The 55290-nt window shown below is 41.0% G+C and overlaps 2 protein-coding genes across 3 annotated transcripts; one reads left to right on the top strand and one right to left on the bottom strand.

Annotated features, from left to right (window-relative positions):
- Nucleotides 1-1168: 1168 nt before the first annotated feature.
- Nucleotides 1169-40763, top strand: ckap5 (cytoskeleton associated protein 5). 2 transcript variants are annotated; one of them, XM_073471480.1, is made up of 44 exons: nucleotides 1169-1250; nucleotides 3859-3955; nucleotides 5839-6032; nucleotides 10365-10571; nucleotides 11594-11765; nucleotides 11866-11995; nucleotides 12126-12226; nucleotides 12489-12602; nucleotides 12765-12869; nucleotides 14077-14166; nucleotides 14913-15077; nucleotides 15192-15320; nucleotides 15450-15605; nucleotides 15778-15879; nucleotides 16147-16257; nucleotides 16886-16978; nucleotides 18265-18450; nucleotides 18602-18696; nucleotides 18866-19049; nucleotides 19233-19375; nucleotides 19806-19983; nucleotides 20916-21029; nucleotides 21366-21494; nucleotides 21618-21812; nucleotides 21928-22054; nucleotides 23455-23540; nucleotides 23931-24041; nucleotides 24743-24865; nucleotides 25330-25479; nucleotides 25566-25769; nucleotides 25850-25985; nucleotides 26126-26319; nucleotides 26407-26579; nucleotides 31540-31713; nucleotides 31853-31973; nucleotides 33410-33589; nucleotides 33809-33996; nucleotides 36421-36496; nucleotides 36624-36812; nucleotides 36954-37091; nucleotides 37246-37329; nucleotides 37501-37660; nucleotides 37748-37869; nucleotides 38388-40763. In XM_073471480.1, exons 2-44 carry the CDS (start codon nucleotides 3899-3901, stop codon nucleotides 38649-38651), a joined length of 6150 nt encoding a protein of 2049 aa, XP_073327581.1. In that variant the 5' UTR covers nucleotides 1169-1250; nucleotides 3859-3898; the 3' UTR covers nucleotides 38652-40763. The 2 variants fall into 2 exon arrangements, with proteins under 2 accessions (XP_073327581.1, XP_073327582.1); XM_073471481.1 differs by lacking the exon at nucleotides 23931-24041.
- A 1643-nt stretch (nucleotides 40764-42406) lies between these two features.
- LOC141001790 (homeobox protein DBX1-B-like) lies at nucleotides 42407-47010 on the bottom strand. The gene is made up of 4 exons (XM_073472962.1): nucleotides 46635-47010; nucleotides 46115-46198; nucleotides 42878-43080; nucleotides 42407-42727 (listed from the first exon to the last, which is right to left on the bottom strand). Exons 1-4 carry the CDS (start codon nucleotides 47008-47010, stop codon nucleotides 42407-42409), a joined length of 984 nt encoding a protein of 327 aa, XP_073329063.1.
- Between the last annotated feature and the right edge of the window lie 8280 nt (nucleotides 47011-55290).

Raw genomic sequence — 55290 nt, 5'->3', positions numbered from 1 at the left:
CATATTTATCAAGTACCACAGTACTTTGAAGTAAACATCAAACATCACTGTTTATTTCCTCTATCCGGCTTGTGAGAGCTGTCAAGTTATCTCTCTTTGGTACTATCCTACTTACTATTTTAGTTATTTTAATATGGTAACAGCAGATTCATGTCTAGCATGGCACACCTTTTCTCCACAGTATTCAGTGAATACTTTGCACAATCAGGCAATCGTGTTTTGCAAAGTGTTTTGAGTGTTAGTACACAATGTTGAACGTAAGTTTATCTACAGTGTCATTCTTTAAACTGAAGTGCTCTTTCTGTACTTGACTAGTGTCTATTGAATCTGTGTCTAAAATAAGACTAACATATGTGTGTCCTGCGCTGATATGTTGAAGCTGAGAATTTTACTGTACTATGGTCTTTCACTGTGTATTTAATCGAATCACATAGGTGTAAAGGCAATACATGAAATAGACCGATAATAGAAAGCTTTTTATTGTTAAACCTCAGGTCGAGGGAGGGTTGATTTCAGAGCAGCCAATCAAATATCATTCAAGGATAAAGATGCATGGGATGGTCCAATCAGTAGAGGAATTTCAGATTTTGGGGGCGGGCCATAATTCAAATGCAACCAATCAATGGCTTCGTCCAGTGACAAATAAGAAAGCTCATTAAACTATCGCCAATGAATAAAATGTGAATGCGTGAAGCTATTGTTTATGAGACACGATTGAATTGAACAGTCTGTGGAGTGTGCTGGTGTTCCTATGTTTGTATTAGAGTTTTCATTCTGTGAGACTGTATATAAAGTCTATGGCCATGAATCACACAAGGGTGATGTAGTCAGGGTGGTGCCCCTGTCTCCGCCCTCCTCTGTCTCTCCGCCCTTGGAGGCATTTCAAAAAACTGCAACAAGTTGGACATAGGCATGGCGATAGGACCGGAAATTGCTGTTCGGCTACGTCAAAAATAAGAGCTCAAAATGTCTCAATTGCACAAATAGATACATAAATAAATGAAACTATATTCCAAAATGTCGACTTACTTAAGGTGCTCACGAATACACGATAACGTTAACTAAATCGATACTTTGTGTTAACCGAGAAACATCGTAGCTGTCAGTTTTATTGCGAACCGGAAGTTGTATTTTGTCTTCGCAGTGACAACGCTTGTATAAAGATCGGCTGGGTTTCACCGTAGTGTTCCCACTATCACCCCATCTAACTGGACAGCCAGCATCGTCTTGTCACCTAGAAACGCAAACAGGTATCCCAGCGTTATAAAATAATTTTCTTATTTTTGTTAAAAGTCATATTTGACTCCGAGCTAGCATGCTGTGCTGTTGTGTTTCTGCAGCTGTTGTTGTGAACTGCGTTGTTCGGCCTGTCTGTTGGCGCGGATGGAAGGTTAACGTTAGCTCATAGCCTTGTTTCTGATCAGCTAACGGCGGCTACCGACCGCTAGCAAACAATAGGGTCTCGCTATGAACAATTGCTGGACCTAATGCTTTTTATAACCTATAATAACAAGCTACATATTGGTCTTCAACGCGAGCTGCATGTATTTTGCTGAAGCGGCTGTCAGCAGAATGACGTGCTAACGTAGCAACTGTGTCGTTGCTAAGTTAGCTAGGTAATGGCGCTCATCTGACTTGCTAGTAACTAACGACTGCTAGTAAAGATGATGACCACTCCCAGTCCAAGCAAACTGGAAAGAGCATCAGTGACAACAATGGAAATGGTTAGATGATAGCACAGCTTGCAAAGACTTGCTAACCTAATTGATTATGACGGGCTATATTCGAGGGTGCAGTCTAGTCTCAGTGCACCAAAGGTAGCTGTGTATGGAGAGTGCACAGCTGTCTGGGAATGTGGTTTAAGTATTCAGTTAACCTAATCTAAATTCAGTGAGACTTCAGGTCCTCGTGTGTTTATTATTGTACGCAGTTTAAGATTCAGTCTGAATGCTGACGGTTTACTGTAGCTTCCTTCATGCAAATGCTCGTGACTGTCATGCTTGTGAAAGACTGTATTTGGGACTACAACCGGGAGATATATTGACATATCAGGCTTGTGAAATGTGGTCAACTATCATCTGTGGTTTTGGTTATAATGTTGTTATTGTAACTTACCGGAAATGTGGTCTTTTTCCACAAACATTTAACTTACTGCTTCGTAATAAACATCTCCGAACTAGATAGGTGTGTCAGAGTGTTATGAACATTGATCTCTTCTGCCTGCTTGGACATTATATCCTACATTACATTACTTATGAGATTCCTTAGATCGTCTCGACACCCATAGCTCAGATCGTGTATCTGGTAGATAACAGTATCTAGTCCATTAAAGTCCCCTCCAGTCACAAATGTGCTTTTCTTCTTGTTCCTTCAGTCACTGTGCACAATGATGTTGTGAGTTTGACACTAGAAGGCTGTTGTCACATTCATTGCCACGTGCACATTTTCTCTGTGGTCAAATGAAAATGATTTGTAATCACAGTTTACTTTGGAAACACACCTGGTTTTCCTGCTGTAATATTCAGCATGCACGTATCTTATATGGAAATTCGAAGCTCTCCAGTGCACATGCACTAAGAATTGAGTTTACAGTGATGTAGTGTGTCCAATAGTTAAACTTGTGAAATGAAAAAAATATTGTAATATAATATGCACATTCATATATTCTGGAATTTTAATGACTGATGAAGTGTGCCTGCCATTTCAACGATTTTAATGTGGTGATTTCACATGTTCTTTCTGCAAATACCATGTTAAATACACATTAGAGAATCTGTATGTATGCCTTTAAACATATGTGGAGGGGTTAGGTTAGGTTGTTTCAAAAATACGGAAATATTTAATTTTGGACAGCACAGAGAGCGCTAGGGATGATGTGTTACAACCTGAGAAGGAAACTCAACTCAAAATCGTAGTGTTGCATTAATTGTCCATCAGCATGCACTCACAAGTTTGTACAAAGCAACGGCATAAGTAGGCCTACATTAAACAGGAGAGGTTGCATCACAGTAAGTGCTTTCAGAGAGCATCTTTAGCCCCATTAACACTGCCCCTTTAGTGCGGGAATCATCCACCGATACTCAACCCACAAAGCAATGTTACAGGATGCCTTCCACTATTGCATTGTTGTAGTTACTGTCTCTGGAAATTTGTATTGAAAAAAATCACCGCAACTGTCAGCCCTCCCAAACGAGACTTCAGTGAACTTTCCCCTGGAAAACAGCATCCCTCCCTGCGAGTGAGAGCCGGACAGGGTCCTGTTTACTGATGGTGATTATGTAATTTAGAGCAAAAAACGTGACTTTGTCATTTTCCAGGATGCATGGTGGGTCAGGATCTCAATCACAACACGTCATCAACTTCATCCATATGATTATAAGCAGTCTGCAGATACATGTTAATATTAACAGGTGGAAACGCTTAAAAAAACAAAACACATGGATGTCAACTTCATTATGTGTACCGTCATGCCTCTTTTGGTTAACTGCTTGGTTCACTGTGAGCAAACAGGCGGCGCAAAGACAAGCCTTCGTTGCGGTGATACTGTGGAGTCTCAGTGTGAAAAGGGCTTTTCTCTCTGCCTGCAGAGCATGTGACAGAAGAAAGGAAGGGAAGAAGGCGTCCAGCCCAAATAAAACATTTGTGTCCCTTTCATAGTTAATTAGTCTTATTTGCCCCTGTGCAGTCCTGGTGTTGTTGGCTGTCCCCAGCAGAGGTGTGAGTGGAGACGGCGGCAGCTACATTTTTCTGATGACATTTGGCCGTTTCTTTTAAAGTAGTGCTCTGCTGATAACATGATACTGTCGATCCACAAATGATATGCTCCAAATGTAATTTTGTGTCAATGTTGTTTTTCAGTTGAGTACCTTTGGGGAAGCCCACCCCCCGAGTGGCCACCATGGGGGACGATAGCGAGTGGATGAAGCTTTCCATCGACCAGAAATGTGAACACAAGGTGACTGATTCACTGTTTGTCCTCAATTACTTTATATTGTCCATAGCAAAAAAAATCATTTAAGTCAAACAAGGTCAGGAGATGTTTGTCATATCTTATTTTTACTGTAGCTCATTTTTACTCGAACAGCTCTTTTATTATACAATACATACATCAGTTTGAAAGAGAGACTGAAGTAAAATATATTTAAAAAGAAACAGTTGGTGGTGGTTTCCCTGTCACTAATAACTGAGCCTTGCTGTCAGCCTCTGATTACTACTGTGCACGTGCAACTATCAACAGAGATGAGAAAAGAAGCAAGATGGAAATTGAAACAGAAAGGCAAACCCATCCATTGGCCTTTTTTAGTGGTTTACCCGTATCCAGAAAACCCAAATATGCAGAGTTTCTGCCTGATAATCCAACCAACTGAGCATGACGTCAGTCTTCATACTAAATGCTGTAAGCATCTCCAACAAACGGTCCAATGCCATAGGATTTTGGTTTATTTAAAGAGTGTAGTTTTGCCTTTTTTCAAACTTTGTATTCAAAACACTGGTTTTGCATCAATTGGGCTCCTAACTTGCTGCTGTTAGGCAGCTTCATACAGCCTAGAAGCATTTTGAGATTCTGCCCGGGTAGTTAAAGGAGGAGGCTGGTGAAATTCTGTATTTTGCTTACTGTCTAAGTCCTGGATTATACTCCCCAACGGATTATACAACGACAGCTGCGGACACCATGGATGCTTTGTAGCTTGTTTATACTTTTCTGTAGTCCGTTTAGAGGAAACATTTCACACATGCACAAGCTACTGGAGCATTCTGTGAGGAAATTTACATTGCGGGGACCTTTGCATAAGCACAAAGATTAATTCCGTCTCAACAATCCCATGAAAAGACCAGCAGTGTATCTGTTCTACACACTATTATTGTGTGTGTCAATACATATCTTATTTCACTTCATTACCACACACACTGTAGTAGAACAGGGAAAGCCACGATTCCAGCGCTCCCGGTGACAGCTTATACTACCAAACAGGCCAAGTGATGAAAAACTTGAAGAAAAGAGACAAAGAGAGCTGCTTCAAAACAAAAGGGAGTCGTGCAGGTGTGGTGACGTAGAGAGGGAGGGAACTGCTAACTGCAAAACAGGAAGTTAGCTAAAACGATGACAACGCTTACAGCAGCTTTAAGCGGCTCCTTCCATTTAGTGAGCCTATATACATGAGCAAGTTTAAAAAAAAAATGCACAGTATATTAAGGTTAGAAGTATAATTAGGTTAGGTGCCACAGTTCTCTTCCACCACAAGGCCAAAAGTATAGAAATAATGATTTTGGCAGATAAAGAAAACAATTACTTCCAGGAGGTATTGTTTTTAAACTTCCTGAACATTTGACCCTGAGAGTTACTTTTAGACTCTACAGTCAAATGTGAATCCGTGTCAAATGGAACAACAGCAAGATGATAATCAGACTGACCACAGGTCTGCCTGAATGACCTGAATTGTCTTTTTATATTTTATAAGTCCCTTTTTCTTGGGCTGTACATCATCAAAACTACAACTTCAACTCAGTCTTATGGGTCAAGATAAACTCTTCCATTAAACCCAAAAAATAACCCAGGAAGAAAGTCATACAGCAAACATTTTGCCTGTCCTGGAAGGCAAATGGAGAAGAAGATGTGGTGATAATAATGGAGATGCTTGGCCATTATGAATGTAGGTCACATCCCCTGTCCTTTAGTACAGACCTCTATCTTCTCACTAGGAACTGAACTACATTTGTGTTTGTCTATGTACATCTAGTTTGTCCTTTTCTTTTTTTTATTGCACGACTGTTTTAAATATATACGCTCCTTTCTCTTTCTGTTCTTGACCCTTTTCTCTGACTCTTTCTCTTCTTCAGGTGTGGAAAGCCCGTTTGAATGGTTATGAAGAAGCTCTGAAGTTGTTCCAGAGGATAGAAGATGAGAAGAGTCCAGAGTGGGGGAAGTATCTCGGACTAATAAAGAAGTTTGTCACTGACTCGAATGCTGTGGCTCAGCTAAAAGGCCTGGAGGCGGCCCTGGCCTTCGTTGAGAATGCTCATGTAGCTGGCAAGTAAGTAATCCAATACCAAAACACTACATAACATTTACAAGTTGTGAGGTAAACCGTAAAAATGCCGTGTTCACACAACAAAGAAATCCACTAGGAATGTGCACTTGCATGTATTCGAGTGGCCAATGCAGGGCCTTGCCTGATTACATTGTTTCAGTGAAAGTTGAGCAAGGTTAGACTTCTTTGGCAGGAGATTCTGCGGTTTTTTTGTTTTGTTTTTTCTCCAAAGCCTTCGGACTAGCCCCTCATGCTGCAGGGCTGAAGTCAGTCTGACCACGACCCTGGTGTTTGAATGCGATGTTAAACACTCAGTTTAAAGGCACAATGGTGTATCAAAAATTGTTTCCACTAAAGCTTTATATAACTGTAGAGCTCTCCTTTCTGTAAACCATCAGAGTGACTTGATGCCTGGCTGAGCACTATGGTGTGGCCTGGCAGTGATCTTGATAATACTGCATGCATCAGCTCTCGTTGTTGTTTCCAGAACACCATTTGTTTTGGTGGCTTAGCTGACAGAGCACTGAGATATTCTCTGTTCACTGCATAAATTGTCAGAGAAATGGTATTACAATTAACCTGAAGGCTGTCTGTACAAAAGGCTAAAGGCTGTCTGTACAGTGTGGAAGTGAGGATCTAGTGTGTGTCTATGTAGTATGAAAGACATGATGGGGTGAACATCTCATAGACTGTAGTAAATAATGGAAAGGATAAAGAACGTTTTAAATAGCTAGTTTGTTTACAGACATAACTGTTAAAAAGAAACCGGATGTGGTGGACAGTGGATGTGAGACGAGAGAAAAATCAGAGCATGGACACTCACTGAAGGAAGTCGAGCTATAGTGCTTGGGGCATTAGGGCCAGGTGCTCCCAGCTGTACTGATGGCACAACCCCACTAGTGGTCTGCACGGGCCTGAAAATTAAGCCGTGCCCGTGAACTGTTAATGACGTAGAGACCAGACCCAACATTAAGCCCGACTGTAATGCAACATATGAAGCCCGCACCCAGAGTCTAAACCCGAATATCAGAAAGACCTGCGTGCTCCTGGGCGTGTTGGTCATAAAGTGAGGTGTAGTCTGGTGTACTGAAGGATTGCTGTCTTGAGGCAGCAGAAAGCGACAGTGCCATAGACCAACAAAAAGCTGGTCTAAAGTCAAAGGCACAATCTGTTTCCTGCTATTGAAAGAGCGCAATATTCAGACAGTAAGATGTACTCTCTGATTTTATGATTTGAGAGGCTGCTTTCAGTTATTTTAAACATTTCTCTGAACGCAGTCATGTACTGTAACAAATATTGTGGCACATTCAATCAGCAAAACTAAAAGCTTATAAACTCTCCAAAGGAAACGAGTCAGGAGTTTTAAGTAATCAATGAAGGTTATCATCTGTTCCTTGTGCGCACTAGGGATGTAACGGTATGAAAATTTCACACCACGGTAATAGTGACCAAAATTATCATGGTTATCGGTATACCGCGGTATTTTTAAAATGTCTTCAAAATGTTGAAAAAACACTGATACACTGATAAATTGAAATAATTTCACCAAGATTTATATTTAAATAGATTTATTATATATTAAAAGGCTTAGGGTATAAGCAGCCTGTTTATGAAAGCGTCCTGTAATGTCTGCGTTACAGAGGTAGAATGAGATGTACTGGCAGTAGCACTCGATTGGCCAGCAGACCCTCTCTGTGAAAAAAATGAATAGAAAATGTCATTATTAATTATTACTGTCATTGTTACTTAATACTAAGGGTGCAACCAACAGATCACAAAACTCACAATCTAGATCATATCACTTTTGTGAGAAACAGGTTGGATAATTTTTTAGATCAAAACAAAAAGGATTATTGTTAAATTAATTATGAACACTATTTTGGCTCTTATCTCTATCTAGACACTTGTTATATTCACCATTGTATATTATTCTTTATATATAGTCTATTCTACAAATAATCCACAAGTATTATATATTTCTGATATTACTTATATATATATATATATATATTGGCTGTCTGTCTCTGTCTGCTTGCTCGTCTGTTGTCAATGGACTCGGTCAATCTGATTGGTCAAATGGCTGCTGAGCCACAGGTGGACGCTGCTCAGGTGAACGGAGCTGAGATGAAAGTCAGTCATCTCAGTCAGTTTGCATTCACTAACTCAGTCCACCCAGTACGTGTTTGTCTCAAATCCTCCTCACTGCAGCTCTGCATCAATATTTGGGGAATTATTAGGTCGACTTTAAAAAGTGAAATCTACAATTAATAAGCGGTTCAGATAACGTGCCAAATCACGGATCAACTTCGTTCAGTTATACCACTATCTGGTCAGTTTGCATTAGTGACAACAGCAAATTAGACAGAGAAAACTCGACATACACACACGTCATTCACCTGAGCTTAAGGTTAATTTACCTTGCATTCACTTAACAGTTGAGGGCGATGGTCGCGCAAATGAGTAAGTAAATTGGATGTGTTGCCGCCCCTCGCAACAACTTTCTTCTTGCAGCTCCTGCAGATAGGGCTGCCATCCTCGACCAGCTGTCCCTGAGCATTCTTATAATAACCAAAATACGCCCAGACTTCAGATTTGGTCCTCTTTGAAGGCGGAAAAATGCCTTGAGGGCCGCTACTATCACGTCCTCCCTCCGCCATGTCTTCTTCACTACATAACAAGCGACGTTGCACGCTGCGCCTGCGTAGGGAGACTTGGATAAAGTATCTCGCGAGTTTTCCACACCGTGGTTATCGACCGCGGCGGTTACCATGGTAATTAAAACTTAAATGGTAACCTTCACCGTCGGGAATTTTACCGTGGTTTACCGTGACACCGGTAACCGTTACATCCCTAGTGCGCACATGTGCATGTTAATGTAGAGCTAGCCATATCGTTTCTGCTGCTGGAGGATCACTGCAGCATAAAAAAATTAAAAAATGAAATAGTGTGTGTGACCACGGCCCGAACCGAATTATATATTTAAAAACAAAGCCCAACCTGGCTCTAGCAGAAGGTCGGGCCTCAGGTTCAGGTCGTGTTGCAGAGCTCTAAACCCCACCCAGTGTTTATTTGCAAGACAAAACATCTGTGATCTCAATTATACAAGTGCTATGGAACTGATAAAACCTACAACAAATGTGGCTATTATTATATAAGTTCAGACTGTTTGTCTAGTCAAAAGATCCACCGTGAGAAAGGTCAATGAGAACAATAAAGCGGCCACAGATGCACCTGAGCAGGCTACATATGAACCCACAATGTCAGAGATGCATTGGAGTGATCCTGTGGTTGTTCTAGCCCTTTTTGAGCGTGCCAAATACAGACCTGCCCAACCTGTACGCATTTTGACATCAAAGTACGATGATACTTTTTGTTACTCTTAAGTACGTAAAACGTTGCTGACACCTTGTGAATTTGACCAGTTGTGCAGCAGTACTCATGTCTAATAGCAAGAGGCAGCAGCAATAAGCATGTAGCCTGCCGAAAATTTGGAGGAAGTACAATTTTTTTCCGTGTCATTTTCCCTCCTCACTCCAGCTGGCTGTTTCCTTCAGTGAATACTGTACTGCCCCCCAATTACTGTAAGTGCAGTAAAGCAAATAATACACAATACACCGGTTCAACAAGCCTAAACATGTAGAGCAGGATTATTTCAGTCTGCTCTGTCCGCACAGCGCCCAGCTTGGTGTGTTGTTACAAATGAGCCAAAAACAAAAGCTGCCTGTATGGGGTCGAACTGTTTCAATTAGGACTCCAAACTGTCCTCCTTCACCAGTAGATGACCACCTGCAGGCAGTGAATCACCAGAGCAGAGAGAGGAGGACAGAGGACAGAGGACAGGAGGGATGACTGATACTGATTGATGTCTCTGTTCTTCATTCACTCTCTGTATTGTACAAGCCCCCATCAGTGAAAATATTTATTTGACTGACATTAGATTAGTTTGCAATGAGATATTATTGAGTGTTTATTGTGACTTTGCTGCTGTAAACATTACTGTTGCTACTCTAGAAATAACATTTAGTTTTATTTAAAATATAAATAAACTCCTGTTTTGGAAATGTGTATTTTTTTATATTTTTTTAATAAATTATTTTTTAATGAAAAAAACAATTAGACACATAATTTTTGGTTGCACATAAACCTGCATGAGCTGAGTCCCTATCTACTGAAGTAGACAGGAACTTAAATATATAACTTGTGTCCAGAATGTGTCCAGACATGCCTCGGTATAGTGACCCTTTAAAAAAGCCCACATTGTTTATAAGACTGTGTCCATTAGTATGTCCAGTGTGTTCTGACTGGCTGTGTTTGTATGTTTGTCTTTGGCTACAGGACGACAGGTGAAGTGGTATCTGGTGTGGTGACCAAAGTGTTCAACCAGCCAAAGGCCCGAGCCAAGGAGCTGGGCACAGACATCTGTCTGATGTACATCGAGATAGAGAAAGCTGAGGTGGTTCAAGACGAGCTCCTCAAAGGACTGGACAACAAGAACCCCAAGATAGTGGTGTCCTGCATCGAGACACTCAGGAAGGCTCTCAGGTCAGTATTGCTCTCTCTGAAAGTAAGGAACCATGCATAAACCACGTTTGACGCCTCAAATGGGTTTATTAAACATTGGTGAAAAAGATATGTATGTAATGGAGGCAGGATATTTTTACAGTGTGACAAACTTCAATGTCAAAAATGACATCATTGCACTAAAATGGTAAACTTCACTTTAATAATTGCAAATTACCCATTATTAAAAGCTGAGGCAGATGAAGTGATGCACCCATCATGCCAAGTGCCTACCGTGCAAGCCTCTGGGGGCAGTGTTATGATCTGGGGTCGATTCAGTTGGTCAGGTTTAGGTTCAGCAACGTTATGTGCCCAAAAGCTGAGGTCAGCTGACGACCTGAATATACTGAATAACCAAGTTTTTCCATCAATGGATCTTTTCTTCCCTGATGACACGGGCAAATTCCAAGATGACAATGCCACAATTCATCGGGCTCAAACTGTGAAAGAGTGGTTCAGGGAGCACGAGACATCATTTTCACACATTGATGGCCACCACAGTCCAGACCTTAACCCCACTGAGAATCTTTGGGATGTGCTGGAGAAGACTTTACGCAGCAGCCTGACTCTCCCATCATCAGTACAAGATCTTGGCGAAAAATTAATGCAACTCTGGACAGAAATAAATGTTGTGACATTGCATAAGCTTATCAAAAAGATGCCACGGCGAATGGGTGCCGTACTCAAAGCTGAAGGTGGTCCAACTAAATATTAGTGTGTGACTTTTTTTGGCCGGCCAGTGTATTTGTCAGAGGCAGAGTTCCACCCTTATTTAAAACGGAAGATTTTTCAGCCATAGGATTTTCTTTTCTAATTTCTTTGGTGTAATTGAAAACAATATTAAATATGTGTAATATATGTGCATTAGTAATTCTTCTATCCTTTTAATGTTATGGCACAGTTTTTACAGTATTGTTCCACAGTTGTACTGATGCTTTGTATATTAGTCTCCTGTCCATGATGCTAACTTTGTCACCTCTGGATCTGTCATTATCATTCCATAGTGAGTATGGATCTAAGATCGTGACGTTGAAGCCTGTAGTGAAGATTTTATCCAAGCAGTTTGAGTCCAGAGAGAAGGCGGTGAGAGACGAAGCTAAGCTTCTTGCTGTTGAGATCTACAAATGGATCAGAGATGCTCTGAGACCTCCACTGCAAAACATTAACTCTGTACAGGTGGGGCACACTCATCATTGCACATACTCAATCTCCTTTTCATATTCAGCTTTCAGAATCAAGTTGCACTAACTAATGGCTGTTTGTTCTGTCTGTGTAGCTGAAGGAACTAGAAGAGGAGTGGGTGAAGCTGCCTTCATCTCCTCCCAAGCAAACCCGGTTCTTGCGCTCACAGCAGGACCTGAAGGCAAAGTTTGAACAGCATCAAGCCCAAGGAGAACAGTCAGAAGGTAGGTTTAGCTACAGCGCAAACTGCTAACAAATCATGCATGCAATACTTTGTATTGTTGCTTTCCTTTTAAATTAGAGGAGTTGTATAGTCATGGTCCAGTGCCATCTCTCTTTCTGTTTGTCTTTCAGGAGAGGATGAGGCTGATACAGTGGCAGCAGTGGATGCTTATGAACTGTTGGAAGCTGTGGAGATTCTGTCCAAGATGCCCAAAGACTTCTATGAGAAAATAGTAAGATTATTCAACTGTGTAGAATTCTTGGCGCACTTCATGTCTTTGGATTGGTTTCTAACTGGCCAAACCTCCTCTTGGATAGCCTCTCAAGGTATCCAATTTGAAAAGTCTGATTGACTTAGTTAATTTAGTTTCTACAACTGAAACACTCTTTATTAGAACATGATGGGTTTGACGTATTTTAGTTCTGGTAATGAAGTTTTCAGTGTAATGGCAACCTAAATGTTGCAGTATGTGACGTTTCTCTCTCTTTCTGCAGGAAGCTAAAAAGTGGCAGGAGAGGAAAGAAGCTCTGGAGGCTGTAGAGGCACTGACCAAGAATCCCAAACTAGAGAATGGAGACTATGGAGACCTTGTCAGAGCACTGAAGAAGGTGAAATACTTTACTACATTTAGACAGTCTTATCTGGAAGTAGGTTATAGGGAACTAATCAGGGACATATAAGATGAATCATCAAAACTTGTCTTTATAAATAAAGTTCAGTCTAATAAGACTGGTGAGTCGACTTGTACGCTTACTAGTTTTCTGTTGCAGGTTGTGGGGAAAGATGCCAATGTGATGTTGGTGTCAGTGGCAGCTAAATGTCTGGCTGGGTTGGCCACCGGTCTCAGGAAGAAGTTTGGAACATATGCAGGACAAGTAAGTTCAAGGAATCTCTTTATATTTTGTAACAGCCTTGTTACTTTTTTTAAATGCCATGTGTATAAGCACATAAAACCATACTTGTCGACTTTTCCTTTTTTCCTGGGAGACTGTTTTTTATTCCCCTCTCCCAATTTTATCTGGGGTCACAATTCTCCTGTATTGCTCCTGATTTATGACAGATTTTCACTCCCTTTTCCCCTTTTAGCTATCAGGCTCTGTTTCTGGCACTGTACAGCATGTAGGCTACTGTACTTTTGCGCCTCATCCTCCTCAGTTAGTGAGAGACAGATCTTAAAAATAGAAAGGAGACAAAATACGCAAATTTCAGACATTCTTGAAAGAAGAATTCCTGTTTCTTACGGAAAGGAAAGGAAAGGGGCATGCATTTTGAAAAGAAACTGCATCAGTTTCAGAAAGGGTTGCAGCAGCATCCATCACCATTGAGAGGCTGTCAAACATAGGCCTGTGGTGTGCATACACTTTTCCAAGGGGCACGGGAAAAAAATTTAAAGTATTTAACAAAAAAATCTGTTGCAGTGGACTTATTATTGTTTTTTTTTTAATACTTTTAAAGTCACCAGAATGCAGTGTCTGACAGTCCTCTCCAAAAAAAATATAATTCAGACACCCCACTTTGGCTTTGTCATCCTCCCTTTTTTCTAGTTCTGAAGGTTGGCAAATCATTTTCTTCATTTCCATTGAATGGCTACAGAGACATTTTCACAACTCTTTATTTTTTTGCATGGAGGATCATTCCAGACCATTGGAAGACAAACTGCGATTAAATAATGTTTCTGCATGTTTGTGTTCATTTGTTTGATATTTATATAATCTGAATGGATGCATTTCCTTTTAATGTATAGAGAGCAATAAAATGAAGAGACTGGTTATTTCTTACACACATTCGCCCCACAAAATGCTGGTGCTGTATTCATGTATGGGGTTAATGGTTGTGGTCATTAGTTAAGTGCTTGAACTTGATAACACATTGAAGACACTTGATTAAGAAGGTGCTATTCATCCTTTCAGCAGATTTAACTAAAACAAATCAATGAGTTACCACAGCTGATTTTCTATGATCATTCAGAATTGACATTGTATGAGATAAAGGCTTTGCCTGGATGAAAAAACAATTGAATGATGATATTATTCTATCTTTCAAAGTCACTCATCACTAAACTGGGGCTCTTTGTGTTTGTAGGTGGTTCCAACTATTCTGGAGAAGTTTAAGGAGAAGAAGCCTCAGGTTGTCCAGGCCCTGCAGGAGGCTATTGATGCCATCTTCCTCACTGTAAATATAGTCTTAATAATTCTATTAAATATTTAGTGGTGAGCAATGAAATGTGATGAGCATTAATGGAAAAAGTAGCCACTGTGACGAAAACCAGCTCAGGAAAGGCAAGAACACAAATTCCGTGACGATGTTCTCCAGTCTCCACCCCTTCAGTTTGTGGCTTCTTCTGGATGTGGACTTCAATCTCAAACAGGCCATTTGACATAGAATGGAGAAAATAACTGCAGACTAATTCGTACGGAAAGTATTTATTAGTTGCAGCTCCAGCAATTATTAATCAGGTTTGGTAAGAGTTAAAGATCTCCTTAACTATGCCTGTTGAAAGGCTGGCTTTTCTCAGCACTGGCTGTTTGCTCATGGGTCTCTTGAATTAGAGCTGGTCCAGATTACTTACTAAAGTCTTATTTATTTTTCCAAAACCATTCTTCAGTTGTAGGGCCGGGCAGTATATCGATATTAAATGGTTATCATAAGTGCTTCCTGGTTTTGAAGGTTGCATTGCAGTAAAGTGATTTAATTTCATCTCACCAGTGTTCTACTTGTTCTTTTACTTGCATTTACCCAGTCATTATCTCCACTTTACTGATAATTATTAACAAAATATAGAGAGACTGTTCCATGTGTGCGTGTGTGACACCTGCGCTGCTACAACTCCATCCATGGGAAACACTGAGCTGACACTCAAAATAACTTGGATAGATTGATGGATTGTCATATTTTTATGATATCATGTCTTTTTCCAGACCACTCTCCAGAACCTGTCCGAGGACATTCTGGGTGTGATGGACAATAAGAACCCTTCTATTAAGCAGCAGGCCTCTCTGTTTTTGGCTCGCTCCTTCAGACACTGTACACAGGCCACGCTGCCAAAAAGCGTCCTCAAACCCCTCTGTGCTGCTCTCATCAAGGTACACACACCCGGCTGGAAACTTCCTCACTTTTACTTTCTTAATACTGCACATGATCAGAACACACCAGCTGTTCATCTTTAATGTGTATTTGTACTTTTCTCACCATCTCAGCAAGTAAACGACTCAGCTCTAGAGGTGCGTGACGCTGCCTTTGAAGCTTTGGGGACAGCCATGAAAGTAGTGGGGGAGAAGGCTGTGAACGCTTTCCTGGCTGACTTGGATAAACTCAAACTGGATAAGGTAAGGATCTGTAGAAGGATAAAAGGAGCGGAAACGCCCATCAGCTAGGATCAATTCAAACCAGCAGAAAGCTCCCATGTTTATGATCATTTCTTGCTAACCACCGTTTCTTGTGTCCTATGCTAATAGATAAAGGAGTGTGCTGACAAAGTGGAGCTTCCTGGAGGCAAAAAAGGTGGTGCTAAAATGGTGGAGAAGAAGCCAGCAGCTAAAGCTCCTCCTGCTGCTGAAGCACCACACAAATCCTCTGCCCCACCCAGGAAGACCCAGTCTGCTGCCAGCAAGGTATACTCACATCAATGCACATATTTAAAAAAAAACAAAACAAAGTGAATTAAAAACAGGTAATTACTGAATTCAGTACCTGGCTGTACCCCAATTTTACTAGGTTCAGGAAACTGGTGACATCAGCTGTCCACAGCTGTTTCTTGAAGTATTTTGTGTCTGTTTTGTGCAGCCTTCAGCAGGTCCATCTAAGAAAGGCAAACCAGCCTCTGCAGCTGGTGGAAAAAGCAAGAAGACCCCGGACAGTAAAGAAGTCACAGAGAGTGAACTGTCTGTAAGTCTGTGTGCAAACATTTGTCTTTGAGTTCAAGCCTTAGTCAAAAGGTGTGTCATAATACCAATGGTGGATGCAGTATAGTCTTCATGTGTTCTATGACAACATAGTTCAGTGATGACCGATCTTCCATCTAAATCCTGACTTTTCTTTATACAGATAAATTGTTTCAGTATCATTTGCTTCCAAACCACTTTGGCTCTCAGGGGAGAGTATGTTGCTGCATTGTAATATGTGATTATTTCCATGTGTGTCCTGTCATGTCAGGCTGAGGTGAGTGAGGAGCTGGCAGGAGGTGTACTTCCTGCCTCCTGTTTACAGCAGCTGGACTCAGCCAACTGGAAGGAGAGACTGGCTAGTATGGAAGAGTTCCAGAGGGTAATGTCCATTTCTTTTTCTTTTCTATCTGTGTGCATAAAAGCAATGGTGTCTGTCATTCTCCTGCAATCGTTTTGACAAAACACGAATAGATGTTGTTGTTAGAGAGCTGCATCAATAAGTCTGCTACAAGGAACCTGCATTTTTTGTAGATTATGGCACCCCGTGTGGACAAAAGATGAAACTGGTGAAACCAAGTGAACTTTGTTTTAGTGCCGTACCACCAGGCTACAGAGCAGTTTCTTTGCTCAGGCTGTGAGACTCTTAAATTCATCCTCAGCACTTCACCATAAGAATTAGTTTTAGAATTTTATGATGTATCCAACGGCACAATAACTATTCAGAAAAAAACGTCTTGTTTGCTTATATAGTTGCTTTGGTTGAATAAAACAAGAAATTTAAATCCTTCAGCCTTCCGATATTATGTGCATTTCTCTCTATTTTTAATAGACAAAATTATCAATCAAGAAAATGTGCATTGCAGCCCAACACTGAATATTGGCAGTTTTTGTTATGAAATTAGCAGCCCATCTTGATTGAAGCCTATTGATACTTCAATCTGCATGTTTGTCATTGAAAGACTTGATGTGTGAGAAATGTTAATATCTGCTTGCATGTATCCTTCTAGGCTGTTGAGACCATGGACGCAGCTGCGATGCCCTGCCAGGCCTTAGTCAGGATGTTGGCCAAGAAACCAGGCTGGAAGGAGACCAACTTCCAGGTAACTGTCTCGTTACAGCAGCTGATATTTCAAATGAACGTAGCATTATAGGCATTGGAAACCAAAGTTTAGCAACTCTTTGTCAAACTGGTGAAGTTGTATGGAGCCAGATCAAGGCCAAAAAATGTGATTGAGAAAATTAAATTTTACACTAAAAAGTTAACGTTTTGATATAATTCTGATATTCTTTTGAATAAATTATATATTTAGAATTCTCACTTGTATATCATTTCAATCTTATTTTTTCAGATCTTATTTTTTGCCTTCAAATCAATTTTTTTTTGGTTTGATTGTTTTATTATTATTTTTTTCACTTTTTAGATCCTATTTTTTCTGTTAATGGATGTTACGCACCTTTAAAATACTTAACTTATCATTGCACTGGCACTGACTGAAACACAGATGCTAACAAAGACAATTTAAGACTAAAGTTTGAGCTAGACATTTTAAGGACCGTAACATCCATTAACAGCAGCTAACAGCATAAAGCTAGTTAATGCTAACCTTATGCTTAGCTAACAGCTATGACAATCTCCTCACAAAAAGACGTCTTTCTGTATCTTCCTATGTTTCAAAAATGACCCAACATTATAATATTTACATACATTTTTTTACATTACTTATATATAGGATAATTTTTCCACAGTACCTCGTCTAAAAATGTCTTACCTGTGCACCTGCACCAGCAGGTTGTCCTGGTGAGGAGGACGCCGATACTGCGTTCATAGGCTTATGTGCAAATGGGAAACATCATTCTTTAAAGCATGGCTGTTAAACTTCACAATCTGGCATATTTTATTGCTCTTATATATTGATAATTATCAAGAGATCTGAATCCGAAAACATAAAATCTAACTGAAAAAAATTAGACCTCAAATATGAAATTATTTTTAAGTGTAAATTAAAAATAAATGTATTCAAAAGAATATCAGAATTAATTCAAAATCATATTTAAATTGAAATTAACCTTTTTTTGCACTTATTTTTATTTTGAAAATGTTTATGGGGTTTTTTTTATAATTCAAGATCTGAACTTTTAGTTTTTCAATCAAAACTTTTTTTTCAAATTTAACAAACCATTTGGCCTTGATCTGGCTCCATAAAGTTGTGCTCACTAACAGATAAGAAATAAATAGATGTCTCATCCAATAAAGTCTTCACTTTTAGCTAGGTCTCAAACATTCCTCCACCGGAACAGCCTTCCCAATGGCGGATGACACCCCTCTCTGGGTCATGCAAGGGGCCGCATCCATTCTAATGTTGTGGTTATGTCTCTCTTTGTGCAGGTGATGCAGATGAAGCTGCACATTGTGGCTCTTATATGTAGAAGAGGACAGTTTTCAAAGACATCAGCCTCTGTGGTTTTGGACGGCTTGGTGGATAAGGTCGGAGACGTCAAGTGTGGTGGAAACGCGAAAGAGGGACTGACTGCTATCGGAGAGGCCTGCTCCCTACCATGGACTGCAGAGCAGGTTTTTAGCCCATTTCTTTAGACAGAAGACAACTACTTGACATTGCTGATATAGAACTTGAAAAGCTATTTTTACCCCAAAGAAAGATCCTAAAGAGTGGATGTTGATGATGGATATACTGTATTTCAAATGTTTGTATTTCATTTGTCAGGTTGTGTCTATGGCGTTTGCACAGAAGAACCCCAAAAACCAGGCAGAGACTCTCAACTGGCTGGCTAATGCTATGAAGGAGTTTGGCTTTGCTGGGTAATTACTGAAGTATTAAAAGAAGTCAAGGCTTTGTCCTTTTATTATAGTTACATTTTTAATAATGCATTAACTCCAAATGATACATTTTGGTGGAAAAAAAGGAAGCAGTTTGTGAAGGCTAAAGCTGTTGGAGCACCGGTTGACCTTTGACCTCCCCTCTCTCTAGTATCAATGTGAAGGGTTTCATCAACAACGTAAAGACGGCTCTGGGAGCGACTAATCCTGCTGTTCGGACAGCTGCCATCACCTTGCTGGGAGTCATGTTCCTCTACATGGGAGCTCCGCTGCGCATGTTCTTTGAAGACGAGAAGCCTGCACTCCTCTCACAGATAGATGCCGAGTTTGAGAAGGTAGGAACTTAAGTCAGGTAATAGAAGTGAAAAGGTTTTTTATTTTCAGTTATACTGATGAAGAAAAAAAACGAAAGCCAAGAAAGCTGTTGGCCTCTCGCCACTATCCTGACCAGTGAGTTATGTCGAGGGAATGGAACTTGAAAAGGAGGAAATATGTATTTATGTGTGTGTCCCTCACAGATGCAGGGTCAGTCTCCGCCAGCTCCGATCCGATGCACCAAGAAGGCCGCAGCGACGGAGGAGGAGGGGGATGAAGGAGAGGAGCAGGAGGAAGATGGAGGAGGACAGGACATCATGGACCTACTGCCCAGAACAGATATCTGGTAACCAGACAGTGACACAGCATCTCAGTCCACCTGCACAAATAAAACAAAATGAATTTTTCCAGCTGATAACGCTGTGTAACACTTAGAAGAGGAGTACAACACTTTGTTTGCAAGGAAAGCTACATAACAATTCAATGTACTGTACTGCCAATTTTCAGTTTTCTCTTCAGTTCCATTTTAATTAGTTTTTTTAAAATCCATTTTTAAGGTCATATCATATTAATCTTGGAATTGGCAGGATTAAAAAGGATTGTTCAATCTGGACAAGTCTTGTTTCAGACTAGGCCCAGCACACAAGCCCAGTCAAAAGAGTCCTGTTCCAAGGCTAAGGTGGCTCTGACAACACTGTTTATATTTATCTGCACAATATTGTACCTGATTTCTCTCCCTTGTCCTCTCGTGTTTTTCCTCCCTCTTCCCTTTTTAGTGACAAGATCACATCCGATCTGGTGTCTAAAATTGAGGACAAGAACTGGAAGATCAGGAAGGAGGGTCTGGATGAGACTGCTGCCATCATCTCAGAGGCCAAGTTCATCACAGCCAACATCGGCGGAGAGCTTCCACTGGCCCTGAAAGGACGACTTGGGGATTCCAACAAGATCCTGGTTAGTTAGAGCACATCTGTCCTGCTGTGGAGCTCAAGGCTGCACTGCAAACTTCTGCACAGCTTCATTTAACATGAAACAACATTGTGTGTAGACAGTTGAAAGGGTAGGCATTCAGTCAACATACTGTCACTGGTTTCATCTGATTGTCACCAGTAAAGCAACTTTTATTTTACTTTGAACTCTCCTTTGGTTAATTGGCTTTGTTTGGATGAGTCCACAACAACTAAACAAAGCTTGCACTGACATTTCTGTGAACATTTCCACACCATGTTAAGGAAAAGGCTCGCTCCTGCACTTAATCTCTGAACAATTAAGTAAATGGCTGCTCGTATGTCTTTGTTTGTAAATTCTAGTTGGCTTCAAATTTAGGCCTCAATAAAGCAGGAACAATGGAGAGAGGCATTGCTTTTGATTATTAAATCTGGATTATAGCTCATATTTTGCTATAAGTTTCTGCTTGTTTAATACTTCAGACTAAAGATGTATTTAAAATGATTTTATGACGCTGAAGTGTTACTTTCAAGTTTCTTTGTAACATTAGAAAGATAAATCAGCGGGTCTGTCGGCAGAATTTTTTCTGTTGCATGGTTGCAACGAAATGGGCCAACTTTGTTTATTGTGGAGATATTCATATGATGTTTGTTTATTTATATTTATATTTATATATATATATATATATATATATATATATATATATATATATATATATATATATATATATATATATATATATATATATATATATATATATATATATATATATATATATATATATATATATTTTTTTAAAGTAGTGCTCTAAATTGTTAATAAGTGCTTAGTTTAGTTAGTTTTAAGTTTTAGCTGAGAGAGAGGATTTAAGGATAACTCTTCACAATAATAGGATATAAAAATGTAAGTTAAAATAAGTGTTCTGTTGTGGTTTGTAGGTCCAGCAGACCCTGACCATCCTGCAGCAGCTGGCTACAGCCATGGGTCCTGGACTCAAGCAGCATGTTAAAGCACTGGGAATCCCTATTATCACTGTACTTGGAGACAGCAAGGTACTGGACACAAACACTCACATTAGAAACACAATACCTGCAGTAAGATACCTGTGTTTACACTGTGTTATGTGACAGCAAAGTTTGGAAAATTGTTCTCTCAAATGAACAGGAATCAGGTCTGGACATTGTCCCGCGTTGCCCTTTCACACAGCACACAATAGGAGACTGTTCGTCAGATTTGTTCTCACTACTGGAAAATACTCTGTTTGGTTTTGTTGAGGGGTGGCACCTGGGTAAAATGTCTAGGAGGAGGACTCATTGGAAATGATGACTGTTTTTGTGTTTATCATTACTGTGTGGTGTTGATGGACATGTGTCTTTGTTCCTACAAAGGCTAATGTAAGGACGGCTGCCATGACCACCTTGCAGGCCTGGGTGGAGCAGACTGGGATGAAGGAATGGCTAGAAGGAGAAGACATGTCAGAGGAGCTGAAGAGAGAGAATCCCTTCCTACGGCAGGAGGTACACACAGATGCACATCCTCTTCCTGCTTATTCAGGAAATATACTTTCCAATTTTTTGTTCCCTCTGAAATCATAGTACACATGACACTGATCAAAGACACCTGTCCTGCTTCATCACCAGTTGCTAGGTTGGTTAGCAGAGAAGCTGCCGAACATGAGAACAGTACCTGGTGATCTGATGCTGTGTGTCCCTTATCTCTACACCTGCCTGGAGGACAGAAATGGAGACGTGAGAAAGAAAGCTCAGGAAGCCCTGCCCACCTTCATGATGCACCTAGGCTACGACAAGATGAGCAAGGCTACAGGGAAACTCAAAGTACTCAACCAATGGATATGTGCTATGACCAACAAATTAAATGTTTAGAAAACCCCAGGCTCTGGTATGTGGCTGTCTTTTTTCAATAATGACTGTCTCTTTGTCCTCCCTGCAGCCTTCCTCCAAGGATCAGGTGGTAGCCATGTTGGAAAAGGCCAGGGCAGTGATGCCTGCTAAACCTGCTGCTCCTGCCAAGACCGGAGGAGGAAAAGGTTCTGGAGAGCCAAGCAGAAGTGCTTCAGGTTTGTACGACATCAAGATAAATGACTTGTAGACTTGTTACAACCACATTCTCAGATCCTTAATGTCAAACCATATCTGTGCTGCTTTGTGGTACTTTTGCAGATAATGTAAAGTAAGGTTCTCCCTGCAAGCTGGTGTCTTTACATGGTCAAAGATCATTTGTAAGAAAAAAAACTATTTTGTAGCTCCAGCTCTACTTCATACAGTGAAGACCCAATGCTGCAGAACCAAAAATACAAGAAATGCATAAAGAAACACACGTCTTTAAGTAGTCTAAGAATTGTGTTCTTAGTAGATTTTAAATTTGGGTGTATTGAAGCCATGATGAGCATTATGTTTCCTAAATTCATCCGCTGGCCAGTGGGTATTTTCCACTGGCACTTCCTGTCTGCACGCAATCCTGCTGATTTGCGTCTCCCATTGCCAGTTTAAGCATGCCGAGCCACGCCCGAGATGGAACTTCTCAAAAGTGGGGCCGAAGCGCACATGCCCCGCCTCCAAGCGGCTGCATGGACTCCCCCTCAAACAAGCAAAACTTGACTCATGTCTATGCAGGAGATCAGAGGGAAAGGCATTTTTAAAAGTCTGTGGTCAGCTCCCAGAAATATTGTAGCTTCTTACTGAATCTTTGTCGTTTGAAGTTTAGTTTCTCTCCTGCATCCCTGTTTGTACTTTCAGACGTCTGCATAATTTCACCGTTTCATCATGTTTCATCCGCCTCCAGCAGTTTCGTTGTCGTGTTAAGTTAATGCTGGCGAGCAACCAACATTTCCTGTTTTGGCTGCTTCATAAATAAAAAAGCTTTTTAAAGACTAAATGACAGTACTTTTATTTTGAAGAATTAATGGAAAATGAAAGGACTGAATTAGCGTAGCTTTGTTGGCGGCTATATTTCTATAGTACTGAGGTGAAGAGTATGTACAGCCGCTCATGTGACCACTATTCAAGACAAGGTATCATTAGTTAAAGACAAGCCTTTAAGTAGGTAGCCTTGTTGTCATGAAGATTCAAATCTCTGCCGTGCTCGGCTGACGGGCCCAATCAAGCTTAGCCAGCACATGTGTATGGACAAGCCCCATGTGTGTTCCCCAAATCTATGCATTAGTCCCCAACTGTCCGCTCCTCTATAGGGTAATCAAATCACCCACTCATCACAGGCCTTGACTCCCCATGCCAAGTGTCCCTGGGCAAGACTCTCCACCCCAAATTTGTTCCAGTTGGTTAGGCCAGTGTGGCTGAACGACTGGCAAGTTGTACGGTGACTGGGACAGAAGAGGTTTATAAAAGCATTCAATTTACAATGCAAATGCAGTGTTGTAATTTCAGATGTTTGAATGGTCTGTCCAGTAACTGTCTAATAGATACATTATATTCACACATGTATTCCTCTCCTCTGCAGCCTCCAGATCTCAGCCAGCCAGTGAGGAAGTTGATAGTAAACCTGAAGTGAAGAAGGTCAGAGGAGGAGGAGCAGCTGCTAAGAAGGTATCAACACCTGTTTTCGTTTTTCAGCAAACACCAAGGATAAGACAGGTTTTGGTAGTTTTGTCACACATTATGCCGGCTAATAAATCTTCTAATAGCCAAAGTAAAATTGGACTTTCACTCCCCATTCATCTTAATGAACGGTATTTGGTTTTGGGTTAAAATCTGCCTGTGGTGTGGTTTAAAATTTTTAAACAACTGGGTGACAATCTGTACATGTACCTATATACTCACACAACCACCATTTGTACTTAGGTTGTTGTCAATCCTGTTAGCAGTTGTACACATCAGTCATGTACATTTATTTTTTGTCTGTGAGCACCATTGGGTTTTGGTTAGTCATTTCTCACCGTGAAGTGTAAACATGATGTGGTTTCTCTACTCACCCAGCCTCCCTCCCCTCCCGAGGACCCTGCCCCTCCCCCTTCCTCCAAGGACAAGGACAGTAATGCTAGTAAAAAGCCCCCCAGCAAAGGGAAGGCTGCTGCTGGCAGTCAACAGGTAGATGTGTAGCAGGGGTACTCATGATGAAACTCAGTCCAGAATGTTTTACCACTTCATCTACATGCTGCTACAGATGTGGACAGAGTTTCTCAGTGGACACTTGTTGGCCTGACAGATGTTAACCTCTGTCTAGCTTCTATCTGACTTGACCTGGTCGGGTCTTGGCTCAGTCTAATACTGTCTCTCTAATCACTAACCGCCACTTACTATACAACTGTTATCTTACTGTTTTTAATCAAATGCACATGGACACGCAGTTGTTGGGTGAAATAAGATCAGTCTGTTTTTTTATATTTAAACAATGTGCTGACCTGAGGAGAATCAAAGTGCAGTATAAGCATGCTTACACGAGCACAAACAGAGTCAGTGTCATGTGTCACTTTAAGGTTTCAGCTCACTCCACTGCATGACCGTGTTTCTGAATGTGTGTGTGTTTCATGTTTGGAAATAATTTCACGTCAGTGTTTCTTGCACTCTGTATTAACCTGCACTGAGTCGGTCTCAGCATAACAGCCCTTTGTCTCCTTATTCTACCTAATGTCTGTAACCTACACAACGATTACATGCCATTCAAATCATTCAAGTAAAACCCATGAGAAAACATGATTACACACAAAGATAATTATTTACCCATAGACAGAGCGCATTGGCTCCCTCGCTCTCCCTCACACACACTGTGGTGTTGTGTCCTCTCTCAGGGTGCAGCTGGTAAGAAGCCTGCAGCCAAAAACCCGAAAGATGAGGAAGATAAGTCTGGGCCAATCTTCATCCTCATCCCCAATGCTAAGGAGCAGAGGATCAAAGAGGAGAAGCAACTGAAGGTACCTGACTGGCTGAAGAATGTGTCATGATCCCAGTGTTTGTGTTTTTGCTGCTCAGATGCTCTCAGCTCTAATGTTGAATGTTACCAAATCAATTAACTACTTTTAAAACAGACACTGGTATATCTTCTTCTACTGGTGTCCAGTGTGACTGACTCTTCTTACAGAACAGCCAGCAGCCCAGCTAGAGAGATGCTCTGTAAAGCACTAAAATGCAAAGATATATTTATTTTATATTTATATACAGTGTTTCAGTACTGGACCATCATCATGCCTGACGACTCCCGCAGAGTTGAATAGTTGTCTAATTGTCGACCTGGACTAGATAGCAACTGAAAAAACAGCTGGCTTAATTAGAAATGAACTCGTCAGTTGGCCTCTGTTAGTTAACTGAAGTTGTCTATCACACAAACCCATCAGAAGTGCTGTCGACTACAGTTTAACTTAAAATGTTTAATTTGTAGATTTTGAAGTGGAACTTCATCACTCCTCGAGATGAGTATGTGGAGCAGCTGAAAACTCAGATGTCCGCCTGCTTTGCAAGGTGGCTGCAGGATGAGCTCTTTCACTTTGACTTCCAGAGACATGTCAAGGCCATCGGAGTCATGATTGAGGTAGCTGTTGGTCTTATTTTTTACCAGTGGGTCAGGTTTTAGGAATAGGCTACTTATAGTCCTTGTGTGTGCTTGTCATTTGACAGAGATTAGAGAGTGAGAGTGAAGCCACCATCTGCTGTCTGGACCTGATTCTGAAGTGGTTCACCCTGCGGTTCTTTGACACCAACACCACAGTCCTGATGAAGGTGTTGGAGTATCTGAAACTGTTGTTTGCCATGCTGAACAGGGAGAATTATCACCTGACTGAATACGAGGCCAACTCCTTCGCCCCCTACCTCATACTCAAGGTGAGCACACATGACACTCAGAATGATAAAACAAGCCATTGTAAAGCGCTTTTTGGCTCAGTTTCTTCTCCCTTCTTCAGGTTGGAGAGTCAAAGGATGTGGTTCGCAAAGATGTTCGGGCCATACTGGCTATGCTGTGTAAGGTTTACCCAGCATCCAAGGTCTTCCCTTTCCTCATGGATGGAACCAAGTCCAAGAACTCCAAACAAAGAGCCGGTAGGTCTCTACAGAGCTAATGACTGAAGTTGCATCAATCTCTGTTCAAACCTCTTCTGTTCCCCTGTAAATCACTTTGATGGAATAATTGAATGGAAGTATTTTAACAACAGAGTTTGTGGTTTCCTTACTGTCCTCAGAATGTCTCGAGGAGTTGGGTTGTTTGATAGAAGGCTATGGAATGAATGTATGCCAACCGACTCCAGCCAAGTCTCTGAAGGAGATTGCGGTTCACATAGGCGACAGAGACACATCTGTCCGCAATGCTGCCCTGAACACCGTGGTGGCTGTCTATAATGTCTGTGGGGAGCAAGTCTACAAACTAATAGGAAACGTAAGATAGAGAGGATACTATTGTCATACAAAGTTTCATGAGACTCTCTGTACAGTTTTTACATTATTACTCTGCCTGTCCTTCCAGTTGTCAGAGAAAGACATGAGCATGCTGGAAGAGAGAATCAAGCGTTCGGCCAAGAAGACTCCTCCAGCTCCTGCCAAGCAGAGTGCGACAGAGAGGTCTCAAAGAGAGCCCCCAGCTAACCCCAACGCCACTTTCCTCCGCAAGCCTGCACAAGAAGACCCCAACAAACTCAAGTAGGTCCCCTCTGACTCAGGGCTGCTGGATGTGTTAACCTAAGCTGAAAAAAAAAAACAGTGAGGAGACCCATCACACTTGTTCAACGCAAAATGCATAATATTGAGAAACAAAAATCCAGTGAATGAGCGCTTACTCATTTCTAAAGATCATCATTGAAAATATGGCAGTTGGATTCAAAATAAATGCACTGGATCAACACAGTTATTTCAATACAGTGTATATTAATAAAAAATCATAGAAACAAAAAATGAGCTGGGTGCTCCAAGTCTTTAAAAACATTCTCCAGACAATATCAGAAGGTCATCGGAGTGGCTGAGAACTTCTGTTACAGTGCCTTTTAATACAAAACGTCACTCCTTTTTCATGTTTATTTTACAACATTCACTTACAGTGGATCAATGTGAAAGAATTTGTCAAAGATAAAAGAAATCTCTTTGTGTGCACATTACCATCATCCAGATGTCTAAAATAAGCTTCTGTTTGGACTGGAGGTTCCTTGGAGCTGGAAGTTGAGCAGTTGACAGTTTTGCACAAATAAACCCTATTAAATACAGTATGTTAATGTTTTAATGCTTAGCATTTACCACCTTTCCAATGTAAAACTAGACATGACCTCAATTTTTATTTCAATTCTTGACTGAGTTTAACTTTCATAATAAGACTCTGAAGAGAAATCAAACAGCCTGCACACAAAGCCTTACTGATGATCTAATATTACAAACGATGAATGGAGTCGAGCAAACGTCACAAACATCATATATTACAAACCAGGTTGAAGGGGTGTCGGAGTGGTGCAAAGCCACTCAGAATGAATTCGATTATACAAAATTATTTTCTCAGTAGAAATGCCTTGAAGATGATGGTGCTTCTTCAGGGAACTAATAAATAGATCATCTTTAGCAGTGGAAAAGAAGTCCAGTCACGGAAGAATCAGTCCAACTTCCAACCGACACACACTGCAGCACTTTACAATTTTCTAGATAGTTGGTACATCGCTGTGAGATAACGAGCGTTTTAACGGTTGAATACACAAACCGACTTCTTACCATTTAACAAAAAATATACTTGTCCAGTGATGTATGGTGGTAGGGCTGCACCTAACGATTATTTTTTTATTGATTAATCTATCGATTATTACTCGATGAATACAACAACAAATTTTTCCCAAAATGACATTTTAAAACTTGTAATTTATATTTCAATATTTTATTCAATCATCAACAAATAAATTGGATCTGCCGTTGTGGCGAAAACGCAGGTTTTCCCATTCATTTTAATGAGGTTAGTCCGGTTTGGCTGCAGCAGTGTGTGCCACAGGAGGTTCTGCAAAAAAAATGCACCTAGCTGCGGTGGAAAAGTTGAAGCCAACTCAGCTTGGAGAAACACAGCCCGATGTCACGTTGCGGTGGCCAATCACATAAGCTGGTGATCAGGAGGGCATGTTATTCAGCATGGATAAAAACTACGGAGGAAACACAATGGATATTAATCTGTGTAGCATCAAGTTTCACTTTCACTTCGGTTCGGTTTTGTCCCCCAGTATAAACACAGCAATGATCTGCCTCATCCTGGTTGTTTACTGTTATTTTTTAATCTGTCGATAAAGACAAATGATCACTAGCAGGACCAGCATGCTAGAAGCATAACCTAGCAGCTTCATCTTTCCGAAAACTGATCAGCGGGGTTCACAACACGTCACAACACGAATCATGGAGTGACACTCCAACACCGCCACACCAGCCTGTGGTGTTGCGCCACACTGCTGGATCCAATGTGAATCCAGCTGCCCTGGGGTGCTTCCGCTTCAAGTGCTCGAGCACAGCGGTAGTACTGCTTACATCCTCTGCGACGATGCACGTTACGCAAATCAACGTATTTACGTAATCTATTACGTTGGCACGTCACACCAGGCAGAAGACTAGCATGCCTCTGAAATGATGAAATTCCCTTTCCAAATAAAAAGTCTAGCAGTTGGATGTGAAATGTCTAACTTATTAAAATCAATCTTTTCATAAGCATGTCATCCATTCTACCAATCATGCTGTGGACTGTTGTGACTTGACTCTGGATAGATTCATGCCATAAATCTTTTGAATGTTTGTGTTGCTCGCAACTAATCTGTCCTTCTCTTCTCGTCTTGTTTTACTTGGTCATTGCATGTTTGGTTGTTCTCACAGATACCTAATTATACAACAAAACTAGCACATAAAATCTTCTCCACTGTGTCTGTGAAACCAACCTGGTGTGTGTCTGTGGCCGGCTGCTGGGCCGGCTGCCTGTCTTCGGCCTGTCTGTCTCTTAACCCTTCATCTTTCTTCCTGTGTGATTTCCTCCTTTTTCTGCTCTGCCTGCCTTCCGTTCTGGAGCAGAATAATGTATCGCACGTATAGGATGTGAGTACCTCCTCCTCCTCCTCCTCCTCCTCGTCTCTCCTTTCTACATGTTGTCATTGTACAAGAACTCCCCTCCGAATGCCTTCTAATGCTCCATTATTCATGAAACTAATGAACAGTAAAGCTTGCTGCGTCATCTGAGTTTTAGTCGTGCTTCTTCACACGGTGGGCAATGAGGGTCTATTCTTCTTCCCCACTGTCACATGACCAGTAAAGCACCAGACTAAAGCTCAAAATGTAATTTCATATAAAGTTCATTCTTCTTCTCGTGTCACCCCTTTGTCTTACTCGTTTATGTTGACCACTGTACCTGTAAATGTGATGAAGTGTTTCTGCTTAGTTTTATACAAACGCTGCCAGCTAGAGATGTAGGGACACTGTATTCTGGAAAATGAGCTTATTGACTGTGTTTAAAAAAAAAAAAAAAAAAAATGTTGTGATGGCTTACTATTCACCCACCTAGAAATAAATTCTATGGACGTTTAATATGATATCCTGCCACATGCCTTTAATCTAAATTCTCTCTACATTAATGTAGATTTGATGTTCATCTCAACATAGCAGTTGTTTTCTTAAAGCCCCACTCCAGCCACTGTTTTTTCTAACAAGCAACAAGGGTGTGGTTAATAGTCAGGTGCAATCCAATACAATGGCAACCACATCACCATTCTAGTGAGATCATCATTGTTGGTGTGCCTGACAAAATTGCAGTATTAGGTATGACTTGTAGATTCTACTATAGTCTTGGTATAGTTTGGGCACAAAGTTCTTGGCCAACAGTGAAGCTAACTGTCAGGAAGGATATCATTAAAAAATGCCAAAATACACTGGAGTGGTGCTTTAATTTGTTAATGCTTAAAATGTAGAAATCCTAGTTTTGTCTGATGATGATTATGTATTGGCTGTAACAACAGCAACTATTTCTTGTACTGATTCTCTGGCCTTTTTAGTAGCAGTTTTATTTTGAGACAACACAGCAGAGCATTAGCAAACAACCAGTTGAACATAGAAGGTCAGTGCAGGACCATAGAGCAGGCTCATTGGCTGTCTAGAGCTCTAGTAACTTTGGCCATAACTTGCTAAGCTAACAATTGCTGCCTAAACTGCCAAAGCGTGGCTAGTTAGTTAAGAGCAAGAGTGCGTTTTATTTGACTGAGAAGATTGCACACATTACATTCTTCTTCATGGCTCAGCTTCAGCTCTGGCCATGGCATTTGTTGGTAGTTATCTGGAGATGGTGTGCAGAATGGTGGCTGGTGCTGGAGCCCAAACGACTGTGCTGCGCTCTGTCGATATTAACATTCTACCCTTGAACTATTAACGCCCAGCAGGACTCTTTGCTTCTTACGCAACCCCCAACACTCAAAAGAAATCGGGACATGTATGAAGACATGAATGGGTGTGTAACTCTCAGTCAACTACTTTGAACTTGAAGTAATTTTACTACATTTTAGACTCACAAGAAGTATTTCAGGAACGTTTCATTAATATTGTGATTATACCATTTGTATTGATATTTTTGCTACAATATTCATAGCATGAAATTCAGTACCAGCTCAGATTCTGCTGTCTGCTTGTATAAATAGAAATCACAGTCCAATTTGTCTTTGGTCCTTATTCATGATATTAATGCACATGTAGGGCCAAACCTTAGTCTGCTTTGACAAAGGAGAGAAGACTCAGCCCTGATGAGCTCATACTTAAAAGCAGCAACAAAGCAGTGCACATCTTTTATGAAGATACAGGGATTAGTTGGCTTAAAGTCACCTGCTTAATCGGTCTCAAAACAGCTTGTAAAAGTCATGACCAATCTTTTTGAGATTTGTTTGTCCAGTTGTTAAATCGGGACAGGTGGAGCAGAAGAAGCAGCAGCAACTTTGAGTGACTATTATTAGTTTTAAGATACAAAGATCTAAGTTCTTCATGTCATGAGACCGGAATAGCCCTCGTCAGTCGGTTTAATAAGCTGTCATCAAGCAAAAAATCTGGGTCGTTTGCTTAAATGAATCATTCATCAATAATGTGGCCAACAATTGAAAGACGGAAGGAAAATGCTTTTTGTTTTCTCTTTTTAATTCCAATTATCAAGGCAGCTTTTCAGTGTGTTTGTTTTCAGTCCGTTCTAAAGGATTCAAATGTGTGATGTTTGTTTTAGATCAGAGCTGATCAGCTCCAGTCCTGATGGTACAGCCAAAATTTGGAAAAGACCAGGCTGTTAACACTTGAATACTTAAATATTTGGTTCTCCCAAACAGATCTTCATTAGACTCAAAGCAGGGAAGGTACTCAAGGGTAAACCCACCGTGCTAATCTTCTTATTTAAATGTTTGACTGAAGTTAAGTTATTTAATTGGATAAAGGTTGTTGTTGCACATTATACATTGTAATTGGACTTACTGTCACATGCTCTCACTTTTATACATTGGAGAATCTATGATGGTATTTGAATGTATCCAGTGTTCCTAAGGACTGGAGTTGAAAGGCACTGATCGATAATACACCCGACTAAATATACTGTCCTGTCCACCCCCCAATCAATCCCTCCCTCCCTCCGTCCATCCAGCCAAGCCCGTCAGAACGCCCAGCACAGCGAGTCCTCCCACCCCTCCATCCCCAAGGAGTTCCAGTTAGACCTGGACATGATTGAGATGGACCAGAGCAGGGTGTGTGAGCTGCCGGACCTCGTCCAACACAAGCTGGATGAGCTGCTGGAGCCCATCATGATCCCCGAACCCAAGTAAACACACTCAGATTTTGTTAGTCTGGTTGTGTTTCTGACAGACTCTGAAGAACATACACAGTTCAGATAGAAAGCAGCATTAAAAACAGATTTTAATATATTTTGTGATTAATATTCTTTGTGTTTGTGTTGAAAGGATGCGAGCTGTCTCTCCACACTTTGATGACCTCCACAATAGCACAGCCTCCACCATCAACTTCGTCATCTCTCAGGTGGCGAGCGGTGACATCAACACCAGCATACAGGCACTGGCACAGGTATCTCACACTCACACTCACACACACACACACACACACACACACACAATCATGTACAGTACATATATCAGTTCATTCTAACACATTTGAAGTTATGATTGCTCCTGCAAATGATGAAACGGAAATGCTGTTACTGTAATACAGCCTGTTATCACTTTTATTACTGTGAGACATGGTGTCATTGTTTTGATCTGTACATTTAATGAAACCATGAAGATGGTGCCTGTGTGATCACTGATGAAGCGATATTTTGACACTTGGATTTGCGTTTATTGCACGCTGCCATAATAGCAGTTAACGGAGTCAGAAGAGACTTTGGTCAAAAGGTGTTGCTTGGGTAGATTTAGAATTATTACAATCATGCAACGTTTACGGTTTCTTTTCACTGATGTTATTTAGACAATAAAGTTTGTCAAAACTGTAAAACATTCTGCCTCTGTTTATATATCTACGTGTTCACGGTCACTGCAAAAACTGTGTGTACATCGGCTGATGTATCAAAGTCAGAATTTTTTCTCCCCAACACCACCATCAGCCCCAAAAACTGCATATCAGGCAGGCTCTACTTTTTTTTTTGTTCTTCTTCTAATTTTAAATCAACTGTTAATTGGTCTCTGATATCTAGTACCAATTGGGTCTTATTAGAAACCTACATTTCTATAAGCTTTAATATCTCCTGACATTGTTGTCTCCAGTTGTAGTATCAAAAAAGACATGTTTGTAGACGTCTTCATCACTGCACACATCTCAGATTGTTCAGTGATTCAAATAGAGGTGGTGGTCATTGACGGTGGGTTCTGGTATTTGGAGAAACGGTTGACTAATCAGAGCCGGGATTAAGATTTCGGACGTCAACTACAATACAACCACATGCCTAGCTTGTTAATTTACAATATCCATAAAAATATGAACAGGAGAGGATGAGAGAGACACAGCTGTACAAAAAGGTCCCCTTTCAGAAATGGCATTTTAAATTGTCATATTTCTTTTATTTACTCAGAAGACCTCAAGTTAACTGCTTGGAGCAACTGCTACAACTTCTGTAGGGATAAGTCAGACACTACAAACACCACAAAATAACCGAACCTATTGACAAGAATTTGGCAAACCTGAGCATAATGTCAGAATGACTTCAGTGAAAGAAAAATGGAAATTCAGTCTGACTATCAGACTATGATGTCCCTTCTTTGTTACAGTTACAAACCATAATCAACGCCAAAACAGTCAAGTTGTTGGCCCTACAGCTAAATGATGAGAACTTTAAACTAACTACAAAGCTCTGTAAAGCAAGGGGAGCTACAGAGGCTGGTGTTTGCTCTCTATAGGTTCATATTACAAGAGACACATTTCACATGATAATGATAGGTTGTTATTATAGAAAGATCAGTCATTGCTTCTTTAAAGTCAGATCTAAAGTGTGCATTTTATTCCTTCAGATCGACGAGGTGTTGCGGCAGGAGGACAAAGCAGAAGTCATGTCGGGACACATTGATCAGTTCCTCATCGCTACCTTCATGCAGCTGAGGCTCATCTACAGCACACACATGGCTGATGACCGACTGGACAAGAAGGACATCATCAAACTGTACAGCTGCATCATAGGAAACATGTTATCTGTGAGTGTCTGCCTGCTGCTGCTCTGATACATACAGTAACAGGCTGGCCACACAGGATGCTTGTTTAGTGCGTGGCAGCTGTGTTGCTGAGCTGCTGCTGCTCACTCGTGCGTTTCAGGCATCTAGTGTGGCCAGCCTCTAACTGGTGAGGTTGATTCAGGACCTGATGCGAGGAGACTCTAACGTCTGTCTGAAACTGCTCTTGTTCCATTCTGTCAGTTGTTCTCTATGGAGTCCCTGGCCAGAGAGGCATCTATGGGTGTGTTGAAGGACCTCATGCACGGTCTGATAACACTGATGCTGGACGGCAGAGTGGAGGACATAGAGGATGGACAGCAGGTCATCCGATCAGTCAACCTGCTGGTAATCAGAGTTCTGGAGAAGTCTGATCAGACCAACATGATCAGGTTGGTATGAAGGAACAGTTCACCTCAAAATTACATTCACCTTCACTTGCTCAGGACTTTACATTACTCAACAGTCATGCAACAAATTCCAAAGGCCCAAATAGTTGATATATTTATAGTATTTATTTAATACTGCTGGTTATCTGAAGGACAAAGTCTTACTCAAATCTAAGCAGACACATTTTTAAGGGTACAGACCTAATTGCATCTGTACTACTGAGTATCAATTCACGTTAAATCAATCAACATGAGTGAGTGAAAGGATGGATGACTGGTCGTTTACATGACCCACCCCTCATGGAATTATCCATACACATTAACAAATCTAACATTCTGGCACGTTAACCCACAGTCATCTAGTATTACAGTACATCAACATCTGAACAGAAGTATCATCCACCTCCCCCGTATAAAAGCATTCCAGGAATTACAAAAGAGCAGATATACAAACACAAACGCAGCCCCCTAAGCACAAGACACAATATCCAAATCCAAACAACACAAATCAAAAACTACATCTGCATCCATTAGTGCCAAACTCTGTATATGTGATCCAGTTCATAAGTCAGTAGTCTTCGGTCCAATACAGAAGATTTTATCTATTATACGTCACTGTCCTCCTCCTGTCCCATGTTTTGGAGGCGTATTCAGAAAATGCAAAAACATTATCAAAGAGGTATTCAATTAGAGCTCCATCCTCAGTACTATCAAATCTATATGAAGGACAGTATAACACAAAAGTCATTTCATTCTCCACCTCATTTAGGTCAAAATATTCACAGATTCATTCGTCTTCAGGCACACCTCTGTATCCTCCTATTTCAACGTGCAGTGGTAATAAACACCTTAACTGTGCACAAAGTGATCTCTGACTTTTAGGCAAATGACATAACACAACAACATAACATATTTTTCACATCTATACTCTTTCTTAAATAATAATTGGATTGCTCCAGATTTCCTCAGCCCATGATTGTGAGCAATTAACCCGGGCTTGGTGTTTAAACTCCTCCACCTTTTACTTTGTGGAGGTGCCTTTCTTCCAATCCACACTAACACCTCCCAGTGCTCTACCTGCAGAGTCTGCTAGAACTGATGCACCATGTTAAAAAAACATGCTTTCATAGAAAAAAAACCAAGATACTTACGTGTTGCTAAATGATGCAAAAGGTGGACTTGAGTTCACAGATAAATGTCAGCATTGTATGTAAATCTTCCTCATTTTCTGACAGCAAAATAACATCATCTGCATTTACGAGTACACGGCCGCATGTTTTCCCCAGCTGCTTTACATTTCTTGCCAAATCATGAATAAAAATGGCAAATAATGTTGGTGATAATACATCACCTTGTTTAACACCAGAAGGTGTACTCACTGCAACATTTGCATTGCAAAATACAAAGGTGACTAGGGCAACATGCAACACATCGAACCCTGAAGACACACCTGATCAAATGTCTGAAAGCTGAGCAGTGAACCGTGTTGGCCTGACGCTGGCAAACCTGCAACCAGGCCGCGCTCTTTCATGGAGTGTTGATTCCTCCTACATGAACAATGAGACATCTTCAACATTTCTATGTAATAAATTAGCTTGTTGGAGAAGTTGTTGGAGATAACTGGGCTTTTTTCACTGTCCTGGTTGATGTTATCTTAGCATTTTTACCAGCGTTGGTCAAAACTCAGCCATTGTCTTCCTTACCAGCTTGCTGTTTGGTTCGCTGAAACAATTTGAGGTCCGAAGCCTTAGTATGAAACCATTAGTACGTGAGTTGGAAATATTACGGTTTGCAGCACTGTTGTAGTGAAGTGACAACGGAAAAAAATGCTATGTGGACGCAGGCCCTAGAAGAACCATCAGCATTTTGTTATATTGCTGAGTGGCAGCATCTTTTTCAATTGTTCCCAATAAGGAGCGAGCAGCAGGTGCCCACCCAGAGAAAAGGTGCAGCGCTCCGTCTTTTCACGCGGCTGCTCCGAGTGCTTCAAGTTGTAAGTTATATAATCTTTGGCTGCTCATTGTTACCAAAACCAATTATTGTTGGTTTAAGCATTAGAAAAGACGGCACAGAGACAGAAATTCCTGGAGAAAAACAAATAACAGCACAAATGAATATTGAATCTCTTTTTATGTTTCTGATTAAACTGGGAGCCAACTTCACTGAGCAACAGACATGTACAACAGCTATGGAGAGCGATAAGAGGGGAAGGGACAGATTTTCTTTCTGGAGCTGAAGCCTTTGCACACCTACACTGATGCCACCACATTGTCACTAGTCATTGAGTGACTTGAACAGAGGAGGCACAGTGCCTGGTCCCTCACGGCCCGTCCGTCATACATTTCAAACAAGCTAAAGAAACTTTGTTGTTGTTTTTTTTCTTTACCCATTGAGTTGACTCCTCCTTCCCTCCCTGCCTCTCTGCAGTGCTCTGTTGGTTCTGCTTCAGGACAGTTTGGTCACAACAGCTGGTCCCCCAATGTTCTCTGAACTGGTCATGAAGGTAAGCAGTGTGACGGCAGAGGACCTGACAAATCCTACATCGTACTAGTGCTGACCTCGCTGTCCTTTTAAAATGGTGCATCATACACGTCATACTTACTCTCCTGTGTTTGTGTGTGTGTGTTCAGTGTCTGTGGAGGATGATCCGCTTCCTCCCAGAGACCATCAACAGTATCAACCTGGATCGGATCTTACTGGACGTCCACAACTTCATGAAGGTTTTCCCCAAAGAGAAGCTCAAGCAGCTCAAGAGTGACGTCCCTCACAGAACCCTCAAGACTCTGTTGCACACACTCTGCAAGCTCACTGGCGCCAAGGTAATGCGCGCACACACACACACACACACACACACACACACACACACACACACACACACACACACACACAGAGAGAGACTTAATGTATTGTATCAAAATCAGATGTTTAACTGGTTTAGCTCCTGTGTTTCTGATGAACAGATCCTGGACCACCTATCAATGATAGAGAATCGTAATGAGTCAGAGTTGGAGGCCCATCTGAGGCGGGTGGTCAAACACTCTGGAAACCTGTCAGGACTGAAGAGTGACCGCGGCAACGAGAAGACTGGTCTGCGCACGGTGAGCAACACACCACCACAATGAACACACTCAGTGGCCATTTAGGTTCTTACCTGAAGAAAATTCAGCGGCCTCACTGTATCAAAAGGAGTTGTGTTGCATGACTGTGACAATGGATGTAACAAGGATTTTGTCCTTGATGTTTTGTTCCCAGGAGGATCGGATGTCAAAGGCTAAGGTCAGTGACATTCTGTCTGAAATCTTCAAGAAGATCGGCTCCAAGGAGAACACTAAAGAGGTCAGCTCAGCCCCATAAAACACGTTTCGTTGCACTTTAGAACTTGAAAGAAATGTTTGTACTACATTTTTTTTCCTTTTGTAACGTCACAGACAGAAAACAGGAGGCTTATAACAAAGAGCCTGCAAGACATGAAGTAATCTTTAAATATGTATCCAATCTTCTTGTCAGGGTTTGACCGAGTTGTACGAGTACAAACAGAAGTACTCTGACGCAGACCTGGAGCCCTTCCTCAAAAACACATCCCAGTTCTTCCAGAGCTACGTGGAGCGAGGCCTTCGCGTCATAGAGTCTGAGAGAGAGGGCAAGGCTCGTATCCAGACCTCAGCAGGTACAGCTGGACGCTGGCAATGTGCACGTGGGTCACAATGAAGTGAGGAGTGTGTGGTAACATTGGTGTGTGTTTGTGTCGCTGCAGTGATCCCTCAGCATGGCGTGGACTCCAGTCTGAGCAGCAACAATGAAGAGCTGAAACCAGCTGTTTACTACGAGAGACTCAAGATCCTCAGACAGAGACAAGGCCTGGAAAACACCTCCAGAGTTAGTGAACACACTCATACACACTCGGCCAATACAGTTCATCCACACTGTACATGTACTGTATATGTCATTCCAGTAGAAAGGAGCCAAAGATGTGTCTAGGTGTTCAGACTGCAGGCGAATCAGATTTGTTTCTCACATCTAGGACAGACTGTCTGCACTTTGATTTGCAAGTGATCAGGTCCACCAGCCTGTCTGCACAGGCTGCTGTGGTAACGCAGTAGGCGTCAGTAACTACATACGCTGGTGATGCAGCTTTCCAACACACATACATGACAAATTCCAGCTTTGCTCGCTAAGTGCCCGCAGACAATTCTGGCTACCATTGAATTTAATGACACCTTTTAATAAATGTGAGCTAAATTGGTACTTTCTTTTTTTTTTTTTTTTTATTCTTACATGTTTTTAAAACTCATGTATGATTCTTTTCATGTAGAAAGTTATACAGCAACATTCCTGACTGATATCTACTGTGAAGTGAAAATGTCTCATCAACTCTTTCCTCTCTCATTCTGCAGCAGGGTGGTGGAGGAAGCGAGGACGAGCCTCAGCAGCGACCTCCCATCTCCTCCCTGCTGTCCTCCAAGCCGTCGGTGGCCTCCTCCACCGACATGCTCCACAGTAAGCTGTCTCAGCTCAAAGAGTCCAGAGAGCTGTACCAGCAGGACCACAACGCACACTCCCACTCCCCAACGCACGCACACACACGCTCAGCTTCCCCGGCGGCCAACCTGGACGACCTGAAGAAACGTCTGGAGAGGATAAAGAGCAACCGGCAGTAAAGAGCCCCGCAGCACCACCTCATGTCATCCGCAAAGCCTGTGGAGTCCAGCTAAAATACAACATCCTCCTTTTCAACTCCCTCTGTGTTCCTCTTCATGTTCTGCTAGATGGAGATAGAAAGCACTTTGACACTAAAGTCCACCCCTCTGTAACAACAAACCAGGTAGCAACAGACAAATACACCCTCAAGTTTGAACCTGACTCCACCCACTGTGCCTGTAAGTTATTAGAAATAAAACGCACCCTAATCTGATTGTAGTGGAATACATTCCGATTGAACTAAGGCTGTGACTGGGATTTTTAGCCTTACACACACACACACACACACACACACATACATACATACATACATACATACATACATACATACATACATACATACATACAAACATCAAAGAGTTTTAGCTTCTATTCCAGCTTCTTCTTCTTCTAGCTCCTCTATTTAGGCTTCAAGTCCCTTTTGTTTTCAAGTGTCGACCATCAGGGCAGAAAAGCCAGAGTCTCAGAGTGAGTTTTGATGTCGTGTGTACAGATCACGTAGTCAGCTGTAGTTGTCAGTCTGTACAGTTTCATCTTGATGACTGTCACTGTCTCCCGCCCTCCTCCTGTCCTGTCCCAGCCTAATGTTTTCGGGTGCCCCCCTCCCCTTCTATGTACACTTCATACTGTATTATAATAACGAAATAGTGAACTTACCCTCCTCCTCTCTGTTTTACTATCACGGCACAAAGATGTTTGTACATATTTAAAGGTTGTTCAAACCATTGTACTGTTATGGAGCACTTCTCATGTGGTTACAGGAAAAAAGAAAAAAAAAGTCAAGAAACGTTACCGTTTTCCCGACTGACCACGTCACTGCTGCTGCGTGTGGATGGAGAAACACTGCTGTAACGAGCTGATGTCAGGGTTGTGGCTGTGTAAATGCAGCATGTGACTGCCCCCTTGTGGCTGAACTGTCTTATTATCAGTTTGTAGTTCTCAGAGATTTCAGCTGAAGTCCTGTTTGCACTGGGGGCACCTGGTGATTTGTGAAAATTTGCCCAAAGTTCACATTTGTTATTATCAGCAAAATAAAAAAAACTTCAAATTAGTGACGAGGCTAATAGTTGATGTGTAAATGGGGCTTGAAACTCCAGCACTTACTACTTAGTCACTCAAGTGTCTGATTTCTGCCCATTTCAGATATTTATGCTGCAACAATATAAGCAGAGCTGCATTTCCACAGCGACATCAAGTCCTCTGTCTTTTTCTACCTCTCATGGGGTTCAAACTGACAGGGCCCTAAAAGCCACAGCTGTATGCTCATATTGAAGGATCTTTTTTTTTTGTCTGTTCTTAACAGGGGGTTTGGTCGGGGTTCTGTAGGGAATCTGTCCTATTTTATTTTGAAAGTGTTAAGCATTTGTTGTTAAGTCAGTGGTTTTTAATCCTCCTATTGAAAGTTTTCAGACGTTTCTTCCAGCCACACTCAAAGTGATCAGCTGTAGTGTTTGGTTGTGATTAAAACCTGCAGACTTGAGGTGGGACAAGGTTAAAAACTACTGCTTTTATTCTGGAGGAGAAGTGACACATTTCGGTGCATCCTGACGCCGCTTTTCAGCCAATCGGGACTAAGAATCTGTCCCCAGCTGAAGTTGGGACCAAGCGGGGCTGCGTACAGGTGTGTTGAACTGGTGGATTGTGCTGTGAGTTGACATTTGGCTGTAAATACTGTATGTAATCCATTAACATCTCCCTTCAGTTATTTAACAGCAGCCACTCCGTTGTGTTTGTAGGCTTGAAGAGCATGGCATGAAGTCTGATTGTTTTTATTTTACTCATGTAAATAAAGTTCACATTAATTAAAGCGCTGTTTTAATTAAGTCATTGTTTTTCTGATGAAGACGATGATTATCATGATTATCATGATGATGATGATGATGATGATGGCTGCTCTGTCAGTCACCTGTTCTGCAGCCGAATGTTGAGTTAAGAAAAACACAAATAAATAACATTGTTTTTGTATTTAATTCAGATGTCAGTACTAGTCTTATATTGTTGCTCTCCAGCTTTCCTTGTATAATCCATAGTGGAAAATGGCAATAAAGTCTTGTTTTTTTTTTAACAATCCATCTTTGAGTTTCCCGATTGTTTCCTGTTAGCGGCTGCATCTTTATGTGCTTGGTTCTTCATATGTATGTTAGTGTAGTGTGACGGGGGGGGGGCTGCTGTGTCACTTATCTGAATAGCTGAGCTGCAGTTTAGAGCTGATCCAGCTGAACGGGAACCTCCACCATAAAACTTTCAGCTGCATGTTAAATTCATTAGTCAGAAAATGCTCACTGAGGATCGTGAGATCAGAGATTGTCTTTTCAGTTTAGAAGAATAAAAGAATCCAAGTGTCAGATTTAATCAAATAAAATAATTCTTTTCATATTAGGAGGTTTTTTCTGATTTAATATTCTAGGGAAGCACAGCTTAGGATTTTTGTCGACTTTTTGGTTCATTGCTGATAAAGTGGGGTTCAAAAGTCTCAGACCACTTGTCAAAATACTTCTTTTTAGCATTTTTTTTAAAAGTAGGAAGTGGGATCAATAGGTGATTTTTAGTGAGTTGAACTGTGTTTAAAAACCCTGTGTAGACCCGCCAATTTTGGTGGAAAAGCGGCATAAAACACCTCTTAGAAACGATCAGTTGTATCCAAAGCTGGACCGGGCAGAGCCAAAGTGAGCACACCATCAGAACACCAATACATCAACTTCAGTACATCCAGTTTTGCACTAACTTGTGGAGTCCATGCAGCTCGAGTGCATGCTGTCATTAAAGCCAAAGGGGGACAAACCAAATACTGAGACATTCTGACATTCATGGCCATTTCAAAGATTCAACTTGTCACATTGCTGAGCTGATATTGTCATTTGTAATAAAGATTTTGTATTTGTTTCGAATGTATGTCGACTTCTGGACCCCACAGTACATCTAATACAAACACATCCTACTGTAGCACACTGAACATTTGAAATAATCCTCCCAGCATATCACCTCACATTAACACTGCAGCAGGAGCTGGTCTCATTATACAAGTGTGATTCATTTTCCTCTGCTGTTCAGCCAGGTGAGTGAACACTTCACTGATGAGCTGACCTCAGCTCATGGGAGGATGACATGCAGCAAACATAGTTGAAAAATGTGGAAACAAATCTGCATCGGTTTGAACTGTGATGTTCCTAAATGTGCAGTAGGTCGACATTAAGCCTCAGACACAGCGGCCTCTGCTGGCATTCAGGAGACTTCCACAGGACACAGCAGCTGGGTTTGGGTGCAGTCTAAACTCTGGGCACAGCAGTGGTGTAAGAGACACTGATGAAAAGTGTAACTGGAATGTTGCAGTAGTTTCATGTCAGCAGGATACTGAACATTAACAAAAAGCAAAAGAATACTTTTCAAGATTTATTTGAGAAAATATAAAGATTACAAAGTACAATTTTTATATTTAAACATTTCAATCTACAAAGATCTAAAAGAGCTCAGTCCGCCTTATTCACTGTATATACATATACTGAACTACATATTAAAGCAATATAGACAACACTGTACAGAAACATGGCACTGAGGGCAAAGGCTGAGAAAACACAGCTATGTACTGTGCAGATTCTTCTGCTATTTACTTCCATTCACCGGTTTCTTTAATAACTCCTTATTTTGTCCCGTCATCCTCCACAACTGACTCATTTCAATCAAGAGTAATCTGATTACTTAAGCCTCTATCAAGGTCTTATGAAACTGTGATTTCCTCACTGTCTGACTCTGAGAGCTCCGAGTGTTTGCTGGACTCTGACGGGGAGGAAGGACTGTGATGATGATGATGATGATGGTGGTGGTGGTGAAGATGGGAACTCTGGCTGTCCAGCTGTGCTTGGCCGGTGGGTGCAGTCCTGTCCAGCCGGTGGCAGTAGGTGCTGCCTACATCAGTGAGGTCTGGGTGGGGGTTGGTTTTGGTGGGGAGGGTCTGCTGGCGACAGCCGCCTGTCGACAGCAGCTCTCTCTCCTTGGAGTTCCTCCATTTCATCCTGCGGTTCTGAAACCAGATCTTCACCTTCACAGGACAGAATAAACACTATCAATATGACTGATTGTGTTCAAAGCTGGCTTGGGCTACAGATGTCCCTACAGGGTCAGTTTTACATGCAATACACAAGGAAACATAAGAGCACTGGAGAACAATCTGTTTGTACTTGGTGTGTACCTGGGAGTCTTTGAGTCCCAGTTTATTGGCAAGTTTCTTCCTGTCCGGTTTGCTGATGTATTTCTGCTTCTGGAAAGTTCTCTCCAGGGCCTTCCTCTGGAGGTCTGAGAACACAGCCCGCCTCAGCATGCCCCTCCTGGGCTTCCCTCTGGGGGCCAGGGGCCATGAAAACGTCCCGGGGACAGGGACCACAGAGGAGGAAGCTGGAGGGACGAAACACAAGAGAGTAGAGATTTAAAGAGGAATCACATACTTACCGAACGTTTGATAAGTATGATTACTTAAGTAAAAGTGAAAGCCACCAATACAAGTATTACGTCAGTATAAGTCTTAAAGTGAAGTATCAGAAGTAGCAGTAAAAGTTATACATGTATGTATATACTGTGATCGACTAAATATTGTCCTGATTATTGGAATCAGTGTTTTTTTTATCTGATTGCCAATAAAATAGATGAATTAGAAATGTGCCACTTTGGCTCTAATGCAACATGTAATCTTCAAAGCAACTAGTAACTAAAGCTATCAAATACATGTAATGGAGTAAAAAGTACAATAAGTGCTGGCAAACTGTAGCAGAAAATGGAAATAGTCACGTAAAGTACAAGTGCTGTAAAACTGTACAGTACTTGAGTAAATGTACTTAGTTACAATCCATCAGTGGTACAGCCAATAAAGTGAAAGCTGTTCTTTTATAATGAAATCCTGATTTACATGAAATAATATTTGCAGACATGTAAGAAGTGTTGTGTTGCTCTGTGTGTGAGTTGTGTGGCGTCAGTATTGGCTCATGCTTGTCAGCAATTGAAGAGAACTGTTTGGTGCATGATATCAGTTCAGAGTCGTACGTCCATGCAGACGTTTCATTATCAGCTATTACACATTCAATTCTTTTTGCGTCTCCAGGTTTATTCTTATCAGTCGGAGGCTGATAAAAACTCAACAGCACGGATGTTTTGTTGGATCAATTCATATACAACATGTTCATAAAATATGATTGTGCTGAGCAATTTGCAATGTCACCATCTTGTTTTATATTCAGTAACATCTGGATGCTGAGCTGAATGAATGGAGCTTTGTGGCACATCTGTCTTCTGTCATTAACACACTTACTGTTTGCCTTCAGCATGTCTAAAGAAAATCAATCATTCGATCGTAATATTTTCTTTTTTGCTGAATCACATCTTCTTGTTTCCATCTTAGTTGGTCTGAATGGATACAGGGTTGAAGCTTGTATGCAGAATTAATCTGCTAAACTTGGATTTTTGTGTGTATATTCTGTGTCTGTCGGTGTTCTCGGAAAATCAACATCTCTTCTTGTTTCCATCATCGTCTCACAGGCTCCCTGATGCAGCCCATAATATACTTGTTCTGCCTGAAATCTGCCGTTTAAAGCCCAATTTGTCCGGCAGTGGAAACAGAGCCTATGCTAATGAGACGGGCTCTCCAAAGCTCGGCTCACACTGCCTCTAATGAAGCATGAAGGGGGATTGTATAGGCTGCAAATGCATAGAGAAAGGTGATTGTGTTGTAATGAATTGAGTGGAAAAGGCCGTCGACAGGCCAGTATATTACAGGCCCATTAAAGACAGGTCAGTATAATGTAGAGCTGTTCCTAAAGCTCTAGAGGATACACAGAGCTGAGCGCTGTTCAGAGTCACATCCCTGCTTACAAGAACTCAGTCTGACCATATATTTTGTTGTGTTGATGAATGTTGGAAATCAATCCAATAAAATAAGTTCAAGCCTTTGAATTTAACAGAGAGCTTGTAAGAAACGCAAATCTTTGTGTGTGTGTGTGTGTGTGTGTGTGTGTGTGTGGTTTTGGCTCCTATTGGTCATGGTGCTGGGAGCTTTGTGGGCAGGCAGAGGGGCTTGGTGGGAAAACGACAGCGCGTGAAGAGGCGCTGAGTTCCTGAGCTGGGAAGATACTCGCCTCACATTTAGACCATGACAAACGGCACTAATATATTTAGAGCGTGACAAACTGGACTAATTTGTAGATTAGGACAACTGGTGCTAATGTCAGCAGTCAGTGCGTCGCCTAAATAGGCCTTCAAATTGGCGGAGCTGATTCCATGCTGTCCGGGGCATTCCCATGCTAAAAGGCTGACGGTGTCTCTGAGGCTCAGGCTGAGAGCTCACCATCTTCTCATCACGTTTCACAAGTGATAAACACAAAACTTTTGGAACAAACTCGCAAGTAAGCAGAACTGTGTGCTAGAGGTCCTACTCAGCTGGATCACAGGCGTGTGCTCGGTGTGAAAGAGATGTTGTCCTCGTTTAGAATCAAAGTCCAGTTTTACCGGTGAATGAACCGACCCACAGAAGCCACACGGTGCCACCATGACTTACTTACATTTACAACAAGTTTGTGTCTTCCTAATGATTCTAATTTAAAGGACATGAATCAATCAATCCATTCTCCTGATTAACATGTTATCTCATTCCTCTGGACAACACAGTTAAATGGTTTTAGGGTGTAGAATCTGCCTCTGTATTTGTAAATGGATGTGTATGAAGTACTGATATGGTCAATTAAAAACCTATTAATTACTTGTTGTGTAAGCGTATATTATAATAATAATCTATGGCTGTAAAAAATTCCCAGGACATACATACAGACATACATATTACTTGTATTTTGATGCTTACGTACATTCAAATTCAGATAGGAGTTTTTCTTCCAGACCAAAGTAGAGAAACTGAGCAATGAAAGTCAAAGAAATATAAGTAATAATTCAGCCTTCAGTGTCTGCATCTGCAGCCTGCTCTCATTACAACACTTTATTCTACCTCATAAGAAGGAAACATTTCCTCTACAAACTCTCACTTTGTTTATTTACTTTAATTGCAAATTGGTCAAATTGCCCTTCGGTATGTGTTTATTATCAGTATTCATATGAGTATTAGTATTTGATGTTGACACGACTGCAAATGATGCATCACATTCAGATGTATGGGTTGTATCTATATCTTCTGATCTTATATTTCTTCTTTTATTTGTAACTTTATGTGTTGTGTTTCATTGTAAAACCCTGTTTGAGGATGATACTGAGATGTGAATAAGAAATGAGGAATATTTTCTGATGTTAGCACCCAACACAAAGTGACACCTGGATGTAATAAATGTGACTTTAGTGACGCCTTCCTCATAAAAAAGGGATGAAACCATCACACATAAATCAGTTATGCATTATTTCTAAAAGTACTAATGCTAATATATGTAAGTCCACCAACCTGTGAAATAAGAAGCTCTGATGAAAGGATGGAGGCTCCCGTCAAACAAAGGCAAAGGGAAGTTCTTAGTCTGAAAACTGTGGACTGAGGAGCAAGCAGAGAAAGAACACAAAGACACTTCACATCTGGGCTGTTTCAGAGCAGCACAAATAACAAGTACACAAACACAACTGCCTGCCACAGTGACAAGGAGTCACACCTGTGCCTCCAGACAAACAGCTGGTTACAGATACTAGTACATGCTCAATAAATGTTTACTATATTAGCTATACTCAGTGTTCTTCACACTCTATGTTTCAGTAATAGTGACAGAGTACGTCCATTTTTCACAACAACAACAACAAACATAATAATAATAGCAATAACAATAACAACAACAATAATAATAATAAAAGCAATAATAATAATAATGATAATAATAATACTAAGACATATTGTGTTGTTGTTATATTCTCCTGTCCTGACAGTAGCTGTAGTACAGTAATAGAAGTCCCGGGATCATCACCCAGTTCTTCTTCACACTCACCGCTCCGTGTGGACGGCGCCAGTATCGCGCTGACGCCGAACTTGAGGTAGCCGGAGTCGGCGCAGGCAGTCTGCGGAGAGCCGGGGCTGCTGCGGCTCGGGTGGCTGGAGCTCTGAGGCACAGACCGCTCCGTGCCGGGACCCAACGCCCGGGGAGAAGCGCCCGGCCCCGGGCTGAGCGGGAGAATGTCCCGAGGACTGCTGGAAGAGAAAGTCCGGTGAATATAGCTGACAGGCTGGCTCAACCGGAGGAGATCTTCTACTAGGAAGCCTGAAGGCAGTGACCGGGTCAGGGGCGAGCAGAGAGCCGCAGGGGGACGCAGTAAGCCCGGGTAGAGAGGAGGCGGCAGAGCGCTGCAGGGAAACATCATGGTGGCTGTCCGACCCGGAAAGTTTGTGCTCAGATCCAGAGCAAGTTCAACAACACACACTGACTCCTCTGCGCTCCTGGAGAGCTTTTATACCCCTGCACACACACACACACACACACACACACACACACACACACACACACACACACACACACACACACACACACTGAGGCCCACGCGCACACGCACGCGCACAAGTGTCAGCCCTCAGGGATGCTGCAGGTCCTCTTCATGGAGCTCAGTGAACAGAGTTCAGGGCTCGGGATTGGCCAGCGGGGCTCTGATTCATCTGTGATTGGACCTCTCTGGTCGGGTATACAGGTCTGACTCTGGTTCTGTTAGGGTTTGCCAGCAGCTGACACAAACATGTGCGGGACTAACAAAATGAGACGGACTCAGACTGCAGAGGAGCTGTCACTGTGAACTGACACAGCACAGGATACCGTCTCTGCTGGATCACAAGATTCGCCTGCTGCATGTGTTAGTACCAGGGACAGACCAGTGATGGGCCCCTCCATATCTGGCCCCATCCTCAACATGGTCCTGATATCAGTAGGCCTACCTGTACTTGTCCTTGTACAGTATGTGAGGAGGTTATTCTATTCTATTCATTTTGACACTAAGATCTGTATTTTTACTGCGAATGTGTGTTTGTCCCAAATATGAGTTATAGGCCTCTTTGATTACTAATGATTAACTGACTGCTTCCTGTGTCAAAGTAAAGAAGGCCTGTGCTATAATAAATAATTAACAGGCATTATCAACCCGTCATTCACATGTGAATGACAACAAAAGTGGCTGTTTCAGGCTAAACAGAAGAATACATATTTTCACTGTTATTCCATTTTCCCCAGAGTAATTCACTGTGTGAGAACATTCAGATCAAATGTTTGGAAGAAGAAACTTCATGAAAACATTTCAGCTTTGCTCCTTTTTCATTTTAGCTTGCAGAAATATAAGTTATTATTATTATGATTGTTATTATCATTATTATTGTTAATATTATTATTATTATTATTAGTAGTAGTAGTGTTAATGTCATAATAACAATAATAATAATTATTATTATTAATGTTATTATTATTATTAGTAGTAGTAGCAGTGTTAATGTCATAATAACAATAATAATAATAATAATTATTAATGTTATTATTATTATTATTAGTAGTAGTAGTGTTAATGTTATAATAATAATAATAATAATAATAATAATTATTATTATTATTATTATCAATGTTATTATTATTATTATTCTTAGTGGTAGTAGTATTGTTATTATTGTTATTAGAAGTAGAAGTTGTGTTATCACTATTGTTAATATTATCATTGTTATTTATTGTTTATTATGAATGTTATAATGATAATAATTATGTATTATTGTTGTTATTGTTATTATTATTATTTGTATTATTGCTGTTATTCTTATTATTATTAGTAGTAGAAGTAGTAGTCGTATTATTATTAATGTCTTCTTCTTCTTCTTCTTCTTCTTCTTCTTCTTCTTATTATTATTATTATTATTTCCTTCCCAAACGGTGGCGCGCACACTAATGAAATGTAGCCTTGGCCTCGCGCTCCCTCTGATCCCGTTCAGCCTGAAGCGTCGGTCGGCCTCGCGCCCCGCTGACTGTCCCTCTTTGATCCGACACTGCTGGCCGTCACTGTGGCATCAGCTGAGGCCGGACACATCAGTGTGAGAGCATCATGAAGGTGTAGACACTACAGAGTGTAAAGAACACCCTGAGGGTGAGAGGCCCATCATCTTCAGGCACATGTCCACCTACAGGTAACCTGCTTCAGCTCGTTGCATCATCGTCATCATCTTGTGATGTCACCATCTACCCATCATTCATTCATTCCGTCTACAAGTTAGGCAGAAAGGTGGCGCTCAGCTTCAGATGATTCCAGACAGAGGGACTTAAGTCAGCTTTGTTCTGGCTGCCTTTGATCACGCTGACTGTCTGAATGTCCCCTGGGGACTTGAGTGTAAAATGAGTCAAAGTTCAGAAACACAGAGCACCCACTGCCCCTGAACGTCCCGTGCTCACTTCAATGGACAAAGTAGTTCTTCAGTAGGCTGATGCTCAGACAGACAGGTGGCTGTTTATGTCCTGAGCTCACTCTGCTGCTCAAACACTCAGACTGTCCCTCACAGGTCACTGTACTGTTTCTGAGCCGTACCTACCTGCAGCGGGCTGCACAGTGCAGGCAGCAGCCAGGAGACGCAAACACTGGAAACATCTAATCCAGTGTGTTTCTCCTAATTTAGATCACCTGAGGAATTACTGGAGTCATATTCCACCAGGTGTTGTGGTAAAATGTTCGGTTTAACTAAAGTTTTACATTCAAATGTAAAAAGAACCAAAAAAACATCAAATGGCTCCAAACAGCTCATCTGCTGTATCCAAGTCTCAAGAAGCCCTGAGAGGCCAAACCCTTTTTTAAGTTAAAATCGTCCCTGTAGCTGCTACGCTAAAAGTGTTAGCGGCCACCTCGTCTGAAGTGGGTGCACGAGCTCGACCGCACGTTGAGGTTTTAAATAATGTCTTTTCAAATCAGACTAGGGACACACTGTATGATGGACCCATTTGATGTTTTCTTGGTTGTTTTTTCAGTTTTAAATCAAGTCTCCATCTGCTTCAGTTGTTCAGGAGAATGTTTTCTTGTGAAGCTCCAGAAATGTTTCGTGGACTGTAGGGATGCAACAATATTCAATATTTTATCGAACCGTTCAATATGCCCTGTTAGGTTCAATACACAAAGGCAAACAATACGATACAATACAGTACAATACAATACTACAATAATGTTACCGTGGCCCAAAAACTGTGATGCATACTGAACTGTGGGAAAACTCTACCGTTGCATCCCTAGTGGACTGCGAGACTTTCTATCAGCGTGGGGTTAACAGATGATTTATTTATTAAATGATCCTTTCATGTCAATAACATTAGAGCAAGAGTAAGAAAATACATTTGTTTCAGAAGAAACAGGCTACATGGAAGATGACCTTAGCAGCACGTGCTCAAATGCCATTAGTCACAGGTCTTATCGCAGCCCTCGGGGACTCACATCCCTCAAGTCCTGGACCAAATCTTCTTTAAAAGCTTCTTTGTTCATCGCTCACCTTTGTCTTTCTGACGTCCATCCACCACAGCTTACAAACAGAGCACCACCACAGTGACGCATTGTCCTGGACCAGGCCATAACAGCTGACTTGTTTCATAAAAAAAGTTTATACTTCTCTGTTTTTAGGAAAAGGTCAAAGGTGATTATGAAATCTGAGAAATCTACAACACAGTGTTGAAGCTAGTTTTTACAGCGTTATTCATAAGTAGCTAATTTGCAATATAGCTGTATCTTTTACATTTTCAGTGAAGTTCGCCTGTTGGTTCAGTTTTGCTGAGTGGTTGAAATACAGTTGGCAGTGTAGAAATGTGCTGAACAACAATCACTAGAAAGAAAGAGAATAAATGACCAGCGTTGTCTCCTCAGTACACTGTCCTTCTGACAGAAAATGAAAAGAAGGGTAACAGATATTTAAATAAATTAATAACATCCAACATCTCTCTCAAAAATTTGCGAATAAACAAACTTAACAAAAAAAGAGCAAAAAGCAAATGAAACAGTGTCAGTTTACTCGATAGACCAAGTCATTGTGCTCAGAATAAAAGGGCGACTTCACAGATATAATCTGTCTGTGTGGGCTCTCCCTGGTGCCCACACGCTCCAGCATCCTGCTTTTAACCAGAAGGAGGGAACCATAGTGAACAGTGGGACTCATTTCTGTAACTGAACTGAGAAAAAGCTCTTATCATACTGAGACCCAAATCTATGCATTTAAATGCATCTCATTTTGGTATAATGCTGTCGGCATCATGATGACATGAGCTACTCTTTAACAAAAGGAACCAATCAGTAAATGTGCGACAGATCTTCTGAGTGGCAGTCCTGCCGGGAAATACGACGCCTTAACCAAGAGAGAGAGAGAGAGAGAGAGAGAGAAAGAGAGAGAGGGAGAGAGAGAAATTGTTGTGTTCAAAGCATTTTATTCCTTCAGAAAATCCCTCTATTGTATTGAAGTGGAGCAGATGGTTCTCTGGGAGGGAATATGGGCATCAGCAGAACTAATTTCTCCTCCTGGTCCGACTGACAGACCGGCCTGTCGCTCGATTCTTAACCAGTACAACAGCTGTGGGTGAATTAAACACCAGTTAAGACTCATTTTAAAGCTATTAGCCTCTTGAAGTCTGACAACATGAGCCCTCCCCACCGAACTCCCTGAATTGATTACACATGCAAAGTGGGGAAAACAACTGAGGCTGTGTCTATGGTGATGTGCTAACTAGTTAAGACTCATGTCAATGCTCTAAGCCTCCAAGTCTTAACCAATATGTCGCCAACAAACACAGTGACAAAATGAGGTTAAACACAAACTGAGTGAGTGCATGACAGAGAAGAACACATGGAGTCTTCGGTCTTTTCAAAAAGATAAAGGGGAGAAAGGTTCTATATGAAGCTGTGTCCTGTATGTTTCCCTCCAGCTGTTGTTCATATAGGCAACAGGAACACTGACAATAGTTCCCATTAAGATAAAAGCTAAGATGAAACAATTATTGTTGTCAAATGAAACTAATTATAGGGGAAATGTGTCAATGTGAGCTTAAATAGACTGAACACTGATACAAACACTATGACTGAGCAATGTAGAATTGTAGATTTTCTGTGATCATGCTGTTTCAGAACCGGATATTTAAAGGCCAACACAGATGGGGAGACCTGGGATGAAAGAAAAACTTGAGAGATGAACCAGCACACTGTCATATTTGTTTCATCTGAATCAGTACAGAACAGTGTTGGATCAAAGTGTCTGACTGACTTTACATTTCCTATAGTCTGACAGCTTTCATCTATTCTTCTTCTTTAGTTTTTGTGCGTCACTTAGGCGACAGTGTAGGGCTGTAAGATTTTCACTGCATGATTATCGTGGCCAAACAAATTCACAATAATGATATTATTATTATTATTATTATCACAATATCTGTAGAAATCAAATCTGTCTTTAACTTTGTTTTCTGCATGTTTTGTGTCTTTTTTAGCAAATAAATGACCCTTAAAATTGGAGTGTAGGGAGTCTGTCCCCATAACTGTAAAGAAAAGTGTACAAAACCAACAGTTACTATCAAGTACTCGGTTTCTAGTGAAAAGGCAACCAGATGAACTCATGTACAAGAGATGCACAAGGGAAAACATCTTCGCTTGATTATTCAGACGATATTATCAAATGTGCATTATTAAAACCAATATCAATATGTGAATAATTACATCACCCTTTCCGTGAATATGGCGAGGTTGCGACACCCCTACCACAGCAGTATAAGTAAGTATAAGTGCAGCTGAGCAGGTGCAACTTTATAATAGCCATCCAAATACTGTTTGAAGGAGCTCAGTCCATTACTAAGCTGCTGAGGCATTTATCGCGGAGTAACTTGGTTGACGCGCCACTCGCTATTGTTCGTTTGTTGTGTTGAATAAGAGTCCAGATGAGAGTCCCTTGATTGAATAATTGTGAATGGTTTTATTCCAATTCCAAAGTATATAACAAATTCTCCTTAGCGCCATAGCGGTCAAAAACCATATGCCCTTCCGGGTCAAAACACCTGCCAACAATAGTGACGTTGCTTCCTATATACACCTGTGCCCCTAAGTGACAGCACAGCGACACCACACCCACACAGTGTGAACTACATTTTACAAAGACACCCATACAACATATTTGGCTCCTATACTGTTTATAGATGAACCACGCAGTATTTTATTACCATTTATTAAGTATTAGCCTAAGCAAAAAGGTATCATAACTAATGCACCAAATGTTAACTAAGTGGGCTGAGCAATATCAACAGTGTTGGTAGCATTCACTGGATAAAGCTGCTAACCTATCTTCAAGAATGACTGATGTGGTGTACCAGTCAATGACTCTGAGAAAGACAATCTGCCTCCTGTTACTTTGGAAGAGGTAGAGGGACCATGGACAATATTAAACATACATGTTGCCATGTGATGTATTGTACCAGAGTTAGCTTAGAGCTAATTTACATTGGCAGTATTGTTAATACTAATATTAGTATTAGTACTAAGTAGTAGTATTAATTAATATTAGCTTAGTAGTAGGTGGTGACAGGGATCATGGGACATGGAGTAAGATGGATAGACATCAGTTGCAACTACAGATTAAACAATGTCTTAATAAATGGTTTATAAAGCATTTATAACAGTGAATAACTATTAACTAAAGTTTAATTAACTATTAATTCACCATTAATTAATGATGGTTACTATAAAGTGTTAACACTAGTATTATAAATATGAATATGAGAGAATGAATGCAGTATTTGTGTACAGATATAAAAGTCCCATGTTTGAAGCTATAATAGAGTGGTCCGAGCTAATATGTCACTGTGGAACTACTGTATCCTGAGTGAACACTCGGCTCAGTGTGTGGAGAGCCAATAGTATCTTCTGCCTCCTCTCTCTGTCTCACTTTTCTTTGTACCCACTCTCTCTCTCTCTCTCTCTCTCTCTCTCTCTCTCTCTCTCTCTCTCTCTCTCTCTCGGCCGGAGCATCTGTTTCCAGGCAGTGTGGAACAGAGTGGATTAGTGGGGCCTTCGCTGTCGAAGTGCGGCGACGAGCATTAAAGCCATATTAACTTTCCATTAAACATCACCTCGCTCTGTCGAGGGAGAGAGAGACACAAGCCCTGGGATAAAGCTCCTCTGAGAGAGAGAAGGAGTGTGTGTGTGTGTGTGTGTGTGTGTGTGTGTGTGTGTGTGAGAGAGAGACCCTCAGTGCACCTGTTCCTTCAATGTACAGTTTTAGAAAGAAAATGCAGAACAAAATACTTTGTATCATCAAACTGTGAATATCACTCAGATACAAGTTTCATGACAATATTCATTCTATTTTTTTTCTTCAGAAATCTTTATAACATATATGTAAGTTCATAAAAGAATATGTTGATTCCCTCTGAGGGATTAGGTTATTAACTACTGTCATGGAATAAGCTTTTGCTTGTTTCAAGAGTTCTCTTGTAAGCAATAATGGAATGTAAATAAGTACATTTACTCAAGTAGACCAACTGTACTTCCATTTTTTGCTACTTCACACTTCCACTCCACTACATTAAGGAGGCAGATATTGTACTTTTACTCCACTACATTTATTTGATAACTTGTGTTACTAGTTACATGGCAGATCACATGCTGCACTGAGTCAAAGTAGTGGATTTAAAATTAATATATATTATTGGCAATTGGGTTACAGAAAATGCTGATTCTGGCTGGTAATTGGTCAACCCATAACACACAGTGTATAAACACATTGAAGTATGTAGTAGTATAATTTACCTTTACTTCTTCTTTTGATACTGAAGTATATTTACTTTAAGACTTTTAATAAAGTATTATTAATCTGGGTGACAATATCTTTACTTTTACTCAAGTATGACTTTTGGGTACTTTTCAGTTGATGAAGTTTCTTCACATGCTTTTTAGCTGCATTGGACTAAGGAATGGAAATGTCCGTCTGTGGGACAGTCCACTACTCTGGTCCTGAACAAAACATCTCAACAACTAGTGGATGGATTGCTGTAACTTGTTGCACAGACATTCATGGTCGCCACAGGATGAACCAGTGAGTAAAAAATGTCACTTATTCTGTGAAACATTTCAACCTCTGCTGACTTTTCATTCTAGCGCCTCCATCAGGTATAAATTTTAATGTGTCCAATACTGCAAAACCAAGAACATTCTCATCAGCTTCAGCTGTACTTTGTGTTTACTGTTGGTTAGCTTGTGCTAAGATGGTGAACATGGTATACGTATTATATGTACCTGCTTAACATTAACAATGTTAGCATGCTAAAGTTAGCGTTTAGCTCAAAGCACAGGCTCACATTGCTACTAGCACGTCCGCAGATTCTTAGTTTTGTTACTATTCATTAGTACTCGGCTGAAATAAGTATCTGGTACAGATAATGTACTTTTTACTGGTTTGATATAAATGATTGGTAAAATGTATCAATATCTGCACTAGTGATGAAGGAAAATCCTCTTTGGGTAGCTGACTGAAGTTCATTCATTCAGGTTTATAAAAAACAGTTTGGTTTAAGCCCCACCCATCAGAGCCCGTGCCCCTTGGGACCATCAGTAAACAACTTCAGTATTTCAGTATTTAATGTTGAGTGACAAATAATTTTCCGATCCTGTTTGGATTGTGTC

The sequence above is a fragment of the Pagrus major genome, chromosome 8 (genome assembly GCF_040436345.1).
Source record: "Pagrus major chromosome 8, Pma_NU_1.0".
Taxonomy (NCBI): domain Eukaryota; kingdom Metazoa; phylum Chordata; class Actinopteri; order Spariformes; family Sparidae; genus Pagrus; species Pagrus major.
The sequence above is the reverse complement of the archived record's forward strand: the minus strand, read 5'-3'. Positions and strand labels throughout refer to the sequence as shown.

Excerpts from the sequence above, each read along its gene's own strand:
- ckap5 (XM_073471480.1), top strand. The coding sequence starts at position 3,899 with ATGGGGGACGATAGCGAGTGGATGAAGCTTTCCATCGACCAGAAATGT. Across the intron at positions 6,033-10,364 it reads AATGCTCATGTAGCTGGCAA|GACGACAGGTGAAGTGGTAT; the intron begins GTAAGTAATCCA and ends CTTTGGCTACAG. Across the intron at positions 37,330-37,500 it reads CCAAGGAGAACACTAAAGAG|GGTTTGACCGAGTTGTACGA; the intron begins GTCAGCTCAGCC and ends TCTTCTTGTCAG.
- LOC141001790 (XM_073472962.1), bottom strand. The coding sequence starts at position 47,010 with ATGATGTTTCCCTGCAGCGCTCTGCCGCCTCCTCTCTACCCGGGCTTA. Across the intron at positions 46,199-46,634 it reads GTCCACACGGAGCGGTGAGT|TCCACAGTTTTCAGACTAAG; the intron begins GTGAAGAAGAAC and ends CTTGCTCCTCAG. Across the intron at positions 42,728-42,877 it reads TGGGACTCAAAGACTCCCAG|GTGAAGATCTGGTTTCAGAA; the intron begins GTACACACCAAG and ends TGTCCTGTGAAG.